The 71,159-nt window shown below is 43.9% G+C and overlaps 2 protein-coding genes across 2 annotated transcripts; one reads left to right on the top strand and one right to left on the bottom strand.

The window, feature by feature from the left end:
• Nucleotides 1–25,181: 25,181 nt before the first annotated feature.
• CDCP1 (CUB domain containing protein 1) lies at nt 25,182–50,360 on the top strand. The gene is made up of 9 exons (XM_041407817.1): nt 25,182–25,375; nt 37,831–38,034; nt 39,335–39,691; nt 40,708–41,076; nt 43,291–43,518; nt 44,197–44,577; nt 44,900–45,265; nt 46,494–46,575; nt 47,743–50,360. The coding sequence occupies exons 1-9, from the start codon at nt 25,300–25,302 to the stop codon at nt 48,191–48,193; spliced, it is 2,514 nt and encodes an 837-aa protein (XP_041263751.1). The 5' UTR covers nt 25,182–25,299; the 3' UTR covers nt 48,194–50,360.
• Nucleotides 50,361–60,767: 10,407 nt separating this feature from the next.
• On the bottom strand, nt 60,768–69,087 carry CLEC3B (C-type lectin domain family 3 member B). Its single transcript, XM_041407909.1, has 3 exons — nt 68,776–69,087; nt 64,057–64,155; nt 60,768–62,734 (listed from the first exon to the last, which is right to left on the bottom strand). Exons 1-3 carry the CDS (start codon nt 68,879–68,881, stop codon nt 62,334–62,336), a joined length of 606 nt encoding a protein of 201 aa, XP_041263843.1. The 5' UTR covers nt 68,882–69,087; the 3' UTR covers nt 60,768–62,333.
• Nucleotides 69,088–71,159: the final 2,072 nt, after the last annotated feature.

Genomic DNA, 71,159 nt, shown 5'->3' with positions numbered 1-71,159 from the left:
TGTTAAAAATTGCCATAAATAATTTGTTGTGTAGTTCCTTAGCCTCTAGAACAATTGCCACCAAACATTTATTTTTTGAATGAAATGTCTTTTCTTCTCTGGTTGACTCTTTGTAACACAGGAAGAATTGAATCCTCGGTGTGATCAATAAATAACAAGGAATTATTCCCTTATAACTACTCTGCTTGTAATGCTGCAACCCCAGTGGTTTCAGCATCATTTCTCCTGACTTGCACTTGAGAAGCTGAGATCAGGACCTTTGTGTTCTTTAGCAAGTAAGACCAAACTCTTTCAAATGTCAGACAAAGTACTCCTAGCTGTCCCTAGCAATTGGTAAAATGTCAGGGGACAAACTGGCCTGTCATCCTGGGGCTGGCCATGAAATCTAGAGGGGAGGAGGCTGGTGGGGCTCCTGCAGCCAGCTCTCCATTATCCTCCCACCGCAGCAGCTGGCTGACCAGGAGATATCCATCTCCAGGCTGCAGAAGGATTGGTGGCACTATGAAATTACTCCTGGGTGCAGGCAAACCAAGTGACTCCCCATGGCTGAGCTATAAATTAGTCTCTGCAGCCTGACAGCATATCCTGCCTGCTGATAGCTTATAAATAAGTCAGCTGCAGAGCAGGGTTAATATTTACCTACATCTCAGACGGGTGGCATTCTGAAGATGAAAAGTGTTACAGAAATGCTACAGCAAGTTATCATTAAGCCTCTGCACTGGCACATTTACTCACCTCTAACAGCTTACAGAGGTGCAGAAATACAATTAAACCAGAAGAAATCTATAGCTTCTTGCCTCCTGATAACACCTCATCTTCCCATGTATTGATTTAACGCCTGTGCTGGTGGTGTAACATATGTTTACTGTGTTTTACAAGTACCACTGTACTGACCTGATTTCTGTGCACTGCTTATGGCTGTTTCTTTGCTTCTTTGGGTGGTATTTATTTGTTTATTGTTTCTGATAAAATATATGGAAGCTTACCAGAGAAAGGCAGGGTGGCTTATCCATAGCATAGGTGCATATCTGGAACAGAATTAATATGTTGAAGGGAAGGTGTTATTTTGACAGTCATTTAATTTATTGTCTTCTGACACCTTAAGCTGTAACTCTTCTTTGATTATATAGGACCTGGAAATCAGACACTAATTCTCCACATCTCAAAAACCACGATGCTGCACAGACATCTGTGCTGTGACTTCAGCTTAGAGTGCAAGAGAAAACCTGCCCTTCACCAAGGTAACGTTCCCTCTTCCTTTCTTCCCCTTGGTCCTTCTGAAAGGATTCATAGCAAGAATGACCCAGGGCCAGTTCCCAGAACACGGCAAGACGAAACAGGGACATTTATATTCTTCATAAACACATGGTCTTTCTAACATGGTCATTGGCACTCACAGGGATGTACTACAACTGCTAAGTATGAGCCTGGTCACAGCACTAATTGGATGCAGCAGTTCAGCCTGCTCCAGGGTTTGCTCTTTGCCTTAGCAAACAAGGATAAGGGGGGGTTAGCAGACCCTGGCACGCCATCCCACATATGTGGTTCATTTGCAAACTTTAGTGTTCATGGCTGTGAGAGCAGGAGCCAGTTTGGAAGTGCTGGATGCAAGAAACAGGTTGCTTTGCTGTGGATGAAAAGCACGAGGTGTTGTGAAAGAACTATTTTAGATGTCTATTTTAGGATGAGATGATCAGTGCTCTGTAAGTGACTCTTTCTTTCCACGGTTACAGATGAAACGTGGATGGAGTATTTACATGATAGATGTCTGTACTTGCTGAGATGAATCCCACCCTTAAAGTCAAATCTTAATGTCACCAGGTGTAATTTAAACCCATTATTCCTTGTCCTTCTCACTACACCATTTCCCAACCAAACAATCCCTTTCTCTGTCACTCTTCTCTTTGGCTAAAAACCTACATCCTTCCATTTCTCCTTGCAGGTCTTATGTTCCAGACTTTCAAATTTGTGTCATCAGGGATCTCTTGTGCAGGCTGGCCTTCCCAAGCCAGTCCATCCTGGGGTATAACATGCTCTGTAGGCTTCCTGCAGAGCTGTGCTTACTCTGGTGATGATCCTGCCACTGTACCTGCCTCACAGCCACTGCTGGTTTCGGAGCACCCAAGCAAATCCCTCAACCTTGACTGCCACAGGCGTCCCCCCCTGCCTTTCTCTCTCTACATGCTATTTAATATAATTCTATGAAGACTGGAATAGGAATAGAGTATAACAGGAATGATATCCTGTGTAGAATAAATTGCCTCCTGTAAGCTCTGGATGGAATTCAGAAGGACATTCTATGGAGATATGTCTTTTGGAAATGAGAGGAGGTTCATCATCAGACACGCAAATGTGCAGAATATTCTGTTTTCCCAGCATCTAACTTTTGTTAGATGAGCCCCATCTTGAAAGTCCAGATCATATCTCTTATGTTCTAAAACAGCCTACTGCAAAGCACTAGAAAAGAATAATTGATTTGGCACGTCCATTTTCATGCCAAAAACTTGGATCTAGCATTTCCTGAAGTGTCTTCAACTAATAGTATCTCAAATTTACACTGATTACTGAAAAGGGAAGGAGCTGGGAACAGTGGATGTCCTAAATTTGTGTGAAGTCCCACAAACATCTAGTTACTGGACTGGGGGTTTTCAGACACCTATTGCTGGACCTATGAAGACACTGAGAAGTCATTCCTTCCTCTAAAACTTCACTGGTAGGGGCAGGAGCCTTGCTTGAACCTTGGAAACAGCACATGTAATACCTTTGTTAAACTAGTTTCCATGGTAACAATTTCATGTCACTGAACATTGTTAAAGACAATAAGAAATATGAACTATTCTGTTTGCTTGTGTTTAGAGTTCTATTGACCTCCCTTTCTGAATAACTGTTCTCCTGGAAGAAAAGACTCAGGGCAAAACAACGGATGCTGGAGGTGTAGTTGCTTTGCTGTCACATTATTATCAAGCCTTTCCTTTGATTTTTCAGCTTGGGATTTCAGAAGAAAACTCTGTAAATATGAGTAGGCATGGAAACGTGGCACAGATATTTCTGTCTCTAACACAAAAATAAAGCAACCAAAGATGACTGTGGTTAAATGGCTTGTCCAGAGGGGAGTTAAAGAGAAGCATGAGGAGGCTGAGCAAGAAACTACTTGCTGTGATGACTTGACTCCCCCATTTGCTCCTTGCCAGAACATGATGGTTCCACTTCACGTTAGAGCTGGATAAACCACTGTCAGGCTCCTTTGCCACCTGCCCCTCTGGCACTACTTTAAAAATGAAAACCCTGGCAAATCTTGACATATGTGAGCAGCTCAACTCTTTTTACAAAATGCTCTAGCAATAAAATAGAGCGAGATGCACTAGTAGGAAAATTCAGCAGTTGGCTGTCATTTTCTCTGTGCACTGGGTGGGGATTTTTTTAGCTTACATAATTAACATTTGTCTTCTTACCCAATGATTTTTTGTGTACTACACTCTTTTCTCATGGGCAGCATTTGTCACTCCTTCTGCTAGTGCAGGATTGCAGCCCCAGCACTGGAAACAAAGCGTGTCTTGGCTCTGGCTCTAAAATCACACTGGCTTCTACGTAAGGCTTTTCCAGCAGCCTGAAGGTCTCCTGTGGCACATCACCTGCAGGGACTTGCACAGCACTGGGCAAAGACCCTTGAAAACTACTGCTGAGAAAAGCAGTCAGTAAGAAGGATTTGTGGATGCCTTCTCCTCTGCATGGTAGCCATAGCAAGCTGGGAAGGGTCTTTCAAAGTGGGAGGACAACAGGGGAAAAAAACCTCTGTACGTCTGAATGTGTCAGAACCAAGCTCACAGATTCGAGTATTTCACATTTTTATCTTTGCAGATTTGATATTTGCAGATATGATGCTGGCAGCCCATGTTACTTCAGTATGTTAGACTGGGGTGTGAACTATATCCAGAAGGTGCAGAGTGTAGGTTTCAGAAGACAAACGGTTCCCCAGCTGAGATATGCACTCAGGATGCTGCCATCCTATGGCAAATAGGCTAGCTATTTAGCAAATATAGCTAATTGGCTGCTATCACCAGCAGGATGCCTGAACAGAAATCAAGGGAAGGACACATGCTTCATTTCTGCCTGGTGGAAAGCTGTTTGAGGGGGGAGGAAATAATGCACTGTGTTACTATAGGATTATAATTCAATAAAGAACTATTTCTTTTGGACTGACCCTAAAACCAAGCATTGTTTTCCATGCCAAAAAACTGAGTAATTGTTTCAGGTGAAATGAAAAAATTTATAAAGATTTCAGAGAGCCCTTCTGCTGCAGCCTGAGCAGCAGGAGGTGGAACACAGCTGCAAGGGAGCAAGAGGAAAGGTGACATTCCTGTTTCTTTAAAAAGTTCCAAAATTATTCACATTCACTTTTTGTTCTGGATACTGAAGACTGACAGCATCATGATAATTCTTCCTCCTTCTCTGGGAAGCCTAGCATTTTGGGGCATACACCCTAGAGGTGGGAGGACAAAGTTGGACTTCCTGATCTCTGAGTTGAATGCCGTGTCTCCAAAATTCACTTCCTTAAATATACAGGAAAATATTTGTCACTACACTAAGTCAGCAGCTCCCTAACCTGGTTGGTGACAGGTTAGGGGGGTGAAGGGCCAGTGAGTTCCAACTCATAGAGTAGTAAGATGTGGACTTTCCCTCAGCACTGCCAAATGTAGTGAAGGATTTGACATTAAAAAGTGTTTTCCTCTGTTTCCTTTAGCTTTACAATGCTGCAGCAGAATGAAAAACCAAAATCTTAAAGTAAAATGATCTGACATTTTCAAAATATTTTTTTTCTGCCTGAATTATTCAAAACATTGAACATGAAACTTCAATAAACATAGAGACTTCTAAACTGTCTCTCACTGGCAAAAAAAAAATTATTTGCTACGAAAATCAATTTAGGTACCCACTAGGATTGAATGAGGCATGAAAAGTTCCTTACATTAGTATTCTGATTTGTAATTTTTCAGGCAAAAACCCCTAAAAATAGTTTAGCATTGCAACTTAATTTTTTAAAATAACATTCTTCCTGCTGAAATGAAAGGAAATCCAGAGACTTTGAAATAAGGGAAACCTCAACCACAACCCCACTTCCAGCTTTTTTAGCGGAGCCTTGAGTATTTTCCCAATCCCAGGGCAAGCAGTTCCTCCAGGTTATTGATCTGTTTTGGTCCTGGCTGTGTCTACCTGATGGAGCTGAGCAGAGCTGCTTCCAGCAGGGATCTGGGGATCCTGGCTTTGAGACATGCTCCTTTACAAGTTGCAATGCTGCTTGCCCAGAAAGTGGTTGGCTGAGCTGACAGAAACCCAGGATGAAATAACATGCACAAAACTTTGGATTTCAATTATCAAAACGTTTTTCATCTGACTTTTTTTCCAATGACCTTTTAAAATTAATTCAGCCTTCTTGGCACATTTATTATCAGTGAGAAAAACAGCCTTTACCTTTGAGCCTACACATGATATTTTCCTTCCCTTTTTTCACTTTCTGTGCTTCACTCTCTCTTTTAAACCTTAGCAACCCTTGTGTCTTTTTCCTCCTCTTGCAGCAAATCCTAAATCTGAGCAAAAATATGCCTCGTTCTGTTGGTACAACTTGGGACCTTACCATTTACATGGGCATGAACTGTGGTGTCATCTGACACTGGCACTCATTTCAGATGAAAAAGTGATGCAAAGGAGGAGGGGGTGGGCATTGCTATTTCAAATGATGTACATTACACCAGATACCTTTTCTTTCTTTTTAAAAACTCAGTGGCCTTTCTTGGTCCTAAAAAAATTTTTGTCCAAACCTCCTTTCTACTTTGAGGAAATTAAAAGTTGTGACTGAGGATTGTCTCTATCAACAGCTCAAATCATTCTCTAATGAAGAGAACCAGAATCTTGTCTCTTTGTTTTCACACAGACTTCAGTTCAAAGGAACTTGCTTGAGGATAGCATTTAATTGACCTCAGTGATGGAGCACTAGCAGGATGCCTTTTGCCTAGCAACAACCTCCAGGTAGGAAAGCTTTAATAACTGCTGGGATTTAGACACCAGGGAATGCTGTTGCACAGCTGTGATGGTTTCTGAGCAGCCCAAAAGTGAGCCAGGCTGGCTCCCCTAAAGCAGCCTTAGACCAGGGAGGCTGGCTCATCGGTTCTGAGCCGAGCATCAGGAGGTTGCACCTGGATCTGTAGGCATGCCAAAGCCTGCTCTGTCCTGCAAGCTGCAAGGGCTCACACCAGCACACAGCAGCTCTCCTTCACCTGCTGGGGCTCCCAGGCTCTCTGAGCCATGTGTGTCAGCTGTGGCGGCTTTCAGCTTTGCACGTCCAGCTTGGAGGTCAGGCTGGCTACTCCATGCAAATGGCTTGCAGGGAATTATGTGGAAGCTTGAAACTTCAGGTGGTAACCAGAACTGTTCCTTTTTGGTAAATAAGCAAATGTTACCTGTCTTCATTTTATGCAATAAAGTATGTGAAGTGATTGACCAACCAAAGGAGAAAAACACAGAAAAAAGGAGATAGCACTCAAGTTTAACCAAATAATTTTAACAAAGAACTTTTTTCTGCATCTTCAGTTGCTAGAAAAAGAAAAAAAATCCAAAGCCTGCTAACAGAGAGGGTCTTCCTCCTACTAAGGACATGCTGGGGTTCAAGTCCTTTATCTTTTAAATATAGGACACTTTGGGAAATGAAGCTGACAAAGAGAATTTAAGAGAACAATCAATATTTCCATTATCCTCTTTCCAGGAACAATTTTTATGGGGGGATTTGCAAAAAATTGTGCTGAAAAGACTCTTTGTGTTCTAATAATTATGCATTTCCTACATTTGTCTTACTGCTTTCGGAAGTGCCCTTCCGCTAATACTCAGTAGTTTTTCTTTACTCATTTTTTGACCGAGAATTTTGTATTATATATATATATATGTATATATATTTTTGTGTGCTTGTGTTTGTATGTATACATAGCTCTTACACCATTATGGTGGACTTTGCAGTCTCATCCCTTTCCACACTGTCTTCCCCCAGATCCATTGCTTTTCTTGGCGTAGATCTTCAAATCAGCCGTGATACCTAACACCAGAACTAGAGAACAGAAAAAAACCCAGTAGTTTCCATTGTTCTCCTGGTCCTCCTCTCTTTTCTTCCTTCTCCTGTGCATCAGCATCCACAACCACACATGGGGCTGCCACATGAGACGTGAATACAGCCAAGCCATGCCAGCTGCTGCTGAGAGAGAGAAGGGCAGGCAGATCTACGGACACAGGGGTTGAAATGATCTCTCAGAATGGACTAAATAAGGTAAAAATTGATTGTTTGGACAAAGAGAATTAAAACCCCCTCCAAGTGCTGAAATATCACCTTTGGACCACATCATCCCTGGTGGTCTGCACTCGTTTGGTCAATGTCCTCTGGTGGAGCCATGCTTTGATGTTGGTAACGAAGGGAGACAGCAGAGACAGCTGTTCACATCTTACCCACCAGAGTGCAGGAGAAGTTTCCCACCTTATGCTTTTCTTTCCTGTGCTTTTGCCTAAGAAGGTATCTCTGTGGGCATTTGTATTCTGACATGACTGAGCTCAGGGTACGCTCTGTGAGTCACCTCCAAGATGGAAGATGGGGAGCTGAAATCAGCATGGACCTGAGTCCAGTGCAGAAGCTCCATCCTACAAGGGGCTGGAGCTTGTACAGGTCCAACACTGGGTGTATTATTTCAGCTCAGTGCACTACCAGGACACTGAAAAAAAACCCACTGTTTTTTTAGTCTAAGCCTCTTATAGAAACATGGTTTTCAGACATGTCTGGGTAACATCTGGAGTAGCTGGCCATGAGATTTCAAGGCAAATTATATTTTCTTGAAAGTGTGCTCCTTTTGGTTTTATTCTGATGCAAAGCTGAGGAGTGGACTTTGTTCTCTGCTGAATGAGAGGATGTTTGCAGCAACATTATGGACAACAATTGAGTTAGTCTCCATTTATAACATCTGAGAGTTGAATCTGGCCTGCAGTTGAGCCAGTAAGTCTCACGGGATCTTATGTACACTGTTTTGAAAACCTATTTTTTTAAGGAAAACAAAGGAAGTTCCCGTAATTTGAAGCTCATAATGTTTGCAGTAATCCAGCTATACAAAACCAAACGCCCCCCAAGTAAAAGTCCAGTAGGCAGCAAACAATAATTTTTTCCTGGTGCCCTGCTGCTCTGAAAGAAGGACCAGCCCTATTTTCTTCAGGAAGCAGCACAGAGGTTCTACTGCATGTAGACCTCACCAAGCAGGGAAGAAGGGATGGCTGAAAGGAAGGCTGGAGTTGAGCTTGAGCAGATCCAAACCCTGCTCTCATGCAGGCTGCCTGGTTGAACTTGAGCATCGCTTTGCTTCTCTTCCCATCTGTCAGATGGGATTATTGCTCCACTCAGGCACTACAGGGATGGGGGCCAGGCAAGAGCCTGTAGCAAGATGAAGGCTTTCTGATCTTGCTGCTCCTGACATCTGTGCTGGTAACAAAAAGGCCACAGGTGTAGGTGGCTTTATGATGAGGACACTGCATCAAGACCTGAAATAAACCAAGACCACTGGCTTCTTTGTCTTAATGAAAGCAGCTGAACAGAGAGTTATTCCAACAGTTTTGATCTTTTGATCTGTGATTAGGAGTCCTCTGGGGGGTTAGGGTTATCATTTCCCATTAGTGTTCATGTTGCTCCCCAGTAATACTTTCCCTTGTCTTTTGCTTGTCTCCTTTCTTCCCCTTCCCCTTCAATTCCCTATTTCTATTTCACTATTCCTGCTTTTATTTTCTTCCATCCGTCAGTTCTCAGAATTTTTTCAAGCCAGACTAACTGTTAAATCACAGCCTTCTTTCACAAACCAACTCCTGATCTGTGCTTACATTTTAACCCAAAATGTACTTTTCTCATCCCACCTCTCAGTGGCTGAAATAAGCAGAATGCCTGAACACACTGAGGAGTACATTTCTATTGCGTAAGGAAGGGAGCTAAGGAAAAATCTGCAGCCTTGAGACACCCAGGAGTACTGGGAGCTGGTACCATTCCTTTTGCCCAGTTTTCCAGGTACCAAACTGCTGTTTTCCAATCCAGCAACTGGGTTTCCACCGATGTGACAGTGTCTATATTCATACTGTAATCAACATCCACCTCCTGGCCGTATTTTAAATTGGATTAGGGTGTGAGTTTCCTTCTCATTTTACAATCAACATGAGCAAATGCTTTGTTTATCAAAGCAATCTGAGTGATGCATAATGGAAAGCATTAGATCTATCTGGAACACTTATAACCCTGGAGTAGGCGCGTTACAATAACGGGAAATCTATTCTGCTAAAAGCTTCCTTTGGGATCATTATCTAGAGACCTGCTAACCCTGCAATTGTTCCCACAGCCCCAGTACCTTCTTCAGAAACAAAATGAGACCATAGCTGCCTGCTTGAGTATGAACAGCCCAGCTTGCTGGTGCTCAGGTGGATGCAGCTCCCCATGTGGATGCAATGCTTCCCTCCCAAGATGATGAGAAATTGTAGACTGAGTGCTTTGAATGGAGGTTTCCCCACTACTGCAAATCCTTCTTATTTAAAGCCTGTGAGGGAAAGAGCTCCTCTGTGTCTGACAGCCTCCTTGTCTTCTTTTTACTAAACAGGAGAGTTTTATGTATAAACCAAATGTATGTTTCCATTTCCAAGGAGTGAAGGCCTGATGTATATGGTATCCATTTGTACAAAGTTGGATACTTACAGTGATACTTTCAATAAAATTGTTTTTTAAAAAGTTGCTTGCTTTCCTCTCAAGGTTATTTACACTTTTGATATAAGGAGAAGAAATATCTCTCGTATTTTCTGTGACTTTTTTTCTGAACTCAACAAATGGACACGAAATATCTCTGGTATTTTCTGTGACTTTTTTTCTGAACTCAACAAATTATTCCCCTATAACGACTTTTATAATGTTTATAATGTGTTTTATTCATCTGACTAATCTTGATATTTATAAAATAATTCATGTCAACACACTCAGGCTTCTTCAGAAACTTGTTGCTGTGGCTGTTGTCATATGCATGGTAAAGCAGAGCCACTCAGCCTAGGAGGGGACAGGGCTTGGGAGGAGCAGGGGAGGGACTGAGCCTTGGCTTTGTCTCCAGCTGGTTGGAGATTCTCCCATGGGCTCAGCCCCTCAGGGTTACTGTGGAGGTCACTTCTGGTCTGTCTTGGCTACAAGTGGACCATTAAATTATTATCAGAGAAACCTCCTTTAGTTTATCTACTTACAGCAGCATTAAGCCTCTCTCAGCAGAGCTGTGGCACTCCCAACTACAAATGAAAAAATAATGATGAGCCAAAATGCAAAAAAAAAAAAAAAAAAAAAAAAAAAAAAAAAAAAAGACAAATAGCAGCAGGACACTCAGACTTGCAAAAAAGGTGATGCCTTGCAAGGCTGTCCTGCTGGTCTCCAATGATTAATCCCAGGAGGGACCTCAGTTAAATTGGATACCCTTGGAAAGGCATTGCACAGTGAACAGCATTTGGAGGAGGTGGAATCAGAGGGGAAACATTTTATCAAGCGGATATTTGAGCGTGTTAGCAATTGAAGGGAAAACAAAGGTAGGGCAGGTGAGTAATATCTGTGGAAAGGCAAAAATCTGTAGAGAATGAAAGATAGGAAGGAAGCCAGGAGAGAGAGCTCTGTGCCATGGGGGAAGGAGAAACTGGAGGCCATGTGAGAGCTCAGCACTCTGCAGCCCTTGCTTCAAATGCTGGCATGAACACGAAGTAGCTGCATGCCTCTGAGCTGGGATGGATTTGGGCAGTGGATGGCACTAACCATGGCAACTCATCAGCTGGAGCTGTAAGCATCGCTCCTTGCATGACTGCCTGCACCTCCTGGTGCACTGCTCCTCTGGTAGAACCCATTTCAGCCTTTCCTCAAGCCTACTAATGCAAGGCAAAGAAATTAAAACAATTTTGTAGCTGGCCTGGCTCTCTGACAGAGCCTCCCACCACTTCAGCAGTACCCAAGGTTCACTAAGGTGGATACATGGCATTTCTGCGGGAATAATTTTGCAGAGATACTCCTCTGGATAAGAGGTTTTCAGTGTGCAGAGGGAGGACCTTCCCCAACCACAGTACTCGTAGATTTCTTACCAAAATAGTTTTTTGGTGTGTAATTTCGGGGTTATATTATGTGATATCATATTTGTTGTATTATTATTGGACTGTTGTATTATATTTGGGTTTATAATATTTTTTTTCAGTAATATCAAACATCTCACTGATTTAAAATCACACTTCAAATTCTCACAAAAAACATGGGCTGATGGCAATAATTATGCTTCAGCTTTTAGGAAATCCTAATCCTTAGGTTTCAGGTTGCTGCAGTGACATTCATTCCCAGGAGCTTTGGGCCACGATGAGAAGGGGTTTTACTGAGGACTGATAGAACAAGAAAAAGCAATGGTCTTTTGAAGCAACTGTCTCAGAGACCCTGGGAATGCAGGTATGATTCTCCCTCTGATAAAGGCTGCATGCTGCTGCTAAAGAAATGATGATTTTTCTGAGCAAAGTAACCATCTACCGAAAGGAGCCAGGATGGCTCCAGGATGGCAGATCCATCTGCCACTGAGGTCAAAAGAAAAGCTCGCGCTAAAGCTGGCCTTTGCAACGCAGTACCAGGAAAGTAATGTTTATTTTTCATTACTGCTGTGAACTGGATAAAGAAGCTCTTAAATGCCTATCAGAAGTATAAAAGAATGCTGGGAATGCATTAGAGAAAGGAAGATGTCAGAACCTGGAGGGAATAATGTCTTTTATGTAGCAGTCTAATGCAGAGGCCTGAATGCATCAGTTGCACTTGAATGACTGGAAAAAGATGTACAAATAATCAAGTCACAAGCTAATAACCATTTGAATTTTAAATACATTTGATGTAGATGTGCTGCCACACCTTTTGTGCTCATTTGCTTGCAAATATTGGGGAAATCATGGTTTCCAAGTTCAAATCAATTCAGAAGAGAATTTTCAAAGTTCGTATGTCCAATTGTTCAAACAAACAAGCATTGCATTCATGTTTATGAACGTTTGTACTGGAAATGACTGCAGATGTATTCAACTAGCAAATAAAAATGACATAATTTGATGTATTTGACCAGCCACAAGAAAACAATGTGCATATTAATGAATGTGAATAATTACTCAAAATTAACATTCAATCTACAGAGCCCTAGGATCATTAAGCTGTAGCAAATAAACTTAACTAAGGAATAAATGCAAAAGAAATTTGTGATCCTCTGGCAGTTATTAAATAAATGGGAGCAAAGACTGCATTAATTGTATAAATTATTCATTTTTAATTATTTGTTCAACTGTGATAAGTATTGATAATAGCTTTATGTCTCAGGGAGGGAAGAATGATGACAAAGAAACTTTGCTTATTCTCCTTAACAATGACAAAGTAAACAAAATTGGAGAATGAACTGAAAAATCTGGGGGTGTTTTTAAGTGTGTTGGGGACATCTTGTTGTTCATTGGTTTTTCTTCTGTCTACCCTTGTGCACAGCACTGGTGACCCTTTTAAACAGACATGCCTTTTGAATACTTGACTGATTAAAATGTTGGTTGGGAGAAGAACTGCCCAAAATAAAGGGAGCCTTGATGTAAATGTTAGATGGCAAATAGCTAATACACTCCCTGGAGAAGGTGCACGGACATGAGGCTGCAAGTGAGGATTGCAGCAGCCTGGTGAGCTGGTTTGATTCTCAGCAATGTGACTGCAGAAACATTGTGTGCTTTGGGGATCCATGAGCATGCGGCAAAAAGAAATTAAAATTCTTCTACTTCTCAGCATGTGACCTGCAGCTTTTGATAGGTGCCAATACACAGTGGTGATCCCCGAGCTCCTGAGACCTCTTTCCTGAAGCAGGTGTTGAATGCAGAGGGCAGCAGGGATGGTTATCTTGGAAGAGCCAGCACACCATCCTCCAGGTATTTTCCCACCAGGACAGGAAAAACTTCATGACTGCCATGCCAGGTACTACTCCAAAGACAGAGCTGCAGATCTCCTCCTTGGGTTGTCTCTAGTATTTGCTTTGCAATCTGGTTCAATGAAATTTTAAGATAAGACAAACTTTAACCAAAAATCTTCATTCTGCTGCTTTAACCTGAGAGAAGGTTACCTTGACTTACCTTGACTTACAACAGTGCTGCCCTGTCTCCTACCTTGCTCCCTGTCTCATATCACCTCTAGGACGTATCACCTTCTTGTTCCCTTTCTCCCATCTCCTTGAGAGCTTATTGCCTTCAGCTTCTTGGCGCAGCAAATTGGGACACCTGAAAACTACATGGCATCAGCAACAGAAGGCAAAGAGCTTTCAGACTGCCAGAAATTTTGGAAAAACCTAGCCAGACAAACCACCCCCATTTTATTTCTAGTTGGTGCTCTGAAGCGTATGAACAGCAGAGTTTTTTGAAAAAAGAAAGGCTTTCCATATTTTTTTTTACCAGCAATAAAATTATGAGTTTATTGAATCAGTTAAATCAAACTGGCTGGAATGTACTCAAGGAATTCAGGATTAATTAAATAGCACAAAAAATTTCAGCACCAGGACTATGACAGGCTTACAAACAATCAAAAACCATTTTTGAGAGAGAAGCATTAAACAATCTTAACCAGAAAGTGCCATTCCCAATCTACAATGGGTGCAAATTATATATTCCATTAAATGCCATGTATGATATGTACCTCCCATGGTGCAGAGCTGTTTTCTTGAACGATGATGATGATAATGATTTTTTTCCTGTGAAGTTATATTTTCATATATTCACTGGGGTCTTTTATTAAAGAAACACAATTCCTCTGTGCAAGGAATTGTGTTGGACCTTGGCAGATCCAGCATTAGATCATACTACCTGTATGAGGTGTCTGCAAAGGAACAAATGTCCCAGTGAACTGCTGGGCACTAATAAGGTTTTTCTATGTGTAGCTGTTGTCTATTGAGAAATGAGAAACTGACTTTCCATTTCACACAGTTTCCCTCTGAAATGAACTAACCATCACTTTATCCAAGTTATTGCTCTGCTGAAATAACCCGAGGGCCATTCAGCCTCCACACAGAGAATGGTGGCACTCAGCAAAGCAATCAGTTTGAATCTCCCCTACAGTCTCTGTTCGCTTCCAAGAAGCCTGCTGGCCTCGCCTGTATCCCGGGGACAGCGTGTAAGGAATCCGGCGGGATCGGGAGGTGCCGCTGGCGGTGAGAGGATGCTGTGAGCTGCGCCATCTTGTGTAGCTCCAAAAAAAGCCATCTGACAGCACGAAGATACTCAAGAATATTTCAGGAGGCAGTTAGCATCCATGTACCAAGTGCTCCAGAGTGGCTAAGCTTTAGGAAGTCTCCTTAGGATTTTCAGCTGAGTTTGCATTCCAGCTCTAAAGCCAGGAAGTTTTTCTACATTTGCTGCATAATGCTGGGAAGGAGGGGACAGCAAAGGTGCAAAGGTGAGTCAATAACCTGTTTCTCCCTTCAAACCTGCACCAAAGGCCTCTGTTTTGAATGTATTATAGAATCAAATGTGCAGAATTTGAAGTCAAGAAAGTTTAAGCACCTAAGCAGGGGGTAGGTATAAATATCGTGCTGGGATCTGTCCCTGCTCTCTTCCACAAATGTGAATCCCCTGACGTACAAAGCCGACAGAGGGCTCGATGTCCCAGCAGGGGATGGATTCGTGCAGATCTCTGCAGCAGTGACATTTGCGTCCAGCTGATTCTACCTGTGTAGAACAGCAGGAATATTTGACAGCACAAAGGGAGAGTCAGATGAAATTGAGCAAGGAAAATAATAGCATTGAAAGCATACACGAGAAGCTTATGCCATGTCCTGTTATAGAATTTAATGGAGACATTCTGCACCTACTTTTCTCAAAGTGCTTCTCTGAGATGGAAGATGTGAATTCATGTTTTGCTAAATGTGGAGTGAGAGCCAACTGACTTTCACAATTAATTTGTGATACAGACGAAGTGTCCTATAGAATATGCTCCCTCTCTCCTCCTGTTTTATACAGAGCTTTGCCAGGAGGAAGAGATAGCAGGCTCAAATGAGTCTGTAGGGGCTCATTTGAGAGGGCTTGGTGCCGTCTGCTGAGCTTGAATGCACAGGCAGGGATCAGGGAAGAAAAAGATGTTGAGCCTTTTAAGGCAGAAGGATCTTACATTGCCTCCTGTCGCCAGCATGTTCTCCTTGTCCAATAAATTGGACATTTGTAAAGTAATTTTTCACTGAGTCTGTGCTTCTACTAAGGATGATACGTCTTTTTAGTGTAAAGTAGATGTTTTTTGAAGTCCAGCTCTGAAATCCTAGGGAGAAAATCTTTTTGCTGAAAACATTATTTGCTCTTGGAAAAACCAGCATATGTGCCAGGTAAATACATTCTGTGGTATTTTTGTAATGACTACAACCAATGTGTGGCAATTATTTTCTGAGAAATGCTGATTTTCTAGTACGTGCCTTTCACTTGAGTTTTGGTCTTAAATGAGATGAGCTTTGGGATCTGTGAATGTATCACCTCTGGCAGAAGTACAACACATTTTGAAGTTCCTACCCAAAAGAGCAGTGGATAAGCTGTAGACACAAAAATAGAGCTAGACTTCACCCCAGGCTTGTATGTTACCAGGTTCTACAGAAAGTTTCTGCTGGCTTTGGTGACAACTGAATCTAACTGCAGACTTTGGTTAAAACAAAACTTTAACACTTCACGTTAGCCTGTTGGGCATAATCTCACTCTTTTTTTTGGATACGTTCTGCATAACTTAAAATAGCTTCAGCATATGCTCACTTCTTTCTCATTAAACATTTCCAGGAAAGTCTTAGCAGTCTTACATGTGGAATAAGAAGTTTAGCTTTAGTTTCCTGGAGAACATGCAGCAATTGAACCTATAACAGCACCACTAAATCTCATTTAAATCCACAATTGTCTTTAATCCCTGACCTAGTCAATTTTTTCCCCCATGTCCACCTGAAATGGCAAATATTTTGCAAATACTATTAGGACGAGGTATGAGTGACAACAGAAAATCTTGGCATGCAAGCTCCCTGCTTAATCAGCGTATTTGTGAATTGGACCATTTCAGTACGTAACACAACCCCTTTAAAAGCAGAATGTCATACATTAGGCACCTGGCTCACTTCCATAACAAAGCCACAGAGACCTTTATGAAGGCATGGGAATGCTAAACCCTCTCCACAGCCCAAGGAGGAAACGTCAATATCTCAAGCTCTTTTTGGCTTTATCATGTTTTTATCAATATAGCTGATCATTCAGGCACATCACTAATAGTTCCCATCTATAAAGGACCTATTTCATACATGCCATGGGGAAGTGCTGGTTTCCCCTTGGAGTCCCTCATGTGACTCAGGCTATCTCTGCTAAACACACATACAGGCATATGTGCCATTTGGTCGTGGTATTCTATCCTACAAGTTGTTTACCACACATGCTATTTATAACTTTTGTTATCAGAGCTTGAACATCTGTACCAGAGATGTCTGTACAAAGTGACAGAGATCCATACAGTATGCAACAAATAACCAGAGCTTACATGATGAGGAATGTTCCTGCTGTTAAGCTGGTTTGTTAGGGTTTCACTTAGCTGAAAGATAAAGATGATGGAATACGAATTCTCCCTGACAAAAAATTGTGTTTCTTCCCAGCAGCTCAGAAATGCCTGAGCCTCAAGACTCTCTCTGCTGTCTCCTTTGCCTGTCTGGGTGATCTGTGATTGATGCCTTGAGAGGCTGCCTAGAACAGAGGCTAGGCAGTGTTAAAGGAATAAAGTAAGTATTTATTAAAAGGCCTTTAAAGGATACACCTTGGGCAGTACAAGAGACTGGGTGTGGCTCTACCCAAGAGGGACCCAAGATGGATGACCAGTCATGAGTTTTCACACTTTAATAAGTTTTGGCTATTTATATATTTGGGTTAATTGTCCAATTACAACTTCAGGTTATGAAGTCCCATCCTCTCAGATTGCTCTCCTCAATTTGCTGTTGTTTACACTTTTTGGGCCCGAAGCTGCAATGCCATCCTTTGTTCTCAGGCTGGAAAAGGACTGTTTTGTTCAACTAAACTGTGAAGAGAACTTGCTAACACTTTATATGAAGTTCATATTAATTCAGTATTAATTCATATTAATGAATTACAGAATCTGGAAAACACAAAAGCTAAAACTTAAGGCATCATGATGAGCACTCCCTTCCTATGCAAGCAAGTCACTCCTTTCAGGCCACTGTGTCTCATGTGGGAAGGCAATACTTTTTTTTCTGCTGAACCACCCCTGACTACCATTTGGGAGCAGATGGATACAAACCAGCCAAACAGGCACTCTGGGTTGCTGGTATGTTTTTTCCTTCCCCTGCATTTGGCATAGCACAAGAAGTGGGAAAAGCAGCCCCTCACGAAGTCCTACTTGTTTCCCTTCCTGAGTAAATTCCCTTTCAACTATGATCAAGAAAACAGTAACTTTATACCAGGCATACATGAAAACCTAGTGGGGGGCGGGTGGGGGGGGCAGCAATTTCTCTCCCATTCTACTGTAACACACCACATTCTTCACAGCCAGTTTCACAGGAAAATTACAAGCTATCTGTTTATTGAAGCGTGCTCGGGGATAAATCCCGCTCCTCTTCTTTACGTGAATGAGCGAGGCTTATTGCACGAGAAGCGTGGCCAGGGGCAGAACTGGCTCACAGCCTGTGCCCCACCTCCCCCTGGCTCAGGGCGCAGCTTTTCGCATCCCTCTCCGCTCTGCTGCCCCATCCAGCCCCGCTTGTGACGTCTCAGGCAAAGGGCAAAAGATGACAGGATAAGACCTTTCATGTACAAGTTGCAATCTTTGCAGAAGTCTGATTGTCTCATCATTCTCACATCAAGGCTATGACGAGGAAAAAGCCCCATGGTAACTAATCAACGGGAGAGTAACCACTCAGCTCCCGGGCTGTTTGTTTTGTGGCATAAAATCATTGAATAAGCAGTAACAAATGTTTCTGCACTCCCTGTGCAGGCCTGCCAAGTCAGTTCGGAGATATCAACAAGAACACTTTAAATGTTTTGGCAAGAGAAAAATTTCTATAAGCCATTGAGGTGCTTCGTGCATGTATTTTCAGGTAACAAGCCTTGGCTCAAAGCTCTGCATTCAAGCATCGCTGAATATCACTCCTATTCAAAAACTAATCAGAATCAGCATTCAATGCTGTAAGCACTATGTTTCCTACAATTCTTCTAACCACCATGAATAACTTGGAAATAATTAAGCTTTTGACCAAAATTATGTGCTGCATAATTTCAGTCTATAGACTTGATTTGTTGAATCCAAAATATTCCACAGATCATTATTATAGCTGGACACATCTTTTTAAATTAATGATCAATAATTTATATATTATGACACATCATGCAGAGTTGTATTGCTTATTTAGCATCATGTGTATCCTTGATAAACACTGTAATAGAATAGCTCCCAAACACACCTCCAACTCAGAAAACTTCTTCTGATCTTATATGGATAGCAATGCAAATAATTCTATTTCATTGTGGAAAATTCAATTTTATCCTGCAGAGATGGACTTAATCCTATGTCCAGAGGGTTGAGTGGACTAGATCCAGTGTCAGTACAACACTGATCATGCTCATAACATAATTATCTGAGTACATAGCTGCATTTATCAGAAGGGTCCTGACTCTAATGCACTTTGGCCTTTATGTTTGTTGCTCTCCCTTGCTCCTCCTGAGTCACTTGCTTCCCCCAAGAACTGACTCACCAGACCTGGTCAGGGATGCAGGGGCAGACTTAGCCTGTGGAACCACTTCAGTAGAAGAAATGCTTTGGCAGGAGAACTGCTTTAAGAAGTTATCAAGGGAATGAAATGTGCTCATATTGCTCACATTTTCACAAATACGTAAAAGACCATGTGGAGCTGTACGCCTGGCAGGCAGTAAAAATCCCATCTCCTTCCTTCCATATTTGTTGAGAAAGTCATGAGACTTCAACTCCTTCTTCTCCACACAGTCAACTCCTTCTTCTCCACACAGTCAACTCCTTCTTCTCCACACAGCTGGCGTGCACAGCAGAGAGGAGCTGCATCCCACGAGTGCTGAGACAGATGTGCTGTATTGCTGCAGCTGGATGTTCCTGTTAGGATGGAAGCAGAGGAAACAGTGTCTTTGGTTCTCTTGAACAGAAATGAGAAAACATAAAAAGCTCTCACATCTTTTCCTTAATATTAGGAAAGCTAATATTTCTTTAATATTAGTTCTGTCTTATTTAGTTTGCTAGGGTGATGCAACTACAGTACTAGGGGAATCCATCACTTTCATTAAGCATGGTAAGTAAAACTAACTCAAAAAATAAATAGGCTATTACATATTTCCCTTCCTACCTCTGGAGATAGCACATTCATTATATTCCAATAAGTCCCAGATAGAGATAAAAATACTCAAAAAATTTGCTAGGCTTGAAAAATGTTTTTTTTCCCCTGCGGTCTTGCAGGAGATGCTGTACTTTTCACCATTTCCCTGCCACAGTGAGCTGATCTTCCAGCCCAGGAAAGCAGATGTTGTGCATCATTGCTGTTCTCAGCTGCAGCAGAAGTGAGGAGTCAGCACAGAGCAATTTCCCCAGTACTTCAGCCCCCAGTGATGTGTAGCTGCACTCACCCCTGTCCAGTGTGTACAGGCACCCGCAGCCCGGGTTCTGCTCCCTCTGACACATCCTCTTCTCCATGACGGGTTTGTCTCACCTTTGGCTCATGCATTTCCAAGCTCTGTGGAGCAAGGCTCACTCTCAGAGCTGGCACAGTGACAAGGCTCATACTCTCCATGTTAAGTTAGGTCTTTAGTCACAACCATGGTATAAGGTCATAAATCATCTGCTTGACCTGATCTTAACAGAGGAGATGAAATACTTGGAAATTCAGCTGGAACACTCTGTGAGCGCCCCAATTCTCACCAGCATGGGGTACTCTTTGGGCAGCTGGATGAGTATTTCAGCCAGCACAGCTGGCTGAAAGCTGCTTTGGTTTACCCAGTGAAAACAAATACTATCTCATACAGCAGCTGTGTTTCAAGCACGATGAACTGCATTTTGATTGCTCTCTTTGAGTCTGCATTGGCTCCTCTTCCACCTGCCTCGTGGACATCTGCACTGAATACACATCCCATCAGTTCAGGATCCACCAAGCTTGTTCTGGGGCTGAGAGTCAGAGCACAGTAGAAAGTACCATCCTAAAAATTACTCAAGTGAACATTCTCTCATTAGGACAAAAAGCACCTCTTTCTCTGTCTCAGTGTGAGGTGATGGAATATTTTCTCAGCAGAATTTTCCTCGGGCTGACCATAAGAGTCTATGCCTGTGTGCCTTTATGATAATTGCTATATGATTATTACTGTAATGATTTCTTTCTTGGTGAAACAAGTATGGAGCGGAATCTCTGACTGACAACAATTGGTAGGGACAACACTGTCTCAGTCTTTGAGGTATTTATTTAGCTGTTGCACACAATGGATGGGGGCATAAGGAAGCTGAAGTGGGAGGTTTTCTCCTCAAAACCAGTACAGTTCAGAATTCATGTGCTTCCCTTTACAGCTTTTCAGTGTTTTCTTGCAACTTGCTATGTGTAATTTAGAGGGCATTTCAAGGCAAAGGATATGATTCCCATACTCAAAGGAAAGGTGTATTTCCCATAAACAAAGGATAGGAATGTTTTTGATTAACCAGCACATACATGTTTTTTTGTTATTTTATCCCATTTTTTCCATTTTTTCCCCCTTGTTAAATTCACATGTCCATGATGATTAATCCCAGAAGTGTGTTGACATCACTGTGGTGAGCCAGTCAGCAAAGCTCACCAGTGAAATGCAGTATATGGCCCATGTGAAATGGCTGCTACAACACCCTTCTAGACTTGCAGAAGAAAAATACAATAAAAACAACAAATAATATTAAGGAGAATTAAACTGTATGATTTTCTACATCATTTTCAGCTGGACCAGGGCATTTTGCATTAAGCTAATGAGAGGTGAAAGCCAAATTAGACATCTTTGATAGAGCTTTCATTGTGTGTGGGTGCACACTAACTGCAGATGCAATTATTTTTCAACCCTTGGGAGCTTCAATCCATAGACTTGCACACCATGTCAAGCTGATCCAGTAAGTCCGGCCCCCAAATCTGACCCAGCTGATTCTTGTTCTTTTCTGGGAAATTACTCTAGAGCAGGGAGGAAGAATGTAAAATGATACGTGCTGCTCTTGCTTGCCTCCAGCCTGAAAGGATAGGTTTGCTTACAAACACTTTCACATTTATCCTACATTAGGACTAAAAATCAAGGTCTTCCCATCACTGCCAATATAGAGGCAAAACCAAAAAGAAAGCAAAACCAGAATAGGCAACAAAACAAACAAACAAACAAAAAATCAAGATGGAACAAAGAAATTATTTGTCTTCAATAAAAAGACAGACTTAGGGAATTGTTGCAATAGCCAAAATAGACACATGGATGAATTGGCAGGTTCACAGGAGTGTTTACCTTCTCAAAAAAGTACACTGAAGTGAAAGTTGATAATTATGTCAAGGGAAAGTTTGGTTAAAAGGTCCATGAAAGGAAAAGAGTCTCTTACTCTTCACATTTTTCTTCTTTCTTCATCCTCAAAACAAAGGTGAAACAATTAAAGTCATAGCAAAGCAGATTAAGTTACTTTTATACTTAGGAGATCAAGTCTTGTCACTAGAGTGACAGTTCTTCACCTACGGTCCTCACTTTTTGCAGAGGGGAAAAGTCTGATTTTAGCAGGGTGCCTATCTAACAGCATTCACCTTCAGAGCATGCTGTCTTACCTCCTAGATGCTCAGGTAGCATCACATAGGATGATGCACCTCCATTTGAACTGTACTCTGAGGGTCAGGGTGTTTTTGGGTAGAGGTGTTGGATTTGTGTGGCAAGGATTTGGTAGTAGGGGTGGCTTCTCTGAGAAGTTGCTTGAAGCCAATGCCAGCCTGTTCCAACACAGACCCAGCACTGGCCAAGGCTGAGTCCTTCAGTGACAGTGGTAGCACCTCTGGGATAACATGTGTAAGAAGAGGAAAAGAAGAACCTGCAGAACATCATCAGAGAGAGCAGTGACAATATGTGAGAGAAACAACCCAGCAGTCACCAAGATCTGTGCAGAAGGAGGGGCAGCAGGTGCTCCAGGCACCAGAGCAGAGATTCCCCTGGTGCAGACCGTGGTGAGGCAGCTGTGCCCCTCCAGCCCATGGAGGTCCATGGTGGAGCAGAGATGCACTTGCAGCCTGTGGAGGGACCCACACTGGAGCAGGGGAATGTGCCTGAAGGAGACCCCCATGGGAAACCCATGCTGGGGCAGGCTCCTGGTGGGATCTGTGGACCCATGGAGAGAGGAGCCCATGCTGGAGCAGGTTTGATGGCAGGTCTTGTAACCCTGCAGGGACCCACACTAGAACAGTCTGTTCCTGAGGGGCTGGAGGGGACCCATGATGGAGCACTTCATGAAGAACTGCACCTGATGGGAGGGACTCACGATGAAGTTTGTGGAAAACTGTCTTGCATGGCAGGGAGCCCATGCTGGAGCAGGCGAAGAGCACAATGAGAAAGAGCAGCAGAGACAACATGTGATGAGCTGAACTATGACACCCACTCCCCATCCCCATGCACCACTCAGGGGGAAAGAAGGTAGAGAAAATCGGGAGTGAAGCTGAGTCTCGGAAGGAGGGTGGGATGGGAAGGTGTGGTTTATTTTATGTGGATTCAGGTCTATTTCTCATAATCTTGTTTTGTCTTTCACTCTATTATCTCTCCCCTGCCCAGCTGATGGAGTGGCTTTGGGCATCTAGCATTCAGCCAGGGTCAGCCTGCCACACACATGGAACAACTCTGCCAACCCCAAGACTCTGCTATAGCATCCTGGCATGTCTAGAAAAAATGTAGGATGCAGGTTGACCCCTCCACTGTTGCTGATCAGCAACAGCCACCAGGACTGCTGCCACTGTAAGAAAGCAGACTTAATGCTTTCTTAAGGCTCGTGTAAGCCTTAATGAAGTAATTGGAAAATGCTTTCACTTTGTGATGGTGATTTTTCCTCCATAAAATTATACGTATAGACAGTCAATGTTTTTCGACTTGAAGCGGTTGTTTCTGTGTGCTTTCCCATGCCAAGTATTTTAAATATCTCAATCCAGCTGTCTACACTGTTTATGCAACAGTAGATGTCCAAACCTACTAGGAAGTGACTCTCATATGTGGCCAGCCCATCTCTCTGGACCCTGTGAGGGAGGAGCACTTATTCTCTTATCACACCAGAAAAGTCATACAGACTTGTCCCTCAGCACATCAGCTCCAAATCACAGGGAACTGAACTTAGCTGTCTCACCGAGGTGATGTTAGCCTGGCCAGCAAATGTTCATAGAGCTTACAAAGGGATTAGATGGTGATGTTCCTGTTTGGAAATTCTGGTAAACCACTGGGAAGACTGAGGACAACATAAGAGCAGCCAGACAGTGGGCGGTTTCTGGTTCTGTGTTCCTGCATCAGAATTACAAATGACAGAGTAGTGTTAAGATTTGTAATGGACATAAACATCCATTTTAGGAAGTCTAACTTCTTAGGAAGTCTAAGCTTTTTCCATGTTTAGATATTGGGGAGAAAAAAAGAGAGAAGAAGAACTTTAAGGTAATGTAAAGCTGAGATAAGAATTACTTTTAGTGGGGAAATACTGAACTTTATAAAGATGGGAAATCTGATAGGACACATTTAACATAAATTAAATACTTTCCTCTTTCTCCAGTGGAAGAAAATAAAAACTCCAGACCTCCCCTATTTCCTTAAATTACTGAAGTGGCATCAGATCTGATTTGAGCCGCTCAGAATCTCTCTATTCCCCATCATGTGAATGTAAAACTCCTGTTTATTCATTTCTCTGCAGTCATGTAACCACTTAATTACTTTCTTATTAGCACTATCCTTCTCTAAAGGCTGATGTGTTTTTCTAGATAGATTTTCTTTAAATTGCATATTCTTTGTTAAGATGAGTAGAAAAGCCATACTATGCAGAAGATCACTGAAAAATAGATTTATTTATAAAAGAGGTGTAAAGATCTCCCAGGAGAGCCGAACGTCCTCACTGCCTGCTGAAATCGGCAAGAGCAGAGTCGTCTCCAAAGCTCAGCCTCAAGTCTGTAACAGGCTGGGAATTTCTGACCTCATTAGGACTTCTCTCCTTCTTTGAACATGAATATTCTTGTGTACATTCCCATACATTTCTATAATAGCCAGGTGCTGCTGTGGGCTAGTATAAATCTGCAGGGGTTTTGTAATGATATTGCCAAAGAAACAAATGCTCCAAAGCAACTGCATGGGATTACTAGGAGATGAGCTGTCTGACGTTAGTAAGGTATTTAGTCATTGGGCAAACATCTATTCAGGACTATGTCACGATGGTTTCTGCTCAGTTTTCCCTTGCAAAGTCCCCAGATATTTAACAAGCAGAACACAAACTGCTGTTCGCTGGGAGGAACCTGCTTCTGTCCGAAACGGGGCACTTGCAAACACAGAACGGTTTGGATTGGAAGGAACCTTTGAAGGCCACCAAGTCCAAACCCCTTGCAATGAGCAGTGACATCTTCAAATAGACCAGTTTGCTCCGAGCCTTGTCCAGCCTGTCTGTGAATGCTCCCAGGGATGGGGCATCCACCACGTCTCTGGGCAACCTCTGCCAGTGGTTCACCACTGTCAGCACAGAACATTTCTTCCTAATATCTAGTCTGCCAAAGTAGTTTAAAATCATTACCCCTCGTCTGGGAAAAAAAGTCTGGCCCCAACTTTAAGCTCCCTTTAAGCACTGAACCTCAGAGATGCTTTGGCTGGCAAGGGGCCCTTTACGCGGTAACACCGCCGAGGGGGAGAGGGCAACTTGGTGACCGACAACACAAACCCCTTTCGGTAAGTGTAAATGTTGTCGGGAATGGGCAGGGAAAAGCGTTTAGGGCAGGAATAACACCTCCCTGCCAAGGACCCGCACCTCCGGCGCCCTGCCAAGCCGGCTCCACCCCGCCGCGCCTGGGGCCGGGCCGGAGCAGCGCCCGGGCGGGGACGAGCCGGCCGGGAGGAAGAGGAGGGATTTCACCTGCCCAGCCCGGCCCGCCCCTCCAGGTGCGAGGTGGAGCAGGAAGCGGCGGCGGCGGCGCCGGAGGGGACCCGCGCCCGCCCGCCTCGGCGCCGGGCCCATGCGGGGAGATGGCGGCGGGCCGAGCGCTGGCCGCGCTCCTGGCCGCGCTCCTGGCCGCCTCGGCACAGCTGCTCCCGCGGGAAGGTAGGGACAGGGACGGGGACAGGGATAGGGGCAGGGGCAGGGATGGGCCGGCTCCCGCCACCCTGGGCTCGGTTCCCGCACCCCGGTTCCCCATCACCCCCAGCGGGGGCTCAGCTGCCGTCCCCTCCCCGCCGCCCCTCAGGGGCTGCCCGGGCCGGCGGGACCCGCCCGGAGCGCGGCTGAGCCCGGGCTCGCTTCAGGTGGCGGCACCGTAGGCGAGAGACTGGTGACTCTGCCTTTATCCCCGTGTGCTGCCGCTGATTTAATAACTATTAGTTATTTAAATGGGGCGGGGGTGGTGGGGTGGAATCGCGTCCGTAATGCTTGAGCGGTGGGACATTTCAGTTTCAGCACTTCTAGTCAGAACGCTCTCTCTTCTTTCTCTTTGAAAATGCTAACAAGAAAAATTATTTGATCTTTACATCCTTGCTTGCTGGAGTATTGATTATGCAAGTAACTTCCCAAAGTTCCCCTGGACGCCAGAGGGGCAGCTGAACTCTCTGTAAAGAGCAGAAGTTCCTTGGTCTGTGTTCTGTGTGGGATCGTGCCCGAGTTTTTCAGCAGAGAATGGCATTATTTATGTAGAACAACTGGTAAACAGTAGATGCAGGGAAATGGAAAGGTTTATATGCCCAGACGAGTCAGATGGTTTAATGCTCACTACCAGCTCTGCATCTCTTGAAATTCCTGGATGTTTGTTAAAATCCCATGTATCTAACCCTGTGTGCGACCCCAAAAGAATTCCAGTTATGAATACAGTTCATAGGGACAGTGTGTGGTGTTTTCCTCAATTTCCAAAGCTGCTTGATTGCAAAAAATGCCCATCCTCAAGTCTAAACAGTCTGTTTAACTGCTAGCTGTAGTCCTTTTAAAGGCTCTTGAAGTATGAGTCCTTATGTACAAAATAACTGGTGAGTTATTTGAAGTGACTGTAAATTACCTAAAGAGTCTGATGTGAAATTTGTGCCTTTTAAATATTTCTGTTGCCTTTAACTGCACTGGTTCTGCTGAAGTGGAGCTGAGGCCGTTATTATCATGAACAATACATGCAATATGTTTCCTTTGAAATTGGACAGCCCTGAGATTTAAGTTTCAAGCTGTGCAGTCTTTTAAATAAAATATTTGCATTTAGCGTATTGCCTTCAAGTTGAGTGAATTACAGCAATTTGCCTCTCTAAGCCTCTTCAAAGGAAAAAGAAAATAAAGTGCTGTTTAATAATTGTGCTTTGTTTTCAGAGTAAACAAATATTTAAAACCTTAGATGGCTCAGCACTAGAAGCAGAGGAGGCAGACTGTCCAAGGATTTTAGCTTAATCTAGAGGAACGTGGGAAAAAGAGCTCCCCAATCTCTGGCCTTGCTCTTTGGCAAATCCTGAAGCTGCTCTTTAAAGCAAAGTTAGTGATAGAGAAGTCACAGAAAACGCCGCTGATAGACCCAGTGGTTTGTTGCCACTGATGGTGGCTCCTCTTCCTACCTCTTTCCATCCCTTCCTTTCCAACCGCAGGCTTCCCCTCCCCGGTCTGTGTCCTGCACAAGCACCACCACCACTCCTATGAGCCAGGTCCTCTGTCACCCTCTCAAACTCTCAACGTGGTGCCTTCCTCTTCTTTGAGAAGCTCCAGTCCCCCAAAAAAGAGGTGGCTCAGTCTCAGCTACCTTGGCAGCATGGGTTGGCAGACTGAAGGTTGGGATGGTGTGAGTGGGACATGAGGCAGAGGGGAATGGTGCCTTCCCGGGTTTGTTGGCATGTGAGATCTCGTGTGTCGTTCCTTCCAATTGGAACTGCTGTTGTTATTGCACAACCAAAACTATTGGAACATTTTCCTGAGCAAAGGTTTGTCCTGAAAGCCCAAGACAGCTCAGGTTAAGATTTTCCTCTGCACACCTGTGTGGTTTGTAATTTTTAAAGAGTTCCTGTTGCTCTGGTGCTGACTGGTGGTACTGGCTCTGCTGTTGCTGTGCTTTGGCTGCTTCCCTTTCCTTGGTTGCAACTTCCCTTTCAGCAAGACCAGGTTTAGGCTGGATGTGCACGTGGGGTGTGTATGAGGCACACGTGGCTGCCACTGGGGAGTGGTGATGCTCTGGTGGGACAGCTACAAATTTTGCTGTGCTTATCTCTAAAGCTGTCTCTTGTCATCCTTGGGGAAGTTCTTTCTCCTGTCACCCCCCTGCTCCACCCTTTCCCAGCAGGTGCAGTATTACAGCAGTGTTCCTGTAGGAAGATGTAGGTGGAGCATGGCTGGTCACATGGTCCTCAGAGGAGCTTGTGGGTTTTCTTGAGAGGCAACTTTATGCGTAAAGTAAATTATCAAATGAAAGATCAGCTCTAACTTATAGCTGGAAAACTACAGAAAGAAGTATTTGGTGTGCTGGCTGTGCACAGACGTGGGAGTGTGAGCGGAGTATTGCATATCTGACCTTTGAAAATGTGTTTTCCAACTAAAAATGAGTTTCTTTGAGGCACTAATAATGAAGTTAATCAGGCTTCTGTGCTGTCTATGAAACATAAACGTTTCAGGTTTAAAGTAGCCTTATGAATGTGATAAAATCTGCGTACGTATTCTGGGCTTTGTCTTTAAAATGTCATTGTTATAATAAGTGAATTTAGAGATGGTGCCATGTTGATTCTTGTTCTACCCTCCAGTTATCTTTTTCTTGGCAACTGACTGATTTGAGTCACACTCAGTCTTAACGTGTAAAGCTGCTTCATTTAACAAAATAAAACCCCCCGAGCTGTTAGCAGGGTCATTCTGCTGCTCTGACAGAATATAAATAATGGCCGTGTTTGTTCTCTTTTGAAAGTCAGTGGAAACTGGATTATTTCCATTCTGAATCACCATTTGTTCATTCGATTGAGACCTCTCCTTTTAAGACTACAACCAACTTACATGTGTTGTAACTTTTTTTTTTTTTTTTTTTTTTGCTTGCCTCATGCCATTATCAGTCTGGAGTGCTAACTTTTTATTCTCTAGAAACGAATGTGTTTATAGTAAATTATTTATAGTTTGTCTCAGTTCTGGTACTACTACCTTAAATTCTCTGCCAGAAAGTACCCCCTTTTTTCTTTTCTCTTTTCACAATTCCAGAACTTTGTGTGTTTGAAATATTTGTTTTTAAGAGGTGAGCCTTGTCTGTGTGTGTTTTTCATTCATCTATAAGTCTGAAGGAATGTAGAGGTGATGGGAAGGCTTGAGTGAGTGTGTGAGGTGGTGGGAATGTGAAAATTTTGAGGACTGATACACTGAGCTGAATTCATTGTCCATAGCAGCACAAATAACCACCAGTTTGAGTGCCCCCCACTAGAGATCCTCAGTAAGGCTGTTGTCTCTGGAGTTGTGTGAATGAAGTTCCTCCCAGAGCTCTACTCTTGTTCCTGGGCTTACTCATACTCAAAACTGGAAGCACCAACAAATAACAGCTGCTTGGCTACAAAGTGGCCCAGGAGAGAAGAAAAGGGATGTGATGAGCCAGCTCCTGAGCCTGGCTCCTTAGGTGGCTTTTTCATGCCTGGGGTTGTGATTTGATGTGGTGGCTCATCAGACAAAAAATAATTAGGGGAAAGCACGCTGAAAAGGATTATTTCTTGGCACTGATTCAAGGCAAAGGGCTAGTCAAGGGAGAAACAAGGTGAGAGGATTGGAGGCTGATAAGGCTCACATCTAGAGTACTGCCATGGACCTGTGACATAGAAGAAGTTATTTGTTAGCTAGAAGGTTGTCCTCCTCTCATTTTTATCACAGTTCTGTGTGTTGTCTTGCTATACCACAATGAGAGTTTCTAGACAGAAATTGAGGCTTGCTGTATGAAATAAAGGAAGAACCTTTCCCCTGCCTGGTATCTGATATCATTTGGGTCAATTGTGCTCAGGCTTGTTAATTGTTTATATGAATTATCTTATCTACAAATAAGGTTGGAATAGAAAAAGAAAGTAGGAGAAAACTACTGAAAAATAATCTGACTTCTTGAAATATGTAATAGCAGCAGCAGTATTTTCACAAATAAATGTTGCCAGGGTTCAGTTTATTAATGTAGCCCTTATCACTTAGCCTAATTGATATTGATACTGGCATATGTTAAATGAAAAGCTTTGTGATCCACAACTGCCAAACCCTCAGTCTTAGGCAGGGGCTGAACAACTTTGCACTTAGTGCATTCCAGAAATATTTCAGATTGGAAATAGCATGAGGAGCCATCCTGTGCTGAGAGCAAAGTCAGGATACTTTTGGCTTTACCTGTGTTGACTAAAGCTGTGGGTGACAGGGGCATGGCGTGTTTGCAGATTAGTGTAGATGATGGCTGAATAGCTCCTTTCTTCACCAGTTTTTCTGTATTGATCCCATTCTCACTTGCTTTTTGTAATTGCTGGTGGCAAAACATGACCTTCTTCAGGTCCTGGGCAGAAGAGCAGTGAGTGTTGTACCCCTTCGTGTTGTGGCTGGGGTGGGATCAGTGGTGGTGCTGGGTTATTCCTGGGGCTATGGGAGAAGCTGGGTGCTGCTCACCACTGCCATGAGTGGAATGTGCCTCTGAGCTAACCTGACCAGTAGTTCTCTTACAGCAGCAAAGTCCTCCTGCTCTCTTCTGGGTGCTCCCTGGAGCCCTTTGGATGTTTTCTGGTCTTGGTGTCCTTGAAGAGCTCCTAGAAAGACTCAGCTGCAGCAAAGCATGTATTAGCTAGAGAATATGTGGAGAATCATCTTGGATGCAAGTTTTGATCTAAAAGAGCTCTTTTGTTAGACTACTCTTGTAGCCTTCTGTTAAAATATTTTTTTTAAATCTGCACCTTTAGTAATTTCTGTAATTTATAAACTTTTGCCTGACTGGGGGAAAAACTAAAGATACCACTTTACCAAATAACTTCCAGCAGTTTTTGGGACAGTATCTAACTCGCTGGTGCTGCTCAGGTGTCTCTGTCAAACCTCAGCTCTGGAGAGAACACACACCCATTGCAGCAGGGGTTGGCTTCTTGGAACCAAACCCTTAATCAGCTCCTGAAGAGCAGCTGCTGACTTTTAGTGCTCTCTTAGTAGGATTCAGCCAGTAGGGCCAGGTCACTGTCCCTTGATTCGTAAACTTCTCAAATATCTTGCAGATGTTACCATACAGTTTCTTCTTGCTTCACATCTGCTTGTGCCGCCAGGGTGTGAAGGAAAGGACGTGGGCTGGTCTGCACTTAGTACGTCGTTGGCTGCTGGCCTTTACAGCCAGAGCAGAGCAACATCTTGAGTTTCTGTATTGGCTGGTGACAGAGGCGAGGGTTTGTTGCCTGCAGCTGAGCCTGCCTGGTGTGGATAGTATTGATGGGACTTCCAGGAAGACCTTCAGCTGAAGAATTGTGCCATGGTGTCTAGCAGATACGCATTTCAATATGTTAGTAAGATCTAGTCTGCCTGTGAGTGCCCAGGCTGCCATTACTGTGGAAAAGGTGATTTTTTAAAAAAAATCTATCTCCTGTACCAGGGTAAAGTCTCTACTTTCCTGTTCTTTTAACAACCATCCACAAGGGTGCCATGGGGCAGCTTGCTTTGAGCTGTGCCTTTTGGTTTCTTGGGGAGCAAAGTGAATGTGGTTACTTGATGTCGGATCAAACTGTTATTTTGGGAGGTAGGATAATGCTGGCATTTTGGAGTCGGTCCTGGATTTTCTGAGTTGCTGGCTGTGAGACAGAGGGTAGAGCAAGCTTTGAGGAGTGGAAAGAGATTATTTGGAGTTCCTCAGAAGAGAGAGACTAAGAGCTGACAGCAGGATGTTTGGCGTGGGAGGGATCCCTGATTGTGAAATGTGCTTTTACACCTTTGTTAACCAGAGCCAAGACTGAAGAGCTGCTCAGACATGCTCTGAGGTGTTGTCCTCCTGCTGGCTTAAATCAAGGTAGGGATAAAAAAAACTATGCAAGCAAACACCCCTTTGATCAGGGGAGGCTCCTGCAGGGACCTGTGGGGTGTCAATGTTTCTCCAACGAGTGTGACATTTTCTCCTCAAGCTGTGCAGACCCAGGTGTGGAACATTTTATACATTGTATGCTGCTGGTCAGCTCATAGACAGGGATTGCTGAGCTCTCCATCTCACCTCTACAGACGCAACAACACTTCATATCTGTAAAATAATGATTAGGAAAAGGCAGCTGAGAGTCAACAGTGTCTCTTTCCCACTTGTGGTGAAAAATAGCTTCTTTTAAAAAAAATCTATTGCATGAGTTATATGAGTGTCTTAATTATCTTCAGAAAGGTTCTAGAGAAAGCTGTGTAAGTACAGAAATATATCGTTGTTGGGTTTTTTCTTCAGTTATTTTAAATCTGAAGGTATTTTATTCCTGTTAGACATTACAAATTAATGAATTAACAACTTTTGAGTAAGCAACCTTGTTGGCCTGGGATGCTGACAGATGTTCTCTGGTGAACTGTGCTGGAATGGCTTGTGACATCACTATGCCAGAAGTGTCTGCCCTTCCTCCCTGATGAGGAGTAAAATATGAACCTCTCACCTGCTTTGCATCCCCATCCTGGCTATCAGTTCAAACAATCAGTGATGATTAGGGGGGTGTTCTGTGCTGGCTGAGGAATGGGTATTCTCCCCCAGGAGCCCTCTCCTGAGGTGTGTTAGCATGGCATAATAGCAGTTGGCAGCATCTATCTCCAAGAGTTTACAAGCTTTGCCAGATTTTATCACTGAGATTTCCTGGGTGATTCTCTGAAAGTAATCCTTTCACAAAATATGGGCCTCATATCCCAGACAAGTGTGGTGGTGGAAGACAGGTCCAAATATCAGGAGATAATCATGTAATGTAGGGAGTAGTTTGCATTTAAATGAAGAAGGGTTGGCTGTACTTTGTGCTGGTGATCTCTTTTGCTGCGCACAGCGTTGTTCAGGTGAGAGGAGTCCAAACAGTGTGTGTATCCCTGACTAACTTTGCTAAGGGCTTGAAGACTGTGAAGGCAGTCACCTTATTGGATTACATTGTGGGTGAGACTGGAGGAGTGGATGATGCTTGGGTGCTGCAGTTGAACTGGAGAGTTGGATTCAGATTGTCAAAGATGTTAGTAAGGCAGGTGCAGAACAACTGAGTTGGCAAAGCAGGGAGTCGTTTACTTTTTCAAACATTCCTTTTTGTGCTTTTGGCCAATTTGAGTGAACTGTGCAGTGAATTGTGACGCAATTCACAATGCACTAGTGTGAATTCAGTGTGGTGGTGAGGTGATGCACCAGCACACCAAGTTACTGTGTTATACCCCTTGCTTCCCACCCTCTTGCCATGACTCTTGCAGCAGATTATGTGTAGTGGAATAACCTCAGCAGGCTCTGAGTGTGCCTGCAGGTCAGCATCCCTGCAGGGGCTCAGAAGAGGCATTGAGCCTCCAGGAGAGCCTGCCAAGCTGTAGTGGCAAACAGCATCCCTGTGCTATCCTTGTCCCAAGCTGGTGGCAAAATATCCTGCAGGGAATGAGCCTGTCCTCTGGAGAGGCATGTTGGCTGTGTGGGTTCAGATCCCCCTGGGGCAGAACAGGAGTTTGGATATAGGTGTTTCATAATCAGAGCAAGTTGCTGCTACTCATCTTGCGCAGCAGCTCGGCTCCTCCAGCTCATGAATGGTGGCTGAGTCAGCCCCATCCAGCTGGGTTTCAGTAAAAATGGCTGTCATGGAACCGGAATGGGCAAACCATTATGTTTTTGTACATAATTCCGGGATAAATTAACATCTGGGATTTCGTTGTAGATTTTGTCTTCTTGGTCTGACTGCGTCTTTTTTGATTGTTTTAATCCAGCCAGTCAAGTCGTGTGGAACAATCCATGGATCCTTACGCGTAAATGACTGCAATAAAATGCAGGTGTCAAGCCAAAACTAGCTGGACTCTGTTCTAGCTCCTGCTTTGTGTAGCAAGGCACTTTACAAAGCCATAAAAATTGCTGTTCTGCCAAGTCCTTTGCTCGTGTATATATGTACATACACTCCGTGTGAGTGCTACTGCCCTGACTATTTGCCAGCTGTCTTCTACATTGCACTCCCTCTTGTACAGGAAAAATGCTCTTTTGACATTTATATATACATATTAAAGTTACTATGAGCTTGTCAGATGCAAACACAGTAAATAAATTTAGACTCAACTCTCTGGAGTGATTGAACTTGTTTTACACTACGCAGTTTGCTTCTAACCCCAGTGGAAGAGCTCTGAGCATTAACATAAAAGTTTGGAAATATCATCCTGTTAAGAAAATGCTGTTTGTGTAGAGAGGGGCATTACTGTAGTAATAAAGGGATGCTGTGATGAGAAAACTCATGAAGACCCATTCTGAAATGAAGATGAGCAGCAGAAAAATCCAGTTGTGGAAGGGAGGGTGTAGATTGAGATTAGGGAAGTTGATGAAATATCCAAGGGAGGCTGGAAAACTGTAATTGCTTAGAGGAAAAAAGAATAGGATGAGATCACCTGTCTGCATCAGCTATGAACCAGCTCAGGACTGCAGGCTTTACCGCTAGCATCTTCCAGCTGAACAATTCCATTGTTGTATAGACAGAGACGAGATCCAGCTTGGCAATGCTCCCTCATGTTGGTTTGGATATCCTGTGTGTCATCCCTGTGCAGCAGCAATAAGGTGTGGAAATTGCTTCTTTTCAAGAAATGTGTCCAGTTATTGGTAATCCTAATAAAAAGGCATGCAGTGGGAGTCACAGACAAAGACAGATTAGTGTGACTCATGAGGAGACTCACTCGTGTTTATAAAAGCTCTCCAATGAAGCTGCTCTTTAAGTAGTCCCTCTGTCATGCTGCTCATGTGTGGCTGTAGTTTGGGGAGTTTTAGCCATTTAGTCACTTATTTTTAATGACTTTGGGGTCACTGCTTATACTTCCCGCATGATTCTTTTATTCTACTTTTCCTATTGGATTTGATAGTCTAATGCAGTTTAGCACATCCCTAGCAGCTGGCTGCTGTTGGCATTACAGCACCACGCTCTTATTTCTTGGCCAAAATTATTATCTGTGGATTTTCTTCTGTGCAAGCTGTTTGTTTATGCACAGAAGGTGTTTGTTCTTATGTGGGCTTCTAGCAGGCAACTTTGCTGGCCTGATTTGGTATAGATCTGCATCCTTCTTGCCTGCTGCTGTGATGATATATATATTGATCATTGGAAACACTTCTGTGATTTTGGGCAGGTTCTATTTAGGAAAGCTGAGGAATGGGATAAATCTATGCTGGAAAATGATATTGACCTGAGAAATATTTGATATTCTTGCAGAGGGATCAAATGAAGAATGATTATATGGTCATGAAGTCAGCAAGAGGAGCAGAAGGGAGGGGGAAAAAAGCCCAGGCAGCTAAATTTGGGTCTTTCAGGGGCTGGGGAAGGGGATACTTTGTTTTGACCCTTGTAGGACCCTTTGCTTATTTCAAAGTGTTGAAAATTTCTGTTCTTTGGTTTCGGCTCAGGGTGTGTATTTGTTTTGATTTAAAACTAGTCACGTGCTTAAGGCTATGCTTAAACCTAATCCTCATGACTAAAAATTAGAGCCATGTGCCAGCATGGAGGAGGAGGGCTGGCTGTTAGTGGCCCTGGTCTCTGTCCTGCCAGGTTGGCCGTGTGGCTGTGCTGTCCCAGGGATGGGGAAAGGAACAGGGATAACTGTTTGACCAGGGAGTTAGAAACAAGACTTTTCAGTAATACTTTTAAACTTACAAGGTGAGTATGACAACTACCTTGTGCAAGAAAGGTCTTTTGTCCATAGTTATTAATTATTTGGTTTATGTTATTAACACATCATATCTGGATGAGTAAACATCAGAAATGTTATGAACATCATGGTCAAAGATGTTTTGTGCACTAGGTGTAGTAAAATAAATCCCCAAGAGAACCCAAAAAGAACCCAGTGGTATGAAAAATAGAACTCTGGGCTATGTTGGAAGCAGTTGTTTCGCTTTCTTTTCTGGAGACCGCTTCCTCCTGAAGAATGAGGAAGAGCAGCACTGACTGCTTGCTTGGCTTTACTCTCTTCCCCACCCCATGGACATTGCCCCTGCAATTGTCCCCTGTGTGCTTGGAAGGTCATTGTACAGGCAGTTCCCAGGCTACACCATCATCTTTTTTATTTCCTCAGGAAAATCCATATTGAAAATCTCTTTTCTAAGGCACAAACACAGATGTAAAGTGTGCCAGCCATTGGAAGAGGCAGGAGAGTGCAGTGTAGGCTCTCAGGTCAGAGAACTGTTCTGTCACTTAAATGCTGTAGGACAGTTACTCAGTGACCAGGTTCTCACTAATGGTATTAGGGGGTTGGTAAACTTGTGGTTAAAAATATGTGCTGCAATTTGGCAATCCTTGTGATGGTTGAGATTTTAATTTAAAACCTTTGATCCTGGAGGCAGATAGGTAAGGCAGTTTCAAGGACTTACTAAGATATTTGACTCCCAAGATTGTGTAGAAAAGCTGCAAAAAGGCTCAAGACCAGCAAAAGTCAGGTAAACACGTGATGGGCTCTGTCTCTGAGTACTCTGTTCTGCCCTACTCCCCCTAGCAGTGGGGTTCTTGATGCCTGGTGTTGCCAAACCTGGAGCCACAGTGTTTCCAGTGGCAGGGATGGACCATGCTGAGGTCCCGGAGCCTTTGCAAAGCAGTGAAAGTCAGGCCCTGCAAAACCATAAGATTTCTGTAAAAATTAGGAGGTTTTTAAACCTCTCTTCAATAGAACAGATGGTTTTTGTGTGAAATTGAGTCACTAATGCAATAAGCTGCTTTCAGCAGCTGTGATGACTGGAGCTTTGAGCTGGGTGGGTGTGTCTGTTGAGGGTCTCTGGTGTGCTCGTGTGCCATTGGAAGGCACTGCTGATAAAGGGTTCCCATGGTGTGTCCAGCCCCGCTCCCCACAACCCCACCAGGTGAGCCCCTGCATGTCTGGGCTCTGATCAGTATCCTTATCACCCCTGCACCAGCAGCAGCTGGTGTGGACCAGACTGGTGCTCCAGGGATGCTGAGCAGTTGGACAGAGCCTGGAGCATCCTGCAGATGTGTGTGAGCCAGCTGTTCTCCTACACCTTCCTGACATGCTGCCTGGTAATTGGAATGGCTTCAGGGGCTCCCTCAGGGCGCTGCTCTGCTGGGTTTGCCAGCACTAATCTTTTTTCGTTGAGGTTAATGAGAAAGAGGATTCCCAACCTGGCATATGGGCAGAGCTTTGTCATGCAGCCCTGCGTGATGTGCCACTCAAGGCAAATACATTTTTGAACCAAACTTGGGGTACCTTTATTTCTAGATCTCTTACTATTTTTTTTATATGCATGATTTTTTTCTCATATACACTAAAAGCTCAAGTAGACACTGAGATTCTGTCTTCCGTACTCCAAAATAGGGAATGGAGAACAATGAAAACAAGCAGCAGAAAACTTACGGTCTGTCCTGTCCTTAGATATTCACCTGGGGCTGGGGTATGGTTGACCTTACTGCAAATTTGACTTATTTCAGCCAGGGCTGGCCTCATTATATGCTAAGCATCCAACTGAATTAATAATAGTCATCTTGACTGTCCAGTCAGTACTCTCTGGTGTCTTATATTGTGTGTATATTTTTAGAAGACAGCCAGGTTTGAGTAATTTTTTGATAAACTGCTACCCATAAAAATAAAGATTATTCAACAAGCAGTTTATTCAGTGGCTCCAGTATTTCCTGTGAGAGCTGCTCCTGCATCTGGCAGTACTTGAGGATGGGTTGAAATCTGTGAAGTATTTCCCAAAAGCTGTGAATCAATGATGGTCGTGTCAGAGATGGAGAGGAAGTGTCCAAGCACACCCACACTCTGTTCCAGGCCACAAATGCCTTCTGTGCTGGTGAGGGGCACTGCACAGACATTGTGTACCTTCAGGGAATGAGTTGTGAAGGGTGGGGATGGTGGGAGAGGGCCATGACTGCACCTGAAAGTATCTGTTGGTATGTGCTTTTGGTACTGCTGGAATACCTCATCTGGCCTGCAGTAGTTGCTGAGGTATACCCACAAATTCATCTGTTACCATTGTCTGTGATTGAAGTTGAAGCTTGTTTTTTTGTTTGGCTGCTGAATAATCTTCCTGAATTGAGTCGTGACTTGATGGGTGCCTTCAGAAATGAAGCAGGCTGTGTGATAACAAACTGAAAAAAAAAATCAGGGGAACAACAATTTGAAAGCAATAGCTGAGCTACTATTTAATTGTGAAATAAATGACACTGGTGAGGGTAAATTGGAGCAGAACTGATTGTGCATAAATTCCCTGTATACCTCTCCTGGGCACGTGCAGCAAGCGTATTTTTATGTTGTCTGTGCTGGAAGAGAGGAAGCATTTTCTATTGGTAAAACACCAGAGGCTCCTGAGAAGTGGATGCTAATATTCCTTTGGACACTGTGGCATCTGCGGGGCTGTGTGGAGAGCCTGGTGTTGCTCATATGTGCTAGTAACAAAACACATTCTGTTCTATGTATTTTTTCTTTCTTAGCTTCCTTTACAATCTCTCTTCATAAAGCGGACAACACCACAGTTACGATTAAACTGAAACCTGTTCTTCCACTAAGCTGTCGAATCCGCGTGAAAAATGTCTTCATGTCGGAACTCAAGATAAAGCCTGGGGACAATGTGACTTTTACCTTCACCTGTAGTACTCCCGAGAAGTATTTCATTGCAGAAATTCAGAAAAATATTGGTAAGATACAGATTTTCGATTTTTCCCCAGTGGTAATTTTCCTTCGGTAAAACCACATGCTTTTTTTCCTACTGTATTAAGGTATCTGCCATAATCTTAGGTAAGAAGAAATCTTGGAGCACTGATAAATAACCTTGAATAACTACTACAGCTATGCAAGCTGAAGAAGTCTGTATTGCAGCTGGCAGAATTAATGGTGACTTGGCTGTGTTGGAAACAGCTAGAGTGCGGTTTGCTGCATTAATTCCTTACTGCTTTTCCTTTTCCCACAATTTATAAACCCATCAAAGAATCTTTTTGGCTCCTTACAAAAGCCTCTGAACACTTACAGTAATATATTATGTATTTGATGAACAGCTTGGTTTTGTCTATAAGGACAACAGAAACATTGAAGACCTGCACATGTTTCTTTATTTTTAATGAATGTTATTGAAGTCAAGAAACTGTAAATTCAGAAGTGTAACTAAAGCTTCTTTTGCTTTGGTTGTTATCCCTGGTGTATGTACTCTTTAATGGCATGAACACGTGCTACTTCTCAACTAGATCCCAAACTTCATTGGGTATTCAGTCTTTAGTAACATCTTCATTATTTTTGGGGTGGTGTTGAAGAACAATTCTCTTCATATTTTGGAATTTTATTCGTATGATTCATGCAGATAGTATCACTGTGTCTCATATATTTGCAAGACACACTTGTGATATTTCTTCTTTTAAGTCAAAGCCTAGACACAGATTAAAGTTACTTATTTTGAGTGTCAATCAATTGTTTGGATTTTTCAGATAAAAGTTTTCTGGGTTCCCTCCAGAATCCTGCAGTGGCAGTTGTTGTTGTTCATCCAGGCACCAAGGGAACAAAAATACAGTTCATGGCAAGCATTTAAACATTTAAAAATTATTTGCCAGGAACTCTCTGGGGCACACAGGATAAAATGAATTCTCTAGATCTATGATTTCCAGCTCTCTTGACACTACATTTGTCCCTTTTGCCCATTCAGACTCTGCCCTATTCACTAAATACCTTCTAAATTCTTCAGCAAACAAGGCAGAATACTAGGGACAATGAATCCCTCCTATTAGTCAGCCTGACTAGAGCAGGTTTATCCTGTCTGTTCTGTGGGCTGGGAGTCCTGTTTGGAGACAGCCTGTGACCATGTTACAGGAGTGTCCTTTTGTGCACGTAGAGGAAAAAATCAGTGCAACCTAAAAATTGTGATAATAGCAAGGAAGGGGAAGTGTCAAACTCCCCATTTAATGGAATGCTTTCCAGAGTGTATCACAGCTCTTCTCTCTCTGCATTTAGACTGTGTGTCAGGCCCATGTCCCTTTGGAGATGTTCATCTTTACCCACCGGGGCTGCCTCGCCTTAACAGGACTTACATCTGGGACGTGAAGGCAAGTACAAAAGCTGGACTTGAACTAAAATTTTCCACCTCCTGGCTAAGACAGATTGAACCAGGAGAGACGTGCCCAGACTCCGTTAGCTACAACATCAACAGCTGTATTGATAAGGCCACGGTGAACATTGGCACTTTCTGCAGGAATGGCTCCGTGTCTCGCATCAAGCTGCTGGGAGGAGTTGTCATGTCCCTGCACCTCCCGTGGCACTTGCCTCTCACCACCTCAGGCTTCAACATAGCCAACAGGTCTTCCATAAAACGTGAGTACGGAGTAGTGCAGCTGCCTCCTGCAGATTGCAGCAGAATCCATTTCAACTGTCTTCACAGCTAACTTTCCAGTTTTGGTGCTGCTTGTTTATTTATAAAAAAGTTTCTTTCTTCTGGAGCCTCAAACCAATACCTCTCTTCAGGAGAGCAGTGTGGGAAAAGGTGAAGCAGTGCCTGGAAGGCACAGGAGGGCTCATAAATACATTTGTCTGTTTCAGCCTGCACAGTAACATAAACTGTTGTGTAATAATCTTCCTAAAATACCTGGAATATTATACAGCAATCAGTGGGTTACTTTGTGATCTGATGACAAATCTAGCTCTATGCTTGAATTCTAGTGTTGTTGCTATCAGTTAGAAACCTGGTCCAGGTTCAAGCTTCTAGAACATGAGTGTTTTGTAACTCCTGGCACTCACACTTGCACACCATCACTGGAGTCCTAGAGTGGGACCATAATCTCTATGTACTCAACTTCATACTGCCAAGAGTCATCCAAGGATAAAGTGTCTTACGCAGCCTGCACAGTTCACATTTGTGTTTTAATATGCCTATTTGAGGCTCTTTGCTGGTGTGCTTTTGTTCAGTTTAGGAGATTTTTGTAAATGGAGCTACATGCTGCTATAAAAGCTTGCATCTTTTGTTTCCCAAAACCCAGTGAAGCAGAAGCAGTTATTGGGTTTTGTGTTTGCTCTTGCAAATCCAAATGTAGAAATAGGAATTAGGATCTTGCCTTTGCCAGTAATAAAGGCTTGTCTGTCCATGTGCTTGAAAGGTTAACCTGCTAAACTGCAAATGCACTATTAATACATTCCTTACCTTTTCTGTAATTGAAGACATAAGAATCAACTCAAATATACGTTTTAGCATTTTGTAATAACCTAACCTGTAGGTGGAGTGCGTGATCTCACTGTCAAAATAAAAAGACTCTGCTTCTTGGGTGCTAGATATGCCAGTGTGTCTTCAGTAACTGGAGCTTGTTTTATATATTGCAATTCCCTCCCTGTTTTAGGGTTATGCATCATTGAATCCATTTTGAAGGGGGAGTCTTCAATCACCCTGATGTCCCCTAACTACCCGCTGGGCTTTCCAGAAGACGAGCTCATGACGTGGCAGTTTGTGATTCCTCCCAGCATGAGAGCAAGCGTGTTCTTCCTCAACTACAGCCTCTCCAACTGCGAAAGGAAGGAGGAGAGGGTGGAGTACTACATCCCCGGCTCCCCCAGCAACCCAGAGGTGTTCAGGCTGAGCGACAGCCAGCCTGCCAATATGGCTGGCAGTTTCAACATGTCCCTGCAGGGCTGTGATCAGGATGCCCAGAACCCGGGCATTCTTCGCCTGCTCTTCCAAGTCGTCATTCAGCACCCGCAGGTTGATGAGAGTAAGTACCTGCCTGCCTCTTTTGTTGCTTTCACTTACAGATGTCTGGCCTGAGCACCTCAAGGGAGATAAATACTCTGTTTTGTTATTTTCCTTGAACTTTGGTCCATATATGCATTTAAGGAGATTGCCAAGCAACGCTGTGGCCTGTTTCATTGCCCAGGGTACCACTGGCCACCCATACAGCAAGGCGAGCATTTATGCTGAAATGTGCAATTTGCAATGGAGTATTTAGTGCTGTTGTATTTTTTTTACACCGTAACTTATAAATGGAGACTCCTTTCCGTTTCCAGCACCTGAATAATGTAATTGAAAAATGTCTTTAACAGTTTTGCTTTCAGACACGAGACTCAACATTTTAAAAATCATTCTTTAAAGCATGAACCCAATTTTTTGTTCCCTGTGGGAGCAGTTGCACCTAACAAGGTGAAATCCACTGTCATGGTAGGTAGGAAGATCTGTGGTATTAACTGGTGAATTGACAGATGTAAAATTGTCTCTGTATTGCTAATGGCATCAATATGCATCTTCCTTTCTTCCTTTGAGTTTTAATTTTGCTTCCTATTGGAGGTTGAACATCAAGAAGTGTGAAGAGCCACATTAAACACAAAAGTTGTCAGTAAGCTATTCGACTAATAATATCCCCTACATTTTTGGATGTTCTTTACATTTCTTTCTCTATATTGAGAAAACATTTTTTTGTTGTTTTCTAGCCCTAAATTCAGATTGGTTTAGCACAATGACTTGTGAGCGTTTCTCTAAAAACAGAAATAAGAGGCCTGTCTAGGTAATGAGCCATGGAGTTAGTGATTTAGCCTCTGACTTTGCAGCTCTGACCTCAGTTCAAGATGAAGGTTAATAATCAAGGTGCACTCAATGCAGAAGAGCAGGTGGAAGAAAGTCAACACTTGACTGCCACTGTGTCAGGAGCTACTTAGAGGCTGTCTAGGTAATTTTAGAGAGAAAAAGGTTTGAATGACTTGTGCCCTAAAGTCACATATCCAGAAAGGATCTGTAGCATCTCACGATTACAATTCTGTGTTCTTTGTCTGTCTAGCCTGGCTCTGTTTATGAACAGCAAATCCTCACAGAATTGCTGTTAACAAAATTGTGTTTGCTTACATTTATTGTGTGAGCATCTTGGAAGCTAGACAGAATGAAAACATTATATTCTGTTAATCAGCTTTATCTCCCTTCTTCTTTCGAGAGCAAAAAGAACTTTAATATATTTATGGCCAGTAGACAAGATGATAATCACGTAAAAAATTAAAAACAGGTTGTCACTCCATGAATGAAATGCAAGTAATAAACCCTTTGGATTTAAGAGACAACAGTGGTTTCTCTAGGGATTTTATGGGATTTCATGATTGATTTTATAGTTATATAAGTTCCATCAAAGATTCAAATTCAGCCCTCAGGTTGCCATCTGCAACATTGCTCTTATTAAAAATTCATTGCTATCTGCATATTCTCAAAGCTTCCCAAACATTTGGGTATTCCACAGCTGTCTGTGGTTCTTGTCATCAAATAAGAAGAAAATATGGCTCTTTCCAGTCACAATAACTTCTTGATCTAACTCTTCCTGTGTTTAGCTGCTTCAGGAAAAAACATTCTGAAAAATGATAACCTTGCAGTAGGAGTCCTAGGTTACGTGCTTGGTTGGGCCAGTGACTTGGATAATTCCATTTGACCACTTGCCTTTTTGCCTGCCTGATTTCCCACACAGGAGAAAGCTTTTATTCATCTTTTGTGTGAATAAAAGACTTTGAGAACTGTAGCTAAAGCTAAAACCAGAAAATGAAGAGTAGTAATAGAATATGTGTGTATATAGGTTCACTATTTTCCCCCCTGTCCTTTGTGGAATCATTGAATGGTTTAGATTGGAAAGAACCTTAAAGATTATCCAGTTCCAAACTGCCCTGCCATGGGCAGGGACACTTCCAGTGGGCTGGCTTGCTTTTTTTAACATCAGAGAGAGGTGCCTTAGTAACAGCACCAGGATGTTGCGTGGATCCAAAATCTATCTTTCCACATGACAGTCAATCTTTATGAGCTGCACTTGCATTTTTTTTCTTCTTTCCTTCTATTTTCTCCTTCCAGATGTTCCAAGTATTTGCTGTAATAGCTGCTCATATAATGGGGTGAGAAGAGGTGAAGGAAGTTCTGCTTCACACTGTGCTTGGCTGTAATTGCTCTGGGGTGTTTTTTGTTGCAGATGTCACCCATTTGGTCGACCTGAGCAAGGAGAAGAATATGACTGTGACAATACACTTGGAAGGGTGGCTCAGCCACATCCCCCTCATGTCTGAACCCATATGCCTGGTCTGCAAGGATCCTCGCACCTGCGATCGCGTCTTGACTTTAACCTCTGGTGCCGTCTACAGGATCTCCTTTCTGTGCAAGGACTTGTCCCGGCTGAGGATCACGGCTGAAAAAGTCATAGGTACTACAAAAGTGCCTTAATGCTGTTTCTTAGGGAATGCTTTTGCTTGTTTTTCCCCAAGGGTCAGCCAAACTTGTTCCCTTGCTTTGGCTTTAAATGGATGGAGGTTGGAAACCAGGTGTTGGCCAGCTGGGAGATGGGTACAATGAACCTGGAGGTGACCTTGTTCAGTACATCATTCTGCCTTTAAGAATAGAAACTGCGTAGCTATTCCTAGAAGAGAAGTGATAGAGGTCACCTAAGTCACTGCAAATTATGGAAACAGAGCCAGAGATCCATAAATCTGCCCATGAAAATGCAGGACTAAGGTTGCCATCAGGAGTGCATCTTGTTCTGCATGCATGTCCCTTTGATGTAGGATCTCCCCAGATGCTTTCAGCTACAGGTAGAAAAGAGATTTGAAGTATCCATACCTTGATTAGTCTGCAGCAGTCCACAGGTATATCTTGAGTGGGGGCCTTCAGATATGTTTCTGTTTCTTTGGTGTCCTGCACCTATAAGGAAAGCTCTTTAAATACAAACAATACACATTTGGATAAAGGTTACTAAGAGAGGATATTTTCTTAAGTAGATGCTTATCTGGGTCTGTAATGCAAACCTGACAGTACTCTGTGTGTGCCCAAGTATTTCCTCTGCAAGAAATACCCAGCCCTTGGGATTTTGTGTTTGTTTTTGCAGGCTGTATGGACATTCGTTGGTGTCAGAAGAAGATCTATTCCCTTTCAGTGCCCAAGGCTGTTACCCGATTGCCAATTCGGCTGCATAAGTTTATTTGGAAGCTCTTGGCCACTGATATGATCAACATAGAAATTATGTCTCCGTCCCTGAAACTTCAGCAACACGTCTCAGAGCAGAGGTGCAACATGAGCTACAGTTACAACATTGTTAGTGCCACCCCGGAGACAGAGCTGAATGTTGGTGTGTTCTGTCCCGGTGGATCTATTGAAAAGATTCAGATGAGGAATAATATCACCATATCCTTAAAAACATTTGGGAAAGGATTCATCAATGAGTCAATCCCTCAGGATCTGAAAATGTCTTTCGTGCCACATATTAAAGGTAAGGTAGTAGATTTTGTACTACTTTGTTGTACAGTGATAGATCTCTCAATAGGCTCATTAAAGCACATATGGATAAACAGAAATTAGGAGTTCAATCCTTTAGCAATGGCTCTAGGACTAGACTCTAGAGTCAGTCTTTATCTGAACCAGTGATGTGGTTTATTTTGGGAAGAGAGAAGGAGCTTTGTATTCCTGGTAGTGGATATTTGATTGTGGCAAATTCTGCAGGTATGTCTGTGTTTATTGTGATAACACTGATGTGGGAAAAGACAATAATTATCAAAACTAAGTTTTCTTTTCTTCTTTCCCTTTTGCTACAGATGAGTGCATATTCACTGTGAGTCCAGATCCAAAAGCTAAAGTTTACTTGCAGACTCCCAACTGGCCTTACGGTTTACCTCCTTCTGTTTCCATATCCTGGTTGATCACTGTGCCCAGCAAGCAGACTGCCCGCCTCGGGTTCTCCAAGGACCGCATGGGCATTGCCTGTGAGACGGGCCGCGCCTACGTCAACATCAAGGAAGAGACTCTGGGAGCAGAGGAGATCGTGCGCCGCGAGGATGAGCTCCTGCCCCAGCCCCGAAACATGCTCCACAACTTCTGGGTGAACGTCTCCAACTGTAGACCTGTGGATAAGACGCAGCTGACCTTGCAGTTCTGGGTGACTTTGGCTGACAAGCAGATAGGTGAGTGCTGTAAGGTTGTGGTGGTTTGTTTTCTGCTTGTTCCCTTGCTTTCCCTTGAGGTAACAGTAATGGATGATGGTCCTCCTTGGATGTAGGCAGTTTGTGAGATTCCTGCCTTTGGAAAAGTCTGTCCCTCAAAAACTTCAAGAGTTTCAGCTGGGTATTTCTAGGAGCTGGGGAGGAAGGAGGGGTTTGAATGTGGTACGGTTTTTTGGGGGGCAGGAGGTGTATTTCTGGGTTTTCTTTCATTGACACAAAAGAAATGGCAAGGATCAAGGTCGTAAGACTAGATTTCATTTAAAAAATTTAATTTAGCTTTTTTAATTGGAGATAACAGACAGAATATATAATAAGATGAAGTGATGTTTTTCCCTTCCAGGGTCACAGACCTAGTGAAAAACTTGGGATTTGATTACGCAAACTTATTCATCCAAGCAGTCCTCACTTCATGTTAGCAGTTCAATTAGTCTCAGTGTTCACATGAACAAGAAATGCTCCCTAGGACAGGTCTGACCATTTAATGGAGATTGGGCCCTGACTGCTAGCAGCAAATTCTGTTTTCTTGTTCTCTTTCATCTCCCTGAAACATAAACCGTTTTTTAAAAAAAGATGAGGCGGCATTTTTAGGGTAGGCTTTACTTATGTAAATTTGTTTCACATTTGCTCTTTCTAATTTTTTGATCTTGTTTTTTTTTTTTCAATCTCTGCTGCTTTTGAAACTTGCAGCATTTTTCTTTGCTCATGCATGGACTTCCCTAATCAATTTCATGACTCCTAGAAAACCCCAGGTCAACACAACCTATGTATTTCAGAGGAAAGGAGGGTTTTGAGGGGAATCTGTGGAAATACCACTATTTCTTCTTTTGAGTCCTTCTCTGCTTCTTTCTGTGCTTTCATCTCTTCCTTGCCTATTCAGCCAGAGGCGTGTGAGGTGCTGTAGGTAAGTTTAGCAGTGCATGAGCTGTATCAAAAGCTCTTGGAGGTGGGTGGGTTGGTTGGGTTTTTTGGTTGTCCTCCACTGCCAACAGCAGGAGTTTGTTGTTGCTTGGCCTCCAGTCTCTTGGGAATGGCTTGTGTTGCCTGTGGCAAGCATGGTGTAGGAACTCCTGCTCTGCCAGCAGCTGCTATGCTTAGAAGCTCTTAAAGGGGTTCAAACCCAGATAGATTTTATGATAAAGCTGGGTGTTCCTTCTTTTGCTCAGTGTCCTTGTTCCTTGTCTGTTTGCAGACCTCGGAATCATACTTGCTGTGGTGGCTGGGGCTGGAGTTCTCACAGTGATTGGACTGACCGTCTGCTGTGTTAAGAAGAAGTAAGTTCATAATTCAGCATGTATAACTCTGCAGTTCAAAGAGAGCATTTTGGGAGAGCTGCTGGGCCCTCTCTTTCATGTGTTGGTATCTTTTGAACCAGGGTCTAAAGCATGAGGATGGCACAGTGGAAGTAGTGTTGACCCCAGGAATGCTTCCTTACTCTAAATTGACTAACTTCAAGAGCAGAGCAGCATTCCTGGAGTCACATTACTTCAACCTGCAGAGCACTACTTACCTTGGCCTTAAGTGCAGGCTTTCGGGTGTAGTGTGAGTCAGGTGTTGGTTGGACCTCTGCAGCAGTCCCTGCAACATGAAATCCCAATGAATGTGGCTGTTGCACACATGACTCCACTCAAACAAGCTGTGAACTCATGCAGATGCACTAAGAGTTTTCTTTCATCCACACAGCCTCCAGCAACTCCTGGAGTTTGCACATCAAGTGGTAGCAACTTTCTGTGAGATGAGTCCTTGGGGAGAGAAGTGGGTTGTGCAAAGCTTACCTGCATGGCATTACTCACACGAGCAGAGTCTGAAGTCATTGATAGCCTGGGCTTTCTGATACATGTATGCTCAGTGCTGTCAGGGTGGTTGGGTCCTGAAGCTGTAGAGCTGGAATGAATTTATGCAATATGGTGACTAGTGCAGTTAGGAGCACATTTTCCTGCCACACAGGAAAGACTACAGGCTTAAAAGTTTTCAGTTCAGCCTTTGTTCTTTCCAATTTAGGGGCAGTCAGTCAGGAAAGCATGATTAAGAAAAATTCATTTGATTTTCATTTTGACCCACTATCTTGTCTTGAGTAACACAGCCTTGTTTTTGTGAGGACCTAATGGTCTCTGTGTCTTACTAATGCCAGTGGATGTTGTGGGGCTTGGTACAAGTGCACAGCCAGAACCCCAGTGCTTGGGAGACCATTGGAGTTAATCTTGCAGGGTCAGCAGAGCAGCAGTGGGTAACCAAGTAGCATAAAGTTGTTTTCTGCTCTGTTAAAAAAAGAATGTCTAGGCTCAAGAATTATTTCTCCCAAAATTGCAAAAAGCTTTTTAATCCAGGTAGGCTGCCTGACACCGTGTGATTGGGATGAGTGAACAAAAGCTGTTGTTATTGAGTTCCAGCATGCCAGACGTGTTGTTTTTGACCTGTTAACAATGTCACCTCTGTAACAGGAAGAAGAAAGCCCAGAATCCCATGGTGGGAGTGTACAACGATAACGTGAATACCCAGATGCCTGGAAAAAAGGGCTTGTTTGGAAAAGGGAGGCAAAATAATGAATCTCATGTCTATGCAGTTATTGATGATGCTGTGGTCTATGGACACTTGCTGAAGGAGTCCAATGGCTCAGTCTCTCCAGAAGTCGATGTCTACCGGCCTTTTGATGGACCCGTTGGTAGCTTGCCACCTTCTCCTCCTCCTTTCTCCTTCAGAAAAGACATTAAACGCTCTTCTAACACCGAGGAGGAACCTCTGCCCCTGACAGACACAGACCAAGACACTTACACATTTGCCCATCAGAAGTCAGGGCAGTCAGAGGACAACGGAGATGCAAATAACAAGGATAAGGGAGATACAAGCGTGCCCTTGCTGGAAAATAAGGAACGGGATGGTTTAGTGGAGTAATTTTATGCCAGGTATAGCAGTTTCCTGTGGAAACACAGGTGTAAGGACAGTGGCCTAGGAGAAAAACATACTGAAGAGGAGTGTTATTTTTAACTAAGTTTTTATCTTGTTTTGTTTCATATGTGTGTTTTCAGTTGTTTTTTGTCCTTTTTTTTTTTTTAAATTTCAGCTGTGGATAGCTTTCAGTTTTAAAGTGAACATCTAGCAAACTCAATACCAGTCAGGACTCTCCAGGACTGATTGTGAAACAGGTGCCAAAGGTGTGCTTCTGCTTTTTATTATATGGGCATCAGGAAAGTTAATTCCTAACCACCAGCTTAAAAGTGGCCACTGGCAGTGGGGAGAGTGTTCTGTCCCGTATTTCCTCCTCTCACAAGCCATTATTTGTCTGAGTGTTGGTTGGTGACTCCTAGCAGATGCAGACTGCATCACTATCTCAGGGCAGCTCCAGCTTGCATACATCCAGGTGATCTGCCAATATCTGACCGAAGGTGGGGGCACCGTCCTTTCCATCACTTGCAGCTTGAAAATCCATCAGATTTAACATGCCAGTGGCTGTGTGAGTGTAGTGAAAGACCATGTATGCTGCCTGGAAGAGCTCTGTGTCTGTAAATCGGTGTGATCACTTGAGCTTGGGCTCTTCTCTTTCAGGAAATAAATTTTGGGCTTTCTCTGAGTTTCAGCTGATGTTGTTATACGTGGATTCCACCATGTGAGCTTACACCAAAGACTATTTTATTTGCTCTTTGACAAAAATAAAAAAGTCTAAACCAGTTTATGGTTCTGTTCAGGTGCTTGTGACATTCACATTTTACTAATACCTTGCACTTTTGGTTGAAGTGAGAGTAAGGATTCAATAAAGAAATAATGACGTGGTCATTCAGCTGTTTACCAGTGCTTTTCACTTCACCTGTTACTAAGGTTTAAAATACAGGGTAAAGAAAATTGTTTACAGCACCTGGTGTCTCTGAAATGCAAAGAATGAATCCACAAGAAAAGCCTAGATGTTTTAATTTTTTGTTTGTTGTTGTTGTATCAGTCTGAATTTATTTAGCAACCATGTTATGATGGTGGGGACAGTTTTTGACTTCTGGCAGAGCTTACACTTCAGCTGTCTAGCTGCCCCTGAAAGGTATCTCTTGAAATCAGGTCTCCTTTTAAGTGCTGTAGTTAGCATGCCACTCAGTTTCTGTGCCTTTGGCACAGAACACGAGGGCCAGATTCCTTTGTGGCAATGAAGTTGCCTTTTATATACAAACATCTGCCTTGTCCAGGTGTGCAGTTTGCTGAGGGTGTTTGTAATTTTGTGTGCAGCACTAGACTCAACAACGGGAGAATTTCTCTCCAAAAGCCTTACCATGACTGTTTCTGGCCTGGTGATACACAGAGGTGACATGAAGCTTTTAGATAAGTGTTGCATGCAATGATGCTAAACATGTAATATTTAAAATTAAAATGCCTTTATTAGAAACCTTCCTGTTTACATTAAGTAAAAATGTGGATTTCTTCCTGTGTTAACTATGCTGGCCTTGCTCATTGGCTGTTTGGTCAAGTGTTTGTATTTAACAGTGTGTTAATACTGCTTGGACCTCTACACAATTCAGTATAATGTCATACCCAACACAGTTTTCTGTAGCATATATCAAAACACGTCCCAGCTAAAAGTGCCTTTGATTGTTCCAGGTATCTTCCTGCTCATTTTTATCACTTTCAATACAGAAATGTGTATCCCTAGATCTCTGGCTACTCACTGGGATCATATATTTCAAGTGTACTGAATAATTTTGATGTCATTTGAAAACTTAAAAAGATTTCTGCAATACTGGTATCACCTTTTCTCAGGTAACTGAATTGCCAAAAACTATTCTATCGGAGTAGTCCAGTTGTGCATTTGTCTGATCAATGTTCCTCACTTCTGTTTTATTGAATAGTCTGTAAATGAAATCCGAGGCTTTCTCATCCCTCTAGCTCAACTTCTTCAGTTCCTTAGATGAAATTTTTAGTTCTTGTTCTTTCTAACCAACAGGAAGAAAACATAATGGAGGTTGGGCTTTTGTTCACAGCCTCTTGATCCTTGAGAATATGATTCTTGTTGACCGATACTTGTATGTGTTCTAACTCAGCTTTTCACATGACACTATAAACCTTAGTTTACACATGTCCCCAGTCTAAGGTTGACCTTCACTATGATTATTTGGTGTGTTTATAGAAAGAGCTCAGACGCAGATTTCAGTTTGTTTTACTTTAAGAGAAAGTTGTGACTTAATATTTTTTTATTATTAAATAAATAAATAATAATGCTACTGCCAACTGGAGTAACTAATGTATCTCCTTTTTGTGTGTGGGTGTGTGAACTCGGGCTGAAGTATTTTGATGTCTGGCTATTGGTAGCTATGCCATCACTGTGGGCAATAGAAAGGGGTTTCTAGGGAACTTGGTTTCCTGGGATAATAAATTGCTCTCTGTGCATGTCCTTATTCTTGCATAACCAGTGATATGCTGTTAATCACTGTTTTTAAAGGCATGTGTTCAGATCATTGAGGAGAAGGGTTGTAAAATATTTGTAGATTTCATATAAAAATAAACAGTTCAGTGGCTTCTCAGTAGGGTTGAGATGTTTGTAATTTATTTATGTCAAACTGACACATAAAATTGAATTCAAAATTAATTTCTTTTCAGGGATAATAGCACATTTTATGAACAGTCCTTCAGCCCAGCAGTGATCCTTATGGAAATGTGTGAAGCCCATTTTGTTCTAAATATAAGCTCATGGAATCAGTACATACTGATTGCTCTTTTGGGGATTTTTACTATTTATGAATTTATTTATTTATTTTGGGGCAAGTTTAATGCGCATAGAAAATGATGTTTGAAATCCTTACTACTGAGGATCCTGGCAATTGCTGGGGATGGATCCTAAACTTAATTAATGAGATCTCCTCTTGGAAGGCTTGGGAAACCTGGCAAGGATCATCCAGTCCCTAGGCCTTCTCCAAAACTGCCACTTAATACCGGTGTAGATGCAAATGCTTATCATTTGTGTTTTTACCACAATTGTGCCATGCTGGAATAGTTCCCTGGCAGTGGTCTTTATCTAAAAATGAAAATTTCTTAGTCTAATTAGCTGTTAATTGAAAGGTGGGTGTTCATAGGAGGACAGCAGTTGCAGAACTCCTGGCCCAAATGTGATTTGCCTTTGAAGAGCAAAGAGAAGCTCGGGGTGTTGTTGCCCAAACCAGCAAAGCTGAAAAGATATCTCTTGCTTCTTGGGCTTGAGTTTGTAAGGTTTGAACAATCTTGAGCTGTCAAAATACTCAGTAATTGCTTTATTTTTAAGCTTGTTTCTGAATAGTCTAGTTACATTTCTAGATGGATCAAAAGCCAAGTTATTATTTTGTTGCAAAACAAAACAAATTTTACAGCAAAATTTGTAGAACACCAGTAGGAAATGATAAAGTCATTTTTATTGTTGACACCACACGAACAGACTTCAACTCCTTGACCCTCGGGGGGGACAAAATCATGTTACTCTGAAGAAACTATGCTGGGGTACCTGTGGGTGTGACAGAGGAAATATTTAAGTCTGTGAATGTTTTGGGGGGAGGAAGGAGAAAGCAAAACACTGGCTATCACTCATCCATGTGCACATCTTCACCAACCAGCATCTAACTGCAGACTGTGATATACACAAAGGTGGGAGCAAATCTGCCTCCCCAAAAAGTTGGAAGCTAAAAACAAAAAGTGGAGGATATATTTCTTGAGTATAAACATCTTTCTACATCCCACTTAGTGATCTTTAAAACAGGAATTGTGGCGTGGAGAACTGATCCAGCCTGGGGGAAGGAACAGTCCTTTTACAAGGACTTTGAAACAACATGCCAGAAGTTTCTTTGACATAAATGTAGCATGGCAAATTGCTTCAATTAGCAACACTTAACACATAAAAGGTGGTTTTTGTGGTTTGGGCTGTATCCATTTCTCATCTTAAGGGATTGCTACGCAGCCGCGCACAAACCGGGCTTTACGCTTCTGGGCAAGATGGATCTTCAAAGACCCAGGGAACTGCTTTGTTCCTGCTCCGTTTGTGAGTGCATTTTGTGTACAGATATGTGCATTTGTCCTGGTACAACTGCTGCAGTCACTCACAGCTGTAGAAAGTGCCATGATGCATCCTGTCAGAGATACTTCAACAGAGCAGCACTTGCTCAGCACACAGCACTTTTTTAAGATAGGAAGCTAGAAAAAATGACCTCCCTTTCTGAAAAGTGCTTTCTCAGAAGAAAATGAGATAAAATGTTTTGGCAGTATCCTGTCATCTTTCCAACAGAACTATTTTATTTTTTCTAACTGGAGATTATTTGATTTGAGAAAGTATTGTTTAGAACCAACTAAATGTTTCATGTAAAGTATGTGCTCCCTTTTTTATTTATTATTGTTTAAATAAAATTTTTAAAATAAAGTTTTTTAGTTTCCAATTGCATGTATTTAGTACTTAGTTTCCTTTAATATTTAATTTATTAAACTGATTTTGTTAATTTATTTAATATTTTATTTTTATTTCAGTTGTTGATTTCTCATGTTGGTTGCCATTTCTTTTGGAGGCTGCATCCTCTGGTGGATTGGTTTGGGTAAATGTGGGGAGAGTAAGGGACCACTTCCCTTTCAGCTCCTTAAATTAAATGGGGACAGGCTTGGGTTTTTCTCAGAAACCTTGGGAATGGTTTTGCCTGAAGGTGATATCACCTTTGCCACTTGCCATGATGGGGAAAATGTCCCATATTGGTCTTTACCTTAAGGGCTAAAAATGGCAGACAGAGCCCATATGGACACCTCCCTTCATACATGAGATTAATGGTGGCAAAGCAGCTGCTAATTACATGTGTAAATCTAGTTTTCTGCACAGAAGAACCTGTCCTTAAATGAGATTCATCACTTGGTCTCAGGAGTATGAACTGCAGGCTCTTAAGCCAAATTGTTTTAGCATCTGCTTCAAATTCATCATCGCAAATGCTTTTTATTTAAAAGGTGCTGTGTGGTTTTTTAAAATAAAGGAGAAGCATACTAGAGGTGTGTTTTTCCTCTCAGAATGCTACTTTTATTGAATTGCTGGCTTCTGGAAAAAGTAACCCAGAAATAAATGTACAGAGGTGTTGTTTTGTAATACAGGGTTAATATCAAAGGAGAAAAAAACTCCTACTGCTCTACAGTTTAAGCTGCTAAGTAGAGTTTTGCTGATACTAAATTCTGCACATGCACTGTGGGCCATGACAGCCTGAAGCTTTCAGTTCTGAAGACCTGGACATCCACTGGCAATTTCTCCTGAGGCAGAAAAACTATTAGTTAGGATACTTGGAAAAATGTCCCTGTTCCTGATACCCTCAGAAATGAAGGCTTTAAAGAAAAATGCAGTGATAAATGTTTTTGTAGAAGAATTATCATTTTAGTAAGGTGCTAGCTCAACAGCTTGAATCTTTTTAGATTTCACCTTTGCTTAGTAAATTAAAACTGTTCTACTTTCTGCCAAGTCAAACCTGTTTAGATGCTTGTTAATTCCTTTCACAGCTGAATGCTTTACCCATTCAAAAGCCTATAAACAGTTAATAGGTTTTCCCAAAGTTTCCTTAAGTTAATGAGAGTTTATTTAACAAAAGGCAAACCCTAAAAAGTAACCAAAGGCCTAATAAAATGTTCTAGTATGATTGTTTGGTGAACAATTTATAGGTTAATTTTTCAGAGCAATTAAAAAAAAAAAAGCAGCAAGCAGTTAGATCTTCCTCTCTAATTTCTCTTCTCTGGGTTATTGAAGAACAAATTTCTACGTATCTTAAACCAGCCCAACAAGCCATATGGGTTCCAGTATGTGTCTAATATCTCAGAAGACAATATTTATCCTTGCTAGTCAAACATCTTAGGAAAATGGGCAATTGACTATATACCTGTGTATTCTGACATTTTATACATTTGGCTGGTCAATTCTGCAGGTCAAACTCTCTCACATTCTCCTTAGGTTTTTATGGTCACCCATTTGGGTTAAAGAACAAGATACAGCTTCAGCTGATAGGAGTTGAATTTCTGTAAGAGTGCTTCCCAATACAGCTTGTGGGGAATCTGTGCCCAGGTTATGGCTGGGAAAGGAGCACTTCTGGATCTAAGACAGCTCGGGCTCCAGTGGTTGAACCATACATTGATGAATCTGATCCAAACACCACTGAAAGATGGATTTTTGTCATCACCCTCCTTTCTTTTCCTACTGTTGTATTTTCATGTCTTGACTGCCTTTCTCCCCACGCTCCCAATCAACAAAATTCAAGACAGAGGTCTCCAGAAACCAATTTTTTTGGTGAATGTTCTCTCAGTGTTGGTGTGAAATACTTATAAATCTCTGTCTACAATATATTTCTTACTCTAGGCTCACCTGAACCTGCCTGGAATACAGAAAAGCTGCTGTATGAAGTTTGCTACTGCAAGGTTCTCAGGTTTCACCACTGAGCAGCCACAAAGCTGCTTCAGTGCTGAATGAAGTGGCAGTACTTGAAGTAGTTGCCATCTCAAGTAGCTGGAGAGGTACTTAGGAAAGCATTAATATATGTAGGAAAACCTCAAATTAGTCTGGAAAGTACTGCTTCTCTTGACATGAATGACCTCTTGTATACGTAACACCTAATTATACACCAAATTAGGTGGAAGGGTGCAGAACAATAACCCAGGTCCATGAATGGTGCAATGGAGCCTATCTCTACCAGTGACCTTTTTCCAAGATGCTTTACAAAATCTGTGCTTGCTTCACTAACACTGACTGTAGTAGAAACATCTCCACCGATTCACACTGTGCTTTAGGTCATGACTTGGTGGCTTCCTGTCACTGAGGACCAAAACAAAGGAGAGACATTCCCCTTGCTGGCACCTCGAAGGTGAAAAAGATGATGAGAACAATGCATCCCTTCACTTTTGAAAGCTCAGGTATCAATTTTAATTTTAATCATTAAACTGAAACTTAGAGCTTGTTGTGAGGTTGGAGATTTTTCCTTTGCTTCCTTTTGGAGGATTCCACCTCATTCTGGTATATCTTATTTTTTCTCATATATCTTATTTTCCTGATTTTAAGGTCCAGAGCCATAATGTCTCTTGCTTTTTTAATACACAAATTTATTGCAACTTCAAGTCCCTGTCTTTGTAACTATCAACTTTCATTCCCAAGGAGTGTGAGTTCTGGGCATTTGGAAATGGCAAGGAGAGGAGGAAAGGAGTGGTGTTGTTGGCCCTGCAGGGAAGGTCAGAGGATGGTGACCACAAGGCAGTATCTCACTACTGAGCTCTGCCTCACCTGATGCAGCCAGTTCCTGAGACTCAAGACCAAGATTTTCTAGGGACCTCCAGGGTCATCCCAGCTCCCTCATTAGCACATGAATCAAAGGCTGAATATTTGCTTTGCTCGCTGCAGTGTGGCCTTCAGGGCTGTCTGCTCTCCTTCTTTAATGGACATTTATCACCTGATCAAAGTCATGAGGTGGTTTTATATCTGGCTGTGAACACTACCCACGTCTGTAGTTTCAGCAGGCTTAAAAATAGGCTACTCATAGAGGCTGGCAAACAATTTCTCTGAATGTTTAAAAGAAGGCAAAGTTAATGATGATTTCTGTCTGTTTTCAAGCTCTCCTTATTTTAACTGTAAGGTGTGTTTTTCCTTCGTACTGTGCTTTCAGGAGTGTTTACCTTTCTCCAGCGATACACTACAATTACTTGCTGTGTTTGCATTCTTTTTTTTTGGTGCATACATTTTAATTTAGGAATAAACCCTGCTAATTAATGTTCTTCTTTTTTGAAAGTAAGTTCAGTTTCCTGGCTGGGTACAAAACTTGTCAGTCACTCGCTGTAGGTACACAGCACCCCACCCACACAACTCCTTCCAAGTCCTCACTCTTCAATGGAACCAATTGTTTAACCCTGCTTATAATCAGTGCAATTCTTGGAGTGTTTCCTAAAATTTGATTGGTTTAAGGTCACTTGGCGGTTTGGCTTTCTGCTCTGATGTATTATAGAACAAAGTGTGAGAGCTACCTTGATGTAGCTAACACTACCACAAAGGTGTGTTGCATCACCTGTGTGTTGGTGCTCGGGCAGGTGGGACCTGTGCCATTGCTCATCTCCTGGGGTCTGGATCCCCCATGTCAGCATGGTTTGACACTCAGGGGCTTTGGATCAAAGCCTTCCCAGTGACAGAGCAATGTCCACGTTGTACATGAATCCAGATGAAATTCAAGCTGCCCTTGGACTGTTCTGCTCTAACAGTGAAGCAAATTTTTCACTGTGGTTGATCAGAATCACATCTTTATCTATGCACTCCTGAACTGAGTGATTGGATTGAACATTTAATATTTTTTAAATTTTTTTTTTTTTTTTGGTGATTTGGTGGAGTTTGTTTCCAGTTTCCTTCTGGTTGAATAACTAAATGAAGTTTCAGCTCTTGTCTGCTGATCACACTTGGCAGAGCAGCAAGACCTAGTTAGTATCTAGAGCTCTGGCAGCACTACAGCGTAGAAATCACTTCCCACAAGGGATTATTTTATTGGCTTTCTTGCTAACCTTGTTCTGCAGGAAGGCGTTTACATGACAGCTCGTCCATCAGGTGTCTGAGGTCAGCTGTCTCCTCCTGAAATGCCTGTTTTTCTCCTGTGACTGTAGAAGAGGAATAAGTTATGTAGGATCCCTTGCTCAGTGGCTGTGTTTGCACAGAAGTTGAAAGGGACCTCTGGATATGACCAGATTGCACCTCCTGCTCAGAGCAAGGTCTCACTGACCAGGGCCACATGTCCAGTCAGGCTTTGAGTGTTTCCAAGGATAGAGGCTCCACAGCCTCTCTCAGCAACCTGTGCCAGGGCCTGACTACCCTCACAGAGAAAAAGGATTCTCTTCTCTTTAAGCAGCATGTCTTGTATTTCAGTTTGTGCCCGTGGCTCTGTCTTCTCTGCCTCCCCATCAGGCATTTAAGATGAGATCCCCTGAGCCTTCTCTTCTCCAGGCTGGGCAGTCTGAGCTCTTGCTCTCTGCTCACACAACAGTTCCCCAAATCCCTTCTAATTCTCTGCACTCACTTCACTAGGTCCATGCTCCTCCTGTACTGGGGAGCCCAAAACTAGACCTGGCACTCCAGATGTGGCCTCACTAGTCCTGAGAAACACAAAAACAGGGTAAACTATTGAATGTCAGAGACCTCACTTTTGGGATCCCTGTTAATGGACATGGTAGAAATAGAAGTTACTGACACTGCAGTGGGAAACCAAGCTGTCCATGGGGCATTTCTGCAAAGCAGTAGGGGTTGTAGGTTTTATCTCCCCTCCAGCATTTTCTTTTACAAGCTGCTGTGCTTTCCAAACAGTGTTTTCTAAACACAGCTTCTTGAGACATGCTCTCCATTCCAGGCTGGCAAGCAGCTCAGGTGTTGTGCTCCCTGCCTCAGGCTCAGGGCCAGCTTTCTAAAAGGGCTGAGGTTCTGTGAGTAGCAGCTGGCCTCATCTCTTGGCAGTACAGCATCTTGGGTTTCTCTTTCCTTCCTGGAGGGATGCTGCAGGCCCTGGGGTGCCTTGTGGCTGCTGCCAGCTTGGATGGCCCCAGGCTCCAACACAGCAGGACAGGGGAGTCACAGGGAGGTGAGGCAGACACTGACCTGTCCGCACAGCACAGCACAGAGTGGAGAGGCTGCTGGGTGTGAGGCTAAAATGGTTGTGGTTTGTTTTCAGCTGTATCTGGAACAGTCCCGAACTGTTACCTTTGGACTCCCTCTGGGTGCTTCTATATATAAGAGCAATAAACCATCTTTTTTTTTGTTTGTTTTGTTTTGTACACCACAGCTTGATATCCTCTCATCTATCCCCAAGGAGTTTATTTTTATGCTCTCCATTAGTTTAGTGACCCCCCAACAGGTTTATATTTATGCTCCCAAGGGTGTTTTGGTTTAGCCTTGTTTGCTGAATCACAGATCTGTGCTTCTTCCCTGTCTATGGTGTCTTCTGAGATGGAGAAATGTAACTTTAATTTAGCTTTTTATTTTATTTGTAAAAGGAGACACTGGCAGTGGGGTTCAGTGATTGCACAGGAGCAGGAGTGAGCAGTAAAGCCAACAGGAATCACAAGACTCAGTGATTCAGGGGCAGAGGAGGTCCTTCCCTTTTGAGGTTCATTCTACCAAAGGTCTCATTCTGCAGCCCCAGAGGGGGGAAGTTTTCTCCCTCTGTGCCAGGCAGGAGCAGAGGTGTTGAGGGACTGCTCCTTGCAAAGGGTGACAGGCAGAGGGTGCACCTCACGTGGAGAGAACCTCCAGCCTGAGTAGCACCCGGGCTGGGTGGGCATGCACAAGGAACAGGGGGTGGGGTGGGGTGTCTTGTTAGGACTACCAAGTGCCACAGAAGTGTTCAAGGCCCCAGAGAAGCCTTTGGCTCACAGCTCCCAAATTCTTACCCACCTTTGCCTACCCAGACCTTTCACTGTCTGAAGCCAAAAGCAACCTGGCTGCTGAGGTGTGTGAATACTGTGCTGTTCTGGCCCTTGTGCTGAGAGACTTCGGAAAGCTATTACCTGGACCTCCCTGGACCTTCAGGCAAAGACCTGGACCAGGTCCTGAACTTCTGGACCAGCGTGAATTGGGGTGGGGGTCATCAGTGGGGTGGGTTAGCACAGCTCTGTTGAAGTCAACTGCGGATGGCGTAGTGCTGAGGGAACTCCTTCTGTAGGTTCACCTGGTAACTTTAATTCTTTTGTTTACATAAATGTATGTACATTTCATGCTTCATCTTTCCTCTGCTGCGTCACAGAGCCACAAGCAGCTGAGCAGTGCCACCAGTGGCACAAGGTCTTACACAACATCCTCTATTTTTAATAACGTGGTTCATTAGGGATTGCAGACATCACAATACATTGTTTCAGACACGATCACTTCCACATTTCCTTTTCCTTGGGGAAGAGCTGAGGTTTCTTTCCATTAGTCTGCACGCCTTTGGTTGAGACCACACTTCATGGACAGCAGATGTTCCACTCTGGCTTGAGTGCCAAAGGACTTAATGGAAGATCCAAAGAGTGATGCTTGTTCTGGCTCCCAGCAGATGGACCACATGTGCTCAGGACAGTTTCCCTGTGGAGGCAGCCAGTGGCTGTCCCCCGTTCAATCCCTCCAACCTGACATTCCCTGTGACCACAAAATACAGGATTGGACACATAAAACAACATTACTGTGGTAAGCAAGGATGAGGAATCTTCTAGAAGTTCTTCCTCTTTGGCTTTTCAAAGAAAATTTGTAGTTCATATTGTAAAGTAAGAAGATTCTAAGAATAACAGGAAACTTACAAATATAGCACTGAAACTGCAAGGACAGTTTTGTCATCCTGGACCCAACAAGCACAGCAGGGGCAAACCCACCCTTCCCTGTTCCTCCCAGTTTCAGAAGAGCAAAACATCTATGAGAAATGGTGCTGGCAGGAGTTTAGCTTTGTGAAAATAAAGAACAAGAGAGATAGGAGCAAGAAATCTGCTGAGAGCGAGTTGTTTTTTAGATTTGACAGACTAACTTCTTCATGTCCTCTCTGGGAATATCCTTTGGCATCCATCTCCATGGCTGTTTTTCAGATTCACACTTCATACCAAGATGGTCCAGCTCCAGCACCCACAACTTCCCTGAAGCTAAGCATTGCACGGTCCATGGTTTTCACACTGCTCCTCTTTCCATAAAAGCACTCTGTTTATTTCTCTGACAACACATTTGTGTTTTAAGACCTTGTGGTTTATGACCAGTCAGGATTTAAGCCAGCAACGCTTCCAGCATTGCTGCTTTGCCTTCAAGTGTATCTCAAAACATGGAGGGAACATCTGCCAAGGGAACTAGAGGATTTATACTGAGACAAGCTGGCTTGTAGAGTGTAATCATGGTCTACAGCAGAGAGTCTTGGAAAACATCTGAATCAAGGTCCAAAGTAAAGCTCACTGGAGGGCTGTGCAAAAGAGACCTAATTTCACATGCAGTCCTGCAGCAGCTGAAACTTCTCAGACTGCTGTGAGGCACTGTCTTCTACATGGATGGTCTTCTCTCCTACATTGGATGCTGGAGAGGAGGAGGAGGGAGAAGTTGTCACCACCTCAGTGGTCGAAGGAGAGGGACTCCTGGTGCAACTGCAGCTCTGCTCATTGCAGAGGATGTAGGAGGCAGCCCGGGAAGGAGTGGCTCCATGCTGGGACCTGAGGTGCCATCTCCCCCAGCACCACTGCCAAGCAGGGCTGAGGGAGGGACCTTCCTTCTGGGCTAGCTTGTATTTCAGAATGCAATTTCCCAGCAGCAAGGGAGGAAAGGAAGGAAATCTTATTTTCCTATAAAAGGATTCCCTGCCTGTATCCTGTGTATGACATGTGACTGGGATGATAACAGGCAGAAGGGGGAGAATCCTATAAAGTGTATTACAGGGTGGGAGGCTTTCACTTCCTGCTTTTCCCCTTCTGCCTTTGTTATCTCCAGCCTTCAGATATATCCCTGGAGCTGCTCTGAAGAGAAAGACAAGAAAGCACTCCAATTACATTGACACAACTCCATTCCTTCAGCAAGCTATAAAGATATTTTTATTTTATAGTCATTTGAACAGCGGAGAGTTTGGCAATAGTGACAACCTCAGAAGCGTGCACTCTGCATTTTTTTGTGTGTGGGTGTGTGTGTGTGTGTGTGTGTTTCCAGCTTGGATCAGACTTGATGGCTTGGAAGACCTACCACCATGCTGCTTTTAAACAAAGCAGCAAACTGGAACACCTGTCCTAAGGGCAGGATCCTGTCTTGACACCTCCAGCCTGGAAGTGCAGGGTGTGAGACCCAAATTGGAGGGGTTATTGCCAAGCACTGGACTGAAAAGAACCACTGATACCTTTTGGCCAACAGCCAGCAAAGCTCTGTTAAGCTGCCAGGGTGACCTGCACTTCTTTCCTACCACTGGAGTTTTTCTGCTTTGTTTTGCTTTGGTTTGGTTTTGCTTTTTTTGTTTTGTTTTGTTTTGTTTTACTTTAAACCTTTTCTCAGTAAAATTCACTGAGGTCAGGCCTTCATTGGGCATGACTATATTGGCACAAACAGTGCTCAGCACATTTATGTTCGGCAAGAACCAGCAAAGACTGGACTAGTTCATCTGGATTCCTGTCATATAAACAGGTCAGGTCATTCCTAAAGCTGCTGGAGTGAGTTGTCCCGGGGCTTGTTTTCAATATATAGCTATTTTTATATAGCAACACACTCCCTAAGAGTATTACATTTATGTTATTTATGTAATACACACAGATTCTATTTCTAGTAAAATTGTTGACTAACTATGCTCCAATCTTTGCTGCTTTCCCCTTGATACTGCAGCACAAATAAGGCTTTTGATGGGTTTTCTTTTTCAAAGGACCTGACAGTGGGCCTTGCTCTCCCACTGAAGTCAGTGGAACTGGCTTCTGGCTGGTGAGAAGAGGACCAAACATGCCTGTAACTTGCTAATTAATTCATACACGTAATTTGACTAGTTGAGCAGCTGGTACCCTACCAAATAAGCCAAATTGCATCTTTCAAAGCAAAGCAGAAGCAGCTCCCTCTGCTCGTTGAGACAGGACCTTGATCCTCACAAGACTGAACTGGAACACTGTGAGGAACACGGAACTCTCAAAAATTGCTGCCAGGGCTTATGGGGAAGCAAAACAAGAGAAAAAAGCAGAAACTGCCTATGCTGGTGTCCCAAGAAAGCCCAGCAAAATGGGAAACGACACTCCAGAGTGACAGCCCTGGGCAGGCGAGGCAGCTGTATGCCAGGCTGGACTGCTGCACTGGTTCTTTGCACTGGTTCTTTGCTGGAACAACTGAGCTGTCCTAATAAATTCCCTGTGTAAAAAAATATATATCTATAAATCGCGCCTTAGGAAGAGCAGTGCAGCTGTGAACAGGGCTGGATGTGGCCAAAGGAAATGCTCTAGGGCTCTATAACCCGCCAGCGAGCCGCGGCGACTCTCTCTGCAAAGGGTGACTCTTTGAGCGAACACGTGCGTGTGGGTGTGCGGATGGACATGGAGGCGTACACACAGCTACAGCTTCATCATCCTGCTGCCCAGGGTGGAGAGCGGGCTGGGCAGGGGACAGGCCCAGCCACTACACGATCATGAACTGGCAGATGTAGGGCAGCTGCTCTCGGCACCTCTTGTCGAACCACTTGCCATTGGCGGTCCCCGACAAAGCCGCACAGTTTTCCAGCTTGCCACCGTCGGGCTGGGTGGTGATTTCAGTCTCCCAGTTCTTGTAGCGGATGGGGCTGCCCGTCATGTCGACCCACTTGGCCTCCGTGGCCATGTCGTTGAGGCCCAGCCAGACCTCGGCCTCCGAGCCGATGCTCTTGCGCATGTAGTCGTAGAGGGCATCGTTCTCCTCCCCGTTCTGCGGCGTGCTGAGCGTGCCGCCCTGAGAGATGCAGTTCTCGCTGGCCTCGTGGTATGTCTTGGTCTCCGAAAACGCCAGAAAGCATTTCAGATGAATTTTGGTGCCCTTCAGGCAAACTGAGAGGTTACCACACAACAGAAAAAAAAAGATAGAAAGAGAATTTGGTTTTAAAATGGTGCCCAGGAAGAGGCAGCAGCAGCAAATGCAGCAGCCAAATTATAAGCTTAATTTCTTAGGCTGCACAGTGACCCTTAGCAGCATGGGATTCCAAGGGCTCCTTTTCCTCCTATGCAGGGTAGGACACAGTCATGGGGATGTGCCCTCCCTCTCTGCAAATCACTGGGTGAAACGGATTTTGGGGTGCCCCTGCCACCCTTCTGGGCTCTGCTGCTGCTGGAGCAGAGACACAACATAGTCCTCCTGCCCCTTCCCCTGGCCTTGTTCTTCCCCAGCCAATGCTACTCCTTCTGTGATGAATTTGTTGGAAATATGGTTTGTCATGGGCACTGCCGGGTGTTGGAGTGTTTTGGGAAAAAGCCTGCATGCCAATTAAATCATCTTAATTATGCAAGATGAAAAAAAAAAAAATTTAATAAGCTTTGATCAGAAGCGTTGCGCTTGCATAGCTTGAGGTCTTCAGAGGAAATTTCTACTTGCCTCTGATTTTAGTTTTAAGGATATCAATTTATTTTGTTTTTCTTTAAGCTTTAAACCATTAGAGTGCAGGCTACTGTAGCCAAACAATACCTAATCAGAGCCACACATTAATATCCAAACCGATTACTTCTCAATGAATGTGAGCTTGGAACTAAAGCCTTGATTTTGCTTGTGTTCCTTTTCTTTTAAGGAGAAAAATCTCCTTAATTTGCATTTTCATCTCATTTCTGCTTCATGTTTTGCAAATCCTACTCCTGCTGATGTCAGTGAAGTTTGCACAGAATAACTACAGAGCACATCTGGAAGATGGACATTTTGGGACTGTCCTCTGTGTGTGTTTAATGAAGCAGGACTGCCCTGCAGTGCAGTGCCCTGGGCAATACCATGGTGTGCATAAGAGTTGCCATTTCACTGCGGTTCAGACAAAAGAGTAAGCTGCATTTGGTTAAAGCACAGACATCCAAATCCCATCCCTCCACCTCATAAAGGAAAATGAACATCTGGCTTAGCATCACAGGAATATACAGATGGGAGGCACATAAAGAGAGGGGCCCCACACAGCACAGCTCCTGTCATTAACTGCCCAAGGAGGTTCACCAGACCAGAGGAATTGCAGAGACCCACGCTCTGTTTTGATCCCCCAACCTCCCTCCCCATGGTGGGCTTGTTGCTGTGGGGTGCTTGGGCATCTCTCATTAAGACATGTGGAGCAATTGCAGCCACTTCATGAGCAGCTCCTCTCTTGAAGTAAAAGTCGTGTGTTCTTCAGCAAGCCCTTTACCTGTCTGTAGTGCTTGCTTTTCCTTCAGTAGAGCAACCTCCTGAGAGATGTTGTCAATCATAGCCTTCAGGTCTTCAATCATTTTGAGGCTCACACCATCTGTTGGAGAAACCAAAGAAAGAGCACAAATATTGGTTGTATCCCAGGGGAGGCAACCAAATCTGTTCCTATCATCAAAACTCCATGTTTCTTTGCCCTCAGAGGAGGATAAACAAAAGGAATCCACAAAGTCAGCACCTGTGTCCCCTTGCACATCCATCAGAGTGTGTGTTTGCTTGCCAGCCTGGTTCCACTATCAATTACAACCTTGTTTTCCTGGTTCAGGTTTTGAGACTGTGGACCCCATGCATATTCCAGCTGCAGGGTCACCCTTTGGGTTGGCAGTGCTGGGGAAGAGGTCACATGAGCACTGCAATGCTTGCCTCTGGCACCCCTGTGTAGAGCAGTCATCAGGGGTGGTGCTGCACTGGGGTCGAACTCCCAAAATGCAGGAGGACACCCCTGCCTGAACAGAAGTCCTGACACACACACAAATGTTTTGCGGGCAACTTGAAGCTGATGATGAACTGGATTTATTTTTTTTCAGATTCCTCAAAAGCATGCTCTCTATTCACAGCACACTCTCCTGGCTTCCCTTAAACACCCTAACACATGATGTTCTCTGGGTGCACTCCTGGCTGCACCCACCTCTTGTCCTCTGTCATTGGTGGGTTGGTAGGAAAGCACTTTGCTCACCAGGCTGATGCTCAGCAGGAAGGGCTGGAAGGACTGCAGATCCTACCTCCACTAGGTCTGCCTCTGCACCACCAGCCACCAGCCCCTGCCCACCAACCACACCATCCTTTGGACCACCACAGCTGCCTCTGCCTCATCTCTACCTTCATCACACTCAGTTGTAGGTACCCAAACATGTCCAGAGCTGCTCTCCTGCTGTGAAAAGACACCTCTTTTGCTGGAGAGCTGGCTCTTAAAGCCTATGTCTTGCTAGGTGTGCTGCTTCTGCAACAGCTCCAACCAGTTATTGGATTTCTCCTAGACAGGAGCAAAGGGACCACTTACACCTTGAAGGTGGTGGGAGACTGGACATAGAGGCTTTTGTATGCATCCAGCAGTTCTCATGTCAAAAGCATCTAGTAGCTCTCCTGGGGTGAAAGGAAAGGGGACGTTTGCGCATGAATGCAGTAGGAGGGGCTTCCTGAGGGCCAAGGAGATGAGGCACCAAGGCAGGCAAGTAGGGAAGCAGCCTGGGTGCAGATCAAAACTACCAGCCCAAGATTACATGGTGCCACGAATATGAAAAGCCAGACACATCAGGAGGAGGCATTAAGCAGCTTTACTCATTGCTCAATTAACTTTAATGGATTCACTTAACACTGAGACACTAGATATTATTTTGCTGCCTTTGATGAAAACACTTTGTGGTAAATGGCTAATTAATCATGGGGTTTTTTTCCTGTGCAAGCCTGTCTTGCTGCAGAACAAATGTTCTAAGGTTTAAGTAACATCCAAAGGCCACGGCAGGACACTGCCAATGAGTCTTGCTGGGGCAGCTCCTTACCGTGTTCCAGCTGGGTTTGCTGGTGGGTTTCCACCTTGAGGGTCCCTGCCATGAGAGGTGACATGTATCCTTGGTAACTACCTAAGAGCCCTGTGCATTTTCAGTACCTTATTTCCAAATCCTGGGCCACAAGATGTTCCTACAGCAGTGCATTCACTGGGATCCCTCAGAAAACCAGGACTGGCTGACTCACCCTTCAGCTATAAAGTGAGGACCATGGCTACATCAACAGACATTGTGTTGTCTATTTTACTGCCATGGGTTTTTGTCTCAGTGCTGTCATTCCTTCAAGGCCCACCACCTGAAGCCTGGGATCAAGCCTGTTTACAGTCTGGGTTTCCTGTGATGGAAGCTGGCATACTGATGATCCCGTGGGAGCTGCAGTGGGTCCCTGTGCAGGACCGTGAGCAGCACAGGATTTTAAGCGTGGGCAGAGGCAAGATCAAAAGGAGACTCACAGAACTGCGGGTCAAAATAGTCTGTTGGTTTGAAACCCTGGCCAGGAATGTATTTAAAGCTACAAATTGGAACTCTCACTCATTCTAATTATATACTGAATAACAAACAAATCCCTCTGTACTTAATTTTAATGTCTTAACTATTCCTGTATGAAATTTGGATATATATGCATGTTTCTTAGCTTTGCCTGGAGATCCAAACAGCTTTCTGTCCCCCAGAGGAATGAGCATTGCTCTGGTTCACAATGTTTGTCATCAAAGCTCTCTGGCCACCAGTACTTAGACACCAGGCATTTCTTCAAAGGTACAAAGTGGAACAGTCAGGTCCCATATTGCAGTCTGTCCCTGGATCAAAGGAGGAGACTGAACACACCCACACTGGATTTAGAGCAGTGTAAATGTTAACAGGCATTTGCGGGGACAAGGACCCAGACAAGAATACACTGAAATTTTGGGCAGTAGGTGGCATTAGGCGAGAAGCCCAAATTAGTTCCTACCCACTGAATCCAGACTCTGACTTCTGTCTCCAGTTACCTTAGAAATCCATGTGAGAGCTATGCAAAGATGATTCCAGCACCCCACCACACCTGTGACCAAGGGGAGCCCCCCAGGGCTGATGCCTGCACCCTCAAGCCATGGGGTGTCAATGCTGCTCAGGCAGGGATGCCAGTGCCTGCCTGCCCTGGGCATTCTTTTGGATGAGACCTCCAGAGCTGTCAGACAAGGGCAAATCCCATCTGTACCTCAAGACACTGGGGCTTAGGGAGAGTTTGCTGAGCTACTGCATTTGGAACAATAACTGGGGAGTACTTTGAAGGGGAAACCACAACAGCAGGCGAAGTGAATGTGCTGTCTCAGCATTTTCTAAATACTGCGGTTTGGATTTTCATGTTGAAATGGCATCATTTTTCATGCTGAAGCAGATCCAAACGTAAGCAATAATTACAAAAAAAAAAAAAAAGAAGAAAAGAAAAAAAATTTTAAAAAACCAACATAAAAAGCTTGGCTTAAACCAGTGCTTTCTCTTCTAACATTTGAGGTTTGGTTGCATAGATTAAAGAATAAAATCCAGCCAAACACCACAACCGTCCAGTGGCTTTACTCTTCCTGACCTCCCCAGGCAAAGTGCAGGGCTGGAACCAGGATGGGGGTACTGGATGCCTGGATGAGGATGAGATGGAGCTGTCCTGCCATTGTTCAGAGCAGAAGCGGCTGAGCCCTCGCACCTGTGGTGGCTGGGCAGGCAGGCTTGGATGTAGAGGCAAAGAGGAGCTTCATAACGGATTTTTAGTGCTTTTCTCCCTCTTTTCCTACCCTCAGGCATTGGTAAAAATCTGAAAAATATTAACCAAGAAATAATGCAAGCTTCCAGTAAAGGCAGGGCAGCTGATTCCCTGTGGGGCTGGATGGGACTGATCAAAAAATGCCAAGCTGCTGGGTTTTTCCCTTTCCTCCACAGAAAATATGATCTCTCTTTTGAAAAGAAATTGACTAAAACCTGCCACCAGCTGGTCCAGACAGCTTGATTTTCAGAACACCTCCCTCAAAAGTTTTTAGATCAGACAAATTTTCCTGTCAAAAAGGAGATTTTTCTCCCACCTTCCTGTCACTAATCGATTACAAACAGCAGTTGCAATGACACCTAGAGAAAAATAGGATTTCTTTAAGAAATGTCTCTCTCCTGGTACCTCCAGTGAGTGCAATGCATGTATGTGCCCTATATGAGACCAAGGGGGAATTTTTTTCTCTAGAGAACAGTCAGACTGTTTTCTCTATTATTCCATGTCCTGCAGAATAAGATGTGGAATAAGCAGCTAAGTTTGTGAATTCATAGAAAGATCTAATGGGAGAAAAGGCAGAAATTTCTCAAGGATGGAATCTGACAAAAATAGCCACTGGGTGAGTGTAAGACAGCAGCCTAGCCAAGTGAATTCCAGGGATGCTTCTTCCTTGCTCCCCACTTCGCTCCAAGTAGGAAAGCGCCTGCCAGGAGCGGTCCAAGCGCACATGGCTGCGGTCGGACACATCAGGCAGGCAGGCAAGCTCACACGCTGCCTCCTCACCTCACCTGCCTCCTCCTCTACTTCATGTGCACTGAGTCAAGGATGGGACAGGAGGAAAACAGGAGAAGAAAAGGCGAAACAAATCCACTAGGGAATAGAAAACCCAGGCACCTTTGTGTGTGCACTGCTGTCTGGCAAGCCTGAGAAGTCAGAGCTTGTGTGTGGTGTGAAACACACCCGAGGCCAGCGTTTTAAATGAAGAACCCCGTTGATGCTTAATGGCTTCGATATTTTCTGCCTGCTCTTATCTCCAAAATTGTCTGTCATCTGCCACTTACTTGCTTCTGAAAAATGAATGACAAAGGGTGAGTGGGTTATAGAAAGGGAGAGTTTATTAGAGGAAAAGCGTGGGATGAACCTTAGAGGGAACACGGAAAATGCGTTTCCTCTTAAATTCAGACTAAGCTGTCCAAACAAATTTATTCAAGGTGGGAACCCCCAAAAACCGTTTCCATACCCTCACTATTTTACAGAAGAGCTGCACGATCATTCCCGGGGAGGAAGATGCTTTATTGGGTTTTTAGATATTTTTTCATGAAGTTTCACTAAAGCACTGTTAAATGCCCAGACAAGTGGGCTGATTGCAACCCCCCCAAGCCCTGCAAGTCTTCCTTGCAAGGAAGCTGCCGCTGCCCCTTACCTTTCTTGGAAGCCGCCGGTTTTTGCCGGGCTTTGCCGTTCTGCTGGTCGGAGAGCTGGGCGAGGGAGAGGAGGCAGAGGAGGAGGCAGGCTCCCCGGAGCGCCATGCCGCTGCCGGCCGGTCCGAGCGGAGCTGCAGCGGCTCTGCCCTCACACCGCAGCCTGGACACCGGCTGGAGTCGGGAATGGCTGTCCCAGAAAGCCTCCCGCTGAGCCCGGGCCAGCGCAGCCTCCCGGCCCCGGGGGGGCTCCGGCGGCTCCGGCCAAGGCTGAAAACCTCCCAGAGGGGTTGCAGTTCTTAGCACGCCGCTTGTTTTTGTTAAAAAGAAAACAAAACAATAACCCTACCAAAAAAAAAAAAAAAAAACAAAAGAGCAGGGGGGGGGGGGGGGGGGGGGAATGAATGTACTGACAGTCTGCTAAGCTAAACATAAGGAAAGGCTGGGAGTATAGCTGGAAGGATTTCCTGTAGCTTTTAGCACAACGCCACGAGTTTGATCTCGTGTGTCAGCGATGGCAACAGCAACGCGAGGTGTGAAGCAGCGCTTGGGTGGCCGAGGGGGCAGAGAAGGGTCGAGGCGGCAGAGAGGGGCCGAGGCGGCAGAGAGGGGCCGAGGGGGCAGAGAAGGGCCGAGGGGGCAGAGAGGGACCGAGGGGGCAGAGAGGGACCGAAAGGGCAGAGAGGGGCCGAGACGGCAGAGAGGGACCGAGGGGGCAGAGAGGGGCCGCGGGGGCAGAGAGGGGCCGAGACGGCAGAGAGGGACCGAGAGGGCAGAGAGGGACCGAGAGGGCAGAGTGGGACCGAGAGGGCAGAGAGGGGCCGCGGGGGCATAGAGGGGCCACGGGGGCAGAGAGGGGCCGCGGGTCCCCCGGCCCTCAGCAGGGATCCCGTGAGGGACGTGGCGGCACCAACAGAGGCAGAGGGGGCGGCTGCGGGGACTGAGCACCCCGGTTCCTTGGTCAGAGGGTAGGATGGCTCTTACCCCTCTAAAAAGCAGTCCCACTGTGGCTTTGTAGGGTGGTCCTGCTGTCATTGCTTCTCCATGGGATCTCCAGTGGGACTTGGGAGACCCAAGGGGCACATGCTCCACAAAAAGCCATTCTCCCCAAGAGCCCTTTGCAGGTTCCCAGCCTGGCTTCTCGGACCAGCTGGGCTGTGCTGAGCAGCTCTGCAGCCCACACCAAGACCACTGCCTGGTTTTTTGGGTAGTGTGGTTGTTCAGCAGCTGCAGCTTAAGCAGGTAAATCCTTCCCACAGGAGGAACAGCAGCAGTTTGAACAAGTGGAGGAAATTCATGAAGGGGGAGGAAAGATGGGCATTTTGGAGAACAAAGTGCTCCAGACATCAGCCATTAGCCTTAAAACTTTTCTGATAATTTAAGGCAAGATGCCACCCAGCACAATGTGAACCTCTGGAGTTGCAGGAGCATAAAAGGTCCGAGATAAACAGGGATGTGACTGGACAAAGAGCTGCCAATGAGTTAGTTTGGCAACCACTGTGTTACCCTGCCTCACACTTCTGCTGAATAAGGAAAATCCTGCCCTGATGTCCTACCTGAACAGTCCAAGCTTTTGAAGCATAGGAGGAACAGTTTTATTTTCACTGCTCTTCATCATGTGAACCAACCCTCACTCAAATTTAAACTGGAAAAGACATATTTTGAGGATTTACTGTTCTCATGCCTGGACTATCCCAAAATGGAATGGATGGAGCCCAAGAGATGCCAGACACCTACATACACACATGTTTCCTTTCCTTGAAACTCCAAAGTACTTTTGGTAGGTAACTCAGTACCTCCCAGTTTTCCTTGGCTACAGATACACTTGCCTGCCTTTGCTTTATGTGCTGCCAAGCTGGATGAAAAACCAAAATGCTCCCTTTATTGCTGCCCATGAAACAGATTGCTGTGGTGGGGAGTCTGACAGCAATTCCTAACCTCAGATTTCCAGTCTGGGACCAACCAGTGTTGCCCAGATGAAACAAGAAGGGCGGGGTGACTTTCCATTAGTCCCTGAAGAACAGGTCTGCACCAAGGAGATCCCTCCCTGCACCATCCAGCAGATCATGTGCTGCATGCCACCATAATTCTTCTTGAAAAATGAGAAAAATGAAAACAAGTAGACTCAAAACACTTGTCTCCAGCTGTAACACTATCCACAGGGGTCTTTGCCCCAGTTCTGTCCAGTGTAGATTGAAAATAAAAATCCTTGACATGACAAAAGCTCATAAACCCTGGCCCATCCAGCTGATGGGAGCAAGCTGAAGTGTTGCTGCACTGGATCCAGCATGAGGATATTTCAGGAAACAGCCATCCCCTGCCCAAGCTCCTGCTGAAGCCAGAGGTTCCAGTTAAATAATGGGGCTCTCAATGGTCCTTTGCTTTT

The sequence above is a fragment of the Onychostruthus taczanowskii genome, unplaced genomic scaffold (assembly GCF_017590055.1).
Source record: "Onychostruthus taczanowskii isolate IOZ18803 unplaced genomic scaffold, ASM1759005v1 scaffold28, whole genome shotgun sequence".
Taxonomy (NCBI): Eukaryota; Metazoa; Chordata; class Aves; order Passeriformes; family Passeridae; genus Onychostruthus; species Onychostruthus taczanowskii.
The sequence above is the reverse complement of the archived record's forward strand: the minus strand, read 5'-3'. Positions and strand labels throughout refer to the sequence as shown.

What these genes read in the sequence shown, in the direction of transcription:
- CDCP1 (XM_041407817.1), top strand. Translation starts at nt 25,300, where the DNA reads ATGGCGGCGGGCCGAGCGCTGGCCGCGCTCCTGGCCGCGCTCCTGGCC. An exon ending in CAACAGGTCTTCCATAAAAC is followed by an intron (nt 39,692 to 40,707) that starts GTGAGTACGGAG and finishes TCCCTGTTTTAG; the next exon opens with GGTTATGCATCATTGAATCC. An exon ending in TTTGGCTGACAAGCAGATAG is followed by an intron (nt 45,266 to 46,493) that starts GTGAGTGCTGTA and finishes GTCTGTTTGCAG; the next exon opens with ACCTCGGAATCATACTTGCT.
- CLEC3B (XM_041407909.1), bottom strand. Translation starts at nt 68,881, where the DNA reads ATGGCGCTCCGGGGAGCCTGCCTCCTCCTCTGCCTCCTCTCCCTCGCC. An exon ending in ACCGGCGGCTTCCAAGAAAG is followed by an intron (nt 64,156 to 68,775) that starts GTAAGGGGCAGC and finishes TTTCTCCAACAG; the next exon opens with ATGGTGTGAGCCTCAAAATG. An exon ending in AAAGCAAGCACTACAGACAG is followed by an intron (nt 62,735 to 64,056) that starts GTAAAGGGCTTG and finishes GTAACCTCTCAG; the next exon opens with TTTGCCTGAAGGGCACCAAA.